Source organism: Cibotium barometz, chromosome 55, assembly GCF_041138505.1.
Source record: "Cibotium barometz isolate CiBa-2024 chromosome 55, ASM4113850v1, whole genome shotgun sequence".
Lineage (NCBI taxonomy): Eukaryota > Viridiplantae > Streptophyta > Polypodiopsida > Cyatheales > Cibotiaceae > Cibotium > Cibotium barometz.
In genome coordinates this window covers 12,750,730-12,822,818 of record NC_141100.1, presented here as the reverse complement: position 1 = coordinate 12,822,818, position 72,089 = coordinate 12,750,730, and the positions used below count along the sequence as shown (strand labels likewise).

Sequence of the window (72,089 nt, the reverse complement as noted above, 5' to 3'; positions counted from 1 at the left end):
TTACAATGCAAGAGGGATCTCATGCATGAGACCTCTTAGAATACAAGAGAGCTCCATGCATAAGATCTCATGTATGATAACTCCATGTGCAGGAGAGCTCATCAATATGCATAAGAGCTCTCATGCATGAGATATATATGCATGACAGCCCTCTATGCATAGGAGCTCTCACAATGACTCGCACTTGATAATAGCTGATCTATATGCATGAGAGCTCTCTATGCATGAGATTTGCGATCTATATGCATGAGAGCTCTCTATGCATGAGAGCTCTCTATGCATGAGATTTGCGATCTATATGCATGGGAGCTCTCACAATAAATCACACACAATGATAGCTCTATATTTATGAGATCTATATGCATGGATCTCTCATGGAGACGCACGCTTGAGAGCTTTATGTAAGATCTCTCACAATGCATGAAAACTCTCTATGCATGAGAGCTCTCACACCTTGCGTAGATATATCCTAGATCTATATGCATGAGAACCCTCTATGCATAATCAATAACACATGCATCAGAGTAAATAAAAGTAAATAATTCTCTATTGTGTTATTCTCTTGACCTCACATCCTGACCATGCTTTGGTGTTAGGTCCTCACCACCTATCGAGTTGTGGTAAGCTCTAAACCCAATGCTCTCTTTTTTATGTTGCAACCCACAAGGGTGCTATGGGAGTTTTTTATAAGAGCATTAGAGATCTCATGGTTGCAAGAGATCTCTATGCATAAGATCTCTTATTTTCATTTATTTGCATTGAGTGTACGAGCTCTCGTGCGCTGCATGACATCTCTATAAGCATGTGAGTTCTCTATTCATGAGAGCTCTCATTTATTAAGAGTTGTTTTTGCATGAGAGCTCTCATTTTCATGAGTGTAAGCGCTCTCATGCATGAGAGTTCACATGCATTGAGCTCATGTATGTGAGAGATTGTTATGCCTAGAGTGATCACATGCATGAGCTCAATACATAAGATCTCTCACATGTAAGAGCTTAATACATGGATCTCTCACATACACACTGCTCTCAATGCATAGAGCTCTCAAATGCATAGAACTCTCAGCACATAGAGATCTATCTCAATGCATAGAGCCCAATGTGGATATGGGAAGGAGAAGGTGATACTAGTGGTCGGAAGGCAACACACCATGACGAAGTAACATTGATAATAACCCAAACGAGTCCACTCTCCAAGCCCTCATCTCAAGAAATATGGATCTAGCAGATGGATTTAGTACATGATGTAGAGGATTGTCCCCTTTCAAGCCTCCATCTATGCCCCTATCTATTCCCATGTCACTACTTTTATCCTGTCATTTACATAATCATCTTCGACGATCCTCTCGTAACCCTTCGCATGTTTTCTTCACCATTCTTAGCTCCATGCACCTGGCAAAGTTCACCAGTATTGCTTGGGAAGTCATCCCTGTGCACCCCTCTCTGCTCTGGAGATATTGGCTCAGCTTCAAGTAGATTCTTGACTATCTACTGCTTCTACTCTAGCCTGTACCAGCTTTTCACTACCCAATCTTCTTGCCCTTATCAGTTTCAATATCTTCTCCCCCATATCAGTTTCAACATCACCATTGCTAAGAAGTGCAACCCAAATCTGTATCTGATTCAGGTTTTTTCTCTTCAACCATTCCTGATTTTTTGAATTCTTACATACTTTTATTTTCTACTCTATGTCAATGTGTATGATCTGAATTCTAATTGACATGTTCAAAACTTTAAATCTAATCATAGATAATGATTTTAATATGAGACAAAAATATGTGTACCTTGTTGTATCGTTGAATTTGATAATGGATGCGGTGATGTCCAAGTGCTAGTTGTCAATGACAAGATGGGAAAGTAGGTTTGTATTACATAAGCGACATGGACGTCAAGGAAAATTTGAAAAAGAGCAAGACCATTTTAAATTCTTAAAGGGCGGGATAATTTGAATTTAAAATTGGGCGGGATAATTTGAATGCTCTCCACATGCTAGAGCTAGAGAAATGCATTCTAGCTCTACCACATGGTAGAGATGGAGTTGAAATGACTTAAACTAGTGCAAGATGACTTGAAATGACAAACCATCCATCTAGTATCGTACCTCTATCTTGACTTGAAGAGTCAAAAATCACCTACTCTTACCTACTAGGCCTTTCAAGGCCCTATGTTATTGGCTGACCTTATTAGTCACACCCATTTAAGTCTAGCTCTACCACATGGTTCCACCCCAGCTAGACTTTAGAGTGTTCTAGCTCTACCATGTGGTACAGCTACATTTATGCAACAAAAGATTTGTGAGACAATCTGGGTATGCATAGTGAATTGATTCTTCTCTTTGTATGGGTGACCCCATCAGAGAACGGACCACACGAACTTGTGCTAGGGAAGTTTCTCTATGTCCACATCACTCCGTGCATGGATTTGGGCATCGCAATCACTTCTTCCACCGCGTCAAAGTTGGGTCCCGGCGAAGATAGTGCAAAATCACCATAACAGAGTTTTGGATCCGAAATGAGTCCGAATCGCATCTGAAAACAACAAGAAAGATCTGGGTTGCTTGCCACACATTTGTCCATGCATGATTCGAATTTCATGCCTCTTCAGCACCGTTTGGGCCATGGTTGGAAATTTCTGCCATTTGGCACGCTCGTGTATCTTTTTCGAGAACTTGGATTCCGACAATTAGAAGTTGAGGATCCGGGACCCCATCAGAGAACGGACCACACGGACTTGTGCTAGGGAAGTTTCTCTATGTCCACATCACTCCGTGCATGGATTTGGAGATCGCGATCACTTCTCCCAGTGCATCAAAGTTGGGTCCCGGCGGCGAAGATAGTGCAAAATCGCCATAACAAAAATTCGGATCTGAAATGAGTCCGAATCGCATCTGAACACAACAAGAAAGATCCGAGTTGCTTGCCACACATTTGTCCATGCATGATTCGAATTTTATGCCTCTTCGGCGCCGTTTGGGCCACTGTTGGAAATTTTTGCCATTTACCATACTCGTGCATCTTTTTCGAGAACCTGGATTCAGACAGTTAGAAGTTGAAGATCCGGGACCCCATCAGAGAACGGACCACACGGACTTGTGTTAGGGAAGTTTCTCTATGTTCACATCACTCCGTGCATGGATTTGGGCATCGCAAACAATCACTTCTCCCAGCGCGTCAAAGTTGGTCCCGGGCGAAGATAGTGCAAAATCACCATAACAGTTTCGGATCTGAAATGAGTCTGAATCGCTTCTGAACACAACAAGAAATATCCGGATTGCTTGCCACACATTTGTCCATGCATGATTCGATTTTCATGCCTCTTCGGCGCCGTTTGGTCCACGGTTGGAAATTTCTGCCATTTGGCATGCTCGTGCATCTTTTTCGAGAACCCGGATTCGCACAGTTAGAAGTTGAGGATCTGGGACCCCATCGGAGAACGGACCACATGGACTTGTGCTAGGGAAGTTGCTCTATGTCCACATCACTCCGTGCATGGATTTGGGCATCGCAATCACTTCTCCCAGCGCGTCAAAGTTGGGTCCCTGGGCAAAGATAGTGCAAAATCGCCATAACAGAGTTTCAGGGCCGAAATGAGTCCGAATCACATCTGAACACAACAATAAAATTGGGGTTTCTAGCCACACATTTGTCCATGCATGATTCGAATTTCGTGCCTCTTCGGCGCCGTTTGGGTCAGCATCGCAATCACTTCTCCCAGCGCGTCAAAGTTGGGTCCCGGCGAAGATATCGTGCAAAATCGCCATAACAGAGTTTCGGATCCGAAATGAGTCCGAATCACATTTGAACACAACAAGAAAGATCCGGGTTGCTTGCCACACATTTGTCCATGCATGATTCGTTTTTCATGACTCTTGGGTACCGTTTAGGCCACGGTTGGAAGTTTCTGCCATTTGACACGCTCGTGCATCTTTTTCGAGAACCCAGATTCGGATAGTTAGAAGTTGAGGATCTGGGACCCCAGAGAACGGACCACACGAACTTGTGCTAGGGAAGTTGCTCTATGTCCACATCACTCCGTGCATGGATTTGGGCATCGCAATCACTTCTCCCAGCGTGTCAAAGTTGGGTCCCGACAAAGATAGTGCAAATCGCCATAACAGAGTTTCGGGTCCGAAATGAGTCCGAATCACATCTGAACACAATAAGAAAGATCCGGGTTGCTTGCCACCACACATTTGTCCATGCATGATTCGATTATCATGCCTCTTCGGCGCCGTTTGGGCCACGGTTGGAAATTTTTGCCATTTGGCATGCTCGTGCATCTTTTTCGAGAACCCGGATTCGGACAGTTAGATATTAAGGATCTGGGACCCCATCAGAGAACGGACCACACGGACTTGTGCTAGGGAAGTTGCTCTATGTCCACATCACTCCATGCATGGAATAACTTGTTCACATGTGTTATTATCACAAAAAATCTTGTGATCATGTGAATATTAAATCCCTGCTCCCAGCGCATCAAAGTTGGGTCCCGGTAAAGATAGTGCAAAATCACCATAACAGAGTTTCGGGTCCGAAATGAGTTCGAATCGTATCTGAACACAACAAAAAAGATCCGGGTTGCTTGCCACACATTTTTCCATGCATGATTCGAATTTCATGCCTCTTTGGCGCCGTTTGGGCCACTGTTGGAAATTTCTACCATTTACCACGCTCGTGCATCTTTTTCGAGAACCCAGATTCGGACAGTTAGACGTTGAGGATCCGGACCCCATCACAGAACGGACCACACGGACTTGTGCTAGGGAAGTTGCTCTATGTCCACATCACTCCGTGCATGGATTTGGGCATCGCAATCACTTCTCCCAGTGCATCAAATTTGGGTCTCGGCGTTGATAGTGCAAAATTGCCATAACAGAGTTTCGGATCCGAAATGAGTCTATATCGCATCTGAACACACCAAGAAAGATTTGCATTGCTTGCCACTCATTTTTCCATGCATGATTCAAATTTCATGTCTCTTCGGCGCCGTTCGGGCCACTGTTGAAATTTTTGCCATTTGCCACGCTAGACCTCAAATTAATTCTAGCTCCACCACATGGTAGAGCTAGACCTCAAAGCATTCTTGCTCTACAATGTGGTCTAGGTAGAATACAGCTTTACCGTGTGGTAGAGCCAGATCAAACGGTACACAGCTAGATCAATGCATTCTAGCTCTACCACATGGTAGAGCTAGACCTCAAATGCAATTCTAGCTCCACCACCATGGTAGAGCTAGACCGTAAAGTATTCTAGTTCTACGATGTGGTCTAGGTCGATGCATTCTAGCTCCACCACATGGTAGAGCTAGATCAAATGCAATTGTAGCTCCTTGGTTCTTGTCATGGTCTAGGTTGATGCATTCTAGCTCCACCTCTAGCTCCACCACATGGTCTAGGTCGATCTAGCTCCACCACATGGTAGAGCTAGATCGAATGCAATTGTAGCTCCTTGGTTCTCGTCATGTTGTCTTCTTAGAGTAATTGGTTTTGTTGATCTGCATGGTACACAGCTAGATCGATGAATTCTAGCTCCACCACATGGTACAGCTAGACCTGAAATGTAATTCTAGCTCCGCCACATGGTAGAGCTAGACCTCAAAGCATTCTAGCTCTACGATGTGCTCTAGGTAGAATACAGCTCTACCACATGGTATAGTTAGATCAAATGCAATTCTAATAATTGGTTTTGTTGATCTGCATGGTACAAAGCTAAATCGATGCATTCTAGCTCTACCACATGGTAGAGCTAGACTTCAAATGCAATTCTAGCTTTACCACATGGTAGAGCAATACCTCAAATGCAATTCTAGCTCCACCACATGGTAGAGCTAGACCTCAAAGCATTCTATCTCTGTACAATGTGGTTTAGGTAGAATACAACTCTACCACAATTACATTCAACCTCAGCCGCCGGTTACATTCATTGAAGCCTAGCTCTACCACATGGTGGAGCTAGAAGAATGCATTCTAGCTCCACCACATGGTAGAGCTGGACCTCAAAGCATTCTAGCTCTACGATGTGGTCTAGGTAGAATACAGCTCTACCACGTGGTAGAGCTAGATCAAATGCAATTCTAGCTCCTTGGTTCTTGTCATGTGAAGTAGGTCTCTTCTTGGAGTAATTGGTTTTGTTGATGTGTATGGAACACAGCTAGATCGATGCATTCTTGCTCTACCACTTGCTCTACCACATGGTAGAGCTAGACCTCAAAGCTTTCTACCTCTACGATTCTAGCTCCACCACATGGTAGAGCTAGACCTCAAATGCAATTCTAGATCCACCACATGGTAGAGCTAGACCTCAAAGCATTCTATCTCTACAATGTGGTTTTGGTAGAATACAGCTCTACCACATGTACATTCTCAACCTCAGTCGGTTACATTCATTGAAGTCTAGCTTTAACACATGGTAGAGCTAGAAGAATGCATTGTAGCTCCACCTCAAAGCATTCTGGTCAATACATTTATTAATCTTGATCTGCCACCTGGTAGAGATAATATCCATTGAAAAACCAACACTTGAATACTTTGAAGTCCAGCTAGAATGCATTTATCTAGCTCTACCATGTGGTAGATCAAGACTAATAAATGTATTGAGAGCTCCAAGATGGAGTAATTGGTTCTCGTCAATGGTCTCTTCAATACCACGGAAAGATCGAGACATGGTGAAGTTCGTTCAGCTCGAGATTTTTTGGATTTTGAAGACAGTATGTAACTTCTTAATGGGCTTTCCTTATATCTTCAATACTTTAATTTGGTGATGTTTTGACTTGTTATATCCTTGGTTCATTTTTTTGTAGTATTTAGTTCTTTTGATTTTATACAATGCTTTTATTATTTTTGTAGCTCTCTCCAAATTGGGCTTTGGAATCTAGAATCACCAAGTTATGGATCCTAACATGTTCATTGACAAATTCACTTTTTACATAACCAATTGGTGAATTTGGAAAGCCTACTTAGTGGTCGCACAATGGCCAGTTGGTGAATTTGAAAATCTTGCTTATAAATCTAAGATGATAGAGCTAGAGATCCTCTCATTTACTTCAATCCTACCCTGTGGTAGATCTAGATTTCAATAGGTCTACAATTTGGTAGAGCTAGCTACCTCTTCAAAGTGGTGGACCAAGAATCCATTAAAGTCTAGCTACCTCAAAGTGGTGGAGATAGGCCAATGCACCCCCCCAAAGACAATTTTTGCAGAGCATCCATTTAAGTCTAGCTCTACCATATGGTAGAGCTAGGCCATTGACGCAGGTAAGAGATTTTTGCCTTGTTACGACCTGCATACAAACCAGCTAGAATATCCCAAGCCTGTTTTGCTGTTTTAGCTGAACGAATATGTGGAGTGATGTTACGTTTGATAGAAAGTGCCATCAAGGCATGAGCCTGCGCATCTTTACCATCCCAAAATGAGCTTGTTCAGCAGTGGGTAAAACAGCAGCAACAGTAGAGCTACTAGAACCTGCAACATCCTCAACAGATCCTACATCCACAGAACCTAGACGTACATCCATACCCTGCACAATGTTCCACGTATGCCCAAAGTGGGTAGTTGCTGTCTCCATCCAGTTTGTCAATAGCCACATCATTGCTGTTATCAGCCATGGCCACCCACTGACTGAAACTGATGCAAACGCTACGTGTAATGAAGCAAAGACTGAACAGAAAACAACTCGTGCTATGTAGCATGGTCCACAATAGAATATGTATGCCTGTTTTGCAGAAAACTACACTGTCGAAATTTTTGCACAAAATGACGAAAACACCTGTGCAAATCTTGCAATGCAAAAACGGAGCCCAAAACGACCTCAGATGCAATTTCTGAGAACGCAAAGCCTTACGGGCATATTTGCAGAGTATAGGGACCTGCAAGTGCTCGTGAAAGCTCACCTCAATCGGAGAACGTGAGTCGGAGGGTGCTAGCGGCGTAGCCCTAGGAGCCAATGCCTGCTCTGATACCAATTGTTGGAATTAGGGTTGCAGGAAAGCACACAAAGCTTGGAGAAGAAGAAGGGAGAATGCACACAACACAAAAATGTATTAGATTATGTCAATGTACAAAAGATAAGTTAGCCCTAGAATAATGGGCGTATATACAAGCCGGGGGAAAAAACCTCCTAAAGAGGGAAAAAGTGCCCCGGCGGTCCTAAGTGTGTTCACACACATCACTGCCTATATATATGGTAACAAATATAATTATATAACTACATATTAATAAGTTTTATATATATTGAACAAACATAATACCTTTAAATGTAATATATAAATAAATAATACATATATATTATATTTATGAAATATATATTAGAGGTGTTTATCTATCATACAATATTATCTTTATTCACAATTGTCATAATAAATTCTTTCTAGCCCTTTTAATTAAAGGTGGTTATTTCCTATGCTTGAAAATCAAGAATAGATTACACTAAAATATTATATCTTGTGAGCTTAGGTGTACACATTGTCTATTGGTGTACATGCATTTCCCCTTGGCATCATCTGGCCATTTTCCAGGTGGTAACTTGTAGGAATGAGACCGGGTGTGGTAACTTGCAAGAAAGGTGGGTGCATTTTGATCACCTGCATCGTGTTCATGGTTGGTCCACAGTGGGGGATTTTGTTTACGATCCTTTCCACAAAGGAACTTCTGACCATTGCTACATGTGAATTTAAGGCTGAGGATAGATATGCTCAGAAAGAGTTTTGAGGTTTCTTGTTGTGGTCAAGCTTTTTTTTCCTAATAAAATTGTGGTTGTGGTTAGATGATCCAGCGATCATATATTTACGAGAAAAATGCTCTTCCTTGTCTCGTGGATAAATCCTCCAAGGCACAGTTGCAGTATTTCTACCTCCTCTTCCTCCTCTCCTTCTGAAAGTAAGAAAAAAAAAGCAAGCCAGCCACCATGAAAGGAAGAAATGGCCAATGTCACCTCTATTGAGCTTGCGTACTTGCTTCTTGTCAAGCTCTAGGAAGTGTCTAGATTTCATTGCCATTGCTTCAAATCTTCTGAACCGCTTTTGGAAGGGCCTTTCATTGTGGTTGATGTACTCTAGGAGGTCGGAGGGCACCCACAATCTATCATCGTTGGCCAGAGAGACTGAGTGTGGCTTGATGTGGGTGTCCATGTATGATAATGTGTCTACAAATAATACTTCATGGAGGCAGTGTGGAGGTCCAATCGATCTTGCATGAACATTACATGCAAGTGTGTGGCCTCTGGAAACTCGCTCTCATGGAGGAAGTCCATGAAGCGATCGTATGTAGCCATGTGCTCGTAAGCTCGAGTGTGGAGGTGCCTTGTGCTCTTGAGAATGAGTGCAAAAATGACACATCAAGCCTTGAAAGTACTATTTATACAAGATAGTGGCCATTTCACACTAGACCAAAAAACATGAAAAAATGTTGATTTTTTAAAAGACAAAACCACCTCTTCAAGAAACCGTATGAAGAAACTAGAAAGCATATTTTAAACACTGAAGTATCTTAGAAAATTTACAAAACTCTAGTGGAGCGAGATTGCAAAATTACTCCAGTAAATGGAGTGTGATTACAAAATGACAGTGCCAACAAGCAAGGACACTCATAGCTTAGATTCGTTGAACCAAGGTGACATCATCCAACCCCCAATCCAAGGGCACCTTGGTGTTTGCTTCCATCCTCCTTCCAACCTATCCAAACACCCAACACAGTAAGTGACTCCAAAAAGGGGTGAGCAAATATAGAGGTTTAAATATCAAAAAACCCTTACCTTTTTACCTTGTACATTGAAGCAAGCATTACTAATTCCCTCAAATCCCAAAATGCATAGGTGATCGACACTTAAAAGGCTACAATGCTTACTTGCTTGGACAATCTCTACCCCCACATTAGGTAGGCCTATAGAGAGAGATATAGGCTCTACAACCTCATCTTGAGCTTGTAAGGGTATCCATGCACCCTTCTTCCTCATTCACCGCTCGTAATAGAAATGAGTACACGAATGGTACGAGCTCACAAGAATCGAAAGGAGACATTGGAATATACTACATTGCACCTAAAATTCTCTCCTTTGTGCTCCCCCTCCACAATGTTCCACCCTTGGCCAAGCAAATTGACAATCTCTTCAACCTCTACCACCTTGCACATGTACATTGTAGGCGTTCGTGTGCAAGTAAAGGCCCGAAACATGTGGGCAAACACATGCACATGGCATGCCCAACTAAGACCAACCAATCTCGAGGCCTTTGTATACTTCAAAAAAGAAGAATGTATATCATTGGCCATCTTTTCTTTAAGAGAAACAATATTCCAAACATCAGGTAGCATTGGCCATTCAGCACTAGAGAGGAAAGGAGAGGGGACTTCTTCAAGCTTACCAAACCCATAGACCTGTGTCAGGACTACATAGTTGTGGGTGTAGAAGAAAATCTTTTGACTAGCAAGGTTAGAAGGGGCATTGTCAGAGAATACACCATCCCCAATGTGCGCATGTACGACATACAATGTTCATGTTATGCTCCTTATGGGCTGCTCCTCACAATGATGTTGGAAGGAAAAATATTTGGAAATGAGGAAGCTGTCAAATAAAGTTAAAAAGATGTGGGCGCAAAGAAATTTTCGATGCTGAGTACATATGTTGCACTAAGGCCACCAATCCATCATGCCTTGTTTCCTTGAATCCTAGTAGACGCCCCTTCCAATGGTGCTCAACCACATCTCAACATCGAACTCAACACGGTCCAGTGGCACTGGGCTGCAAATACACCCAATCTCCCTTTTAATTTTTTTTTCAACCCAAGAACCTTGTTCATCCATCGTATTGTGCAGGATCAAAGCCTCAACCTCGTCCCTTGGCCTTCTCCTCGTCGATGACAAAGATGAACTACCCTCCATGGTGTGTGCTGGTAGAAAGGTTTTAGGGGAGAGAGAGAGAGAGAGAGAGAGAGAGAGAGAGAGAGAGAGAGAGAGAGAGAGAGAGAGAGAGAGAGAGAGAGAAGTTTGCACGGTACAAATTTGAGGTTGCTGGGGAGAGGGAGGTATATGTGGTTATGAGGATATTCGAATGTGTGTGTGTGCGCGCGCACGTGTGATAGATATAGAGAAGGTTGCAAATATGAGCACAGAGAGAGAGAGAGAGAGAGAGAGAGAGAGAGAGAGAGAGAGAGAGAGAGAGAGAGAGAGAGAGTGAAGGTTGCAACGTAGAGAGAGAATGAGCTATGGAGATTTGAGGTTTGGGGTGAAGAGGATGATGTTGGAGGGAAGAATAATGTGTAGGGAGAGAAATCTAAGGTGAAAAGAGAAGTTTTTTGCTATAATATGGTTTGGGTTGGGTTTTGAGAGGGAAAATGCACTTTTGAATTTTTTTTAGAAAAAACCTATTTTTTTAGAAAAAACCTATTTTTTAGGGTTTTTTGACCTACTAGATTGATGGGTCTGAAATTGGTAGATCCCCCTACTTTTTACAAGTTACCCCCTTACTTTATGGAACCCTTCTACTTTTTTCAATCCACCTCCCTAATTTATAAAGGCCACTCCCTACTTCTTGAACCCCACAAGTGTAGTAATAAGGGACACGAGCCTAGTTGCCCCCTACTTTTGGAGGAGACCTAATGTGCACACTCCTCTCTTCCTATTGGTCCATTGCTAATGAAGGTCATTAGCAAAGGGCCCAAAAGATGTCTAAAGGTTTCCTAATGTAGGTAGCGACAGGGCGGTGTGAATTCCCTATAGATGATTCAGGTATAGGAAACCTTGAGGATAACCTCTTGCCATCAACATATTCCATGGCGGACATAGTGGCGATCGCGCTAGAGGTAGCAAAGAGCATGGAACAAGCTCTTGTAATTAAGGAGGAGTTTCAGACTACCCAAAAAAATCTCTAACTTGTGGTCATGCCGTACCGGGAGATGGGTGGAGGCAAAGAGGGCAAATTTGGATGAGACCAGGTCCAAGATTGATTTGGAATGCAAAGCCGACACAAAGATGAAGATAAAAAGCAGGAAGCTGTGGTGGAGGTCGACAGCTGTGGGCCACATGAGGTGGGGGGACGCGTAGGTCCACTTGCCCATACCCAGCCCTGAACCATTATATTCCCATTCTTCCTGTGGATGATTTTGGTATAATCCATAAAAGACTTCACCCCGTTTGCCACTTTCACACTGTTTGCATTGAAAGCATTGTCCTCAAAGAAGCTGTGCGTGGCCACTTTAGGCCAGCCAGTTAGCTATGTGATATTAGTTAAGAAGTCTCTTGTAATGACAACATTTGGTACCAACTATAGAAGCAAGGTGTTGGCCCAAATAGGAATTACTCAATCTGCAGGCCAAAACTAGCCCAAGGACATAGCAGAAGCCATCTTAACAAGGGAGCTACCCATAGCTAAAAAGCATCGAACAGACCTTGTAGGTTGAGTCCCACCATCTCATATGTAAAGTCTTATGTAAACGATCTCTTTCAAAATGTTTTGTTGCAATATATGCATCGTTGTCAAACTGTATTGCAATCTATATAAATGGGCTCTTTCAAATTGTAATTCGTCTTTTGTGGAGTTTGTAATGATTCATCTTTTTCTATGAGCTTCTCCATGTGTTTGAATTGCATAAAACATCAAAATCCAAAGGGGCCAGAGAGGTGCAAAAATGCCTTGTGTGGGCCTCCCGCATAGGCCTTTTTGCACCCTTTTGGCCCATCATATGAACAGATCTTCTTGCTAGTAAACATAGTATAGCGATCTGGTAAGTCTAATCTATAAGATGCATGATTGATTTTATGAATAACCTTGAATGGTCCATAATAGCGTGGAGCAAGTTTTAACAGTTGGACAATCATCAACACTTTTTAATCTTCATTGTTCAATATGCAAAAGAACTAAGATTTTAGTTGCCCAAAGCAAGTCAAAATTTTGGTTTTTGCAAGCTTTAATAGAAAGATTGAGAGCTTGATTGGAAACTTGAGGCAAATGCATGTAATAGGTGAAGGACACATGTATGTGGCATTGGTGAATGGAATAGAAACTCTTATGGAAACCCTTGATTGATTTGGAGCAAATCTATGTGTTATTGAAGAGGTTAAAACTCTGGTTTTTGAGCTACAAAAGAACATAGATGTATGCATGAAATTGGAGCCATTGGAGGGTCACTATATACACAAGTGATTAGGGGCATAGTGCAAGCTCTTAAATATCTCACCCCAAACACTTGCCACATTCAACCAAGGCTTATTGGATGAATTAAATCAACTACAAGGAGGCTGAAAATCAACGCAGAAATCCATGATGGAGTAGAAAACTCATATGAAGCTCAAATGGAGGTATATCATGCATAATAGGCTTAGAAATTGGTCCCCACATGTGTATGTACCTTTGGATAGAACCTAAAAGCTCTCATTTGGGTGTAATGAAGCAAAAGGAGCTGGATTAAGTAGGATTAATAGGTATGTTAAGTGTGATTAGTGAACAAAGCTTCATCAAATTTTCACAATTGGACTGATTCCTCACATCTGAAGTTACTGAAGTTAGAGGACATTGATAGAAAGCCAATTAATGCATGGGCCTAAGATTTGGATGCATATTAAATGAATTGGAACCTTTTGTGTTTTGTTTGATTAATTTATATTTTTATTGAAACAGTCATTTGCAAACAGACAATATCTTCACTTTTTAGAACCCTATATTATTGTTGGGTTTGTATGGTCGTCGAGACACGACGAGAGCTTTGGGCTCCTAGGAATTTACAATCTGTGATTGTGGAAGGTTGCAGATCAGCTGCATGTACGTGTAATGTTTGTGGATTATGAAGAAAAGCCTGATAAGTTAGATTTTCGGTGCATAGGCACCGAACAATACATAATTTTTCGATTTGTTGTTTATAAGCCTGTTCAAACGTCGTTCGTCTCAAATATTGATCCACCAAATGAGTTTTGTAAGCTTTTATCTTTATCCAACTTTTTTCTACTAGAGTTATATTTTCAATGCTAATATTTTTTATGGCATACATTTTGCCAGATGGAGGCGCGGGATATAGACTACCAAGGAGAGAGAATCCTATTGTTCGAAGATTGTTTTGAGGTTGTGTTCATGTGTTAAGATACTCATCATTTTATGGGTTTGTAATGCTAGGAGCTTCTATATGGATATATATGGCAATCACGATGTTTTTATATATTAGTTTGGCAAGTTGAGGGCGATGTATACATATATGTATGAGTGTGTCCAGTATCTATGGATATTATGGGTGCGTGTGCATACACATACACATATCTACATGTGTGTATGTGACATGCACACATGCATTCATAGGCGCACACACACTTACACATATCTTCCAGTTGTGGCATGTATGGTTTCAATGGATTTCACGTACACGTACTCATACGTACATGTACATACATACGTACATCTTTATGCGTGTTTGTGTGTAACTCGATGTGCCTAGCTTCTTAAAAGAAAAGGAAGAGTGATTTTACACACATATTTTTTGCATGTACCTAAATGCAAAATGCTTCTTGCCAGTCGGAGACTGGTCGCGACACTAGTAGCTTGAAAAACTCAAAAAATATATTTAATAGAAATGCAAAACAATATTTTGGTGCACTATTCTATTTTTTAATTTAAGTAGGCCTCAGCAGTGACGTGAAGCCTTGGATTGATTCCTTTGGAGTTCTAGAAGTCTGCACGGTTTTTCCTCGGAAGGTTCGAACTCGAACTCTCCAAATCTATCGGTTACAACTTCCACGGCAAGCAAAAATTTGAAGCGTTTTTTTTTCCGAAATTGAGAGCCGTGTAATAATCAGTGGGCGGCAGACATCAGCGTGCACATCACGGGTGCAACGCACTTTTAAGGACTACCAATCCTTGTTTTTGTGCAGAGCAGTGCTTGTTGGTGTCTCACTGATCGAGATAGTGATTGTTTCATTAAGCAGAGAGAGAGAGAGAGAGAGAGAGAACCCAATGACCCACTACAAACCCTTCACCGGTTTTGAGAGGGGAGAAAGAACAACCCACATTCTCTTTGCTTGTTGACAGTAGAGAGAAAACGACCCACTTCCTAGTTTCTGAGAGAGAAGAGAGAGAGACCAACGAGAGAGAGAGAGAGAGAAGAGAGAGAGACGCTTCCTGGTTTTTGAGAGGAGAGAAAATCACCCACTTCCTGGTTCTGCACTACCAGTGAAGAGAGAGAACTACCCACTTCCTGGTTCTGCACCGAGGAGAGAGAGAGAGAGACAGACCCGCTTCCTGGTTCTGCAGTGAAGAGAGAGAACTACCCACTTCCTGGTTCTGCACTGAGGAGAGAGATAGAGAGAGACCCGCTTCCTGGTTTTTGGGAGGAGAGAAAACCACCCACTTCCTGGTTCTGCAGTCAAGAGAGAGAACTACCCACTTCCTGGTTCCGCTTTCCTGGTTCCGCAGTGAGGAGAGAAAACAACATATCGTTTTGTTTCTGGAGTGAGGAGAGAGAACCGACCTTCTACCTGGTCTTTGAGGAAGGAGAGAGATCAACCCAGTGTACCTTGCTTGAGAGAGGAGAGAGAACAACTCACTACCTTGTGTTTGAAAGAACACCTTGCTCCAAATATGGAGCTCGCCACTGTTTTATGGTCCAAAGATGTGCTGGTTTCTGTCCTGGTCTTGCTGGCCACACCCTTGGCCTACAACCTCTGGAAGGCCTTCCTCTCTATGTGGTGGAGACCACGCCGGATCAAAAAGGTGTTTGAAGCCCAGGGCATCCCATGCCTGGCCAATCATTTCCACCATGGCAACCTACTTGAGTTTGTTGCAATCAGCAAGGAGGCCCGCAGCCTCCCCATGCCAGAGGTCTCCCATGATATTACACCCCGAATTCTCCCCCATCACTACCAATGGTCCAAGAAATATGGTAAGCGTTCTATCATGCTGTTTTTCCACGTTTTGTTTAGTCTTGCTGTGCCCTTGAAGCTGGCTTCTTGTTATGGATAGCTCATTGCTATATTGATACCTGCAGGTGACCAATTTGTATACTGGATTGGATCTCAAGCCCGCTTCCATCTCACCCACCCAGAGGAGGCCAAAGAAATCTTGTCCACCAAGTTTGGCCATTATGGAAAGCCTGATCGAAGGCCTGATTCACAAGACTTGATTGGTAATGGGCTGGTGGCCCTGGAGGGTGAAAAATGGGCTCAGCATCGGCGCATGATGAACCCAGCCTTCTTCCTTGAGAAGCTGAAGGTGGGTTTCTCTTTCAAGATACTCAATTTCATGTACCCATGCCAATCATGCCTACAAACATTAGGGGGGAGAGAGAGAGAGAGAGAGAGAGAGAGAGAGAGAGAGAGAGAGAGAGCACGTGTGTGTGTGTGTACGCGCTTGTGTGTGCACGCATGGAAGGAGGGGGATTAGAGGCGTGTGCGTGTGCGTGTGCGTGTGCGTGTGCGTGTGCGTGTGCGTGCGCGTGCGCGTGCGCGTGCGCGTGCGCGTGCGCGTGCATCATGCACATGCATTCATGGAGGGGGATAGATATCTTGCTGTGCATTTACGTCTCTGCTCATGTGCCCAGAGGGGGGTAGAGTTATAGACAAAAATAGTTGTACTCAATTCAAGCATGTGTGATCATCACACCAATCCTCTATTCTCGGACATTGAAGCTTTCTGTTTTGACTCTCAACTGTGCAGGCCATGACTCCTACAATGGCGTCATGTACGGTTGCAATGATAGAGAATTGGGACGCTCCAATTGAGAAAGGGCAGGATATAGATGTTCATAAAGAGTTCAGAGATTTGACTGCTGATATCATTGCTCACACAGCATTTGGAAGTAGCTTCGCTGAAGGCAAGCTAGTTTTTGAAATGCAGCACAAGCAGCAAATCCTCATGAATGAAGTTCTCCGCTCTGTTTACGTTCCAGGATCAAGGTCAGAAAATGTTTACTGATCAAATGTTAGTTTATGTATGTTTGCTATCTCTAAACATAAAGGTGTCCCCACTTTTGTGTGTGTGTGCACGTGCACGTGCTTTCTTAACAAAAGGTACCCCCACCCTGTATGTATGTATGTATGGATTTGCTTAGCTGGAACTGGCGTTGTGTGAGGCAGGTTTATGCCTACTGCATTCAATCGGTATCGTTGGAAGATCAACAATAACATCGTCAGGGTCCTTCGCCAACTGATCAACAGTCGCTTGGAATCAATCGAGGTTGGTCGTGGAGACTCATATGGCAATGATTTGCTTGGCCTGATGATGGCTGCAAACAAGGGCGAGCTTCAGGGGAATCAGAAGAACCTGAGCATGGGGATTGATGATATCATTGGCGAATGCAAGACTTTCTTCTTTGCAGGGCATGAAACAACATCAACACTGCTCACATGGACATTTCTACTGCTTGCCACTAGCCCGGAATGGCAGGAGCGCACGAGGGAGGAGGTGCAGGCTGTTTGTGGGAAGACAGATATGCCAATAGCAGAGTCAGTAAACCATCTGAAAATTGTAAGTACAGAGGCTCACATGCGAAGACACATGCATACATGTATGCATATGCACATACATAATAGATTACTCAGATTTGGCTACAGATGGTGACAAGCAAACACACATGCATACATGCATATGTACATACATAATAGATTGCACAAATTTGGCTTAGAAATTTCATTTCTTTGCAGGTGGGCATGGTGTTGAATGAAGCACTCCGACTATATCCGCCAGCAGTGCACATGTTCCGGAAAGCTGTTACTGATATGCAGCTTGGCAAGATAGTGATTCCTGCAGGGACAGAGCTAGTGGTGCCAATCATTGCTTGGCACCATGACCAAAAGTATTGGGGTCCTGATGCCAACGAGTTTCGGCCTGAGAGGTTTAGTGGAGGTGTTGCCAAGGCATGCACAGTGGCTGGTGCTTTTATGCCATTTTCAATGGGGCCACGCTTTTGCATAGGGCAGACGTTTGCCATCCTTGAGGCGAAAGTTGTGCTATCTACCATCTTGCAGCGCTACCGCTTTCGCCTGTCTCCCACTTATCGTCATGCACCCACCACTGTCCTGACCTTGCAGCCCCAATTTGGCATGCCCATCTTGTTTGAAAAGCTTTAATCTTCATCAAGTTTTATGCAGAGACTCCTACTTAAGGTAGTGATGTGTTATGTTCCAGAAGCCATCTATGTGATTGTACTGATTATGTCCCCACTTGGATCTCTGGTTAGTTCCAACTAGAACTCTTAAAAATAAGGGAAAATTCCTGTACAGATTTGTTTTTGAAGATCTCAACAAATATAACATGTAGTGCATTATGTCTGAGTTTATGTTACCTGTGTGAACTACGAGGATGCATTCATAGGATTTGACACATGATTCAGAAGACTGAATCATGTGTGCATGGGGCATATGCATTTGTCCAGAAGAACTGTCCAGGCTGCAATAAGGCATTAAGTTTTAAAAGGAAAACATACCAAATGAAGGGCTGTCAAGTAAGCAGAGTTGCTCTTTGATTGGTCTATATGAACCGAATGGTTTCACCAGCTCCTCAATGCATCCATGGGTAGGAACGGTCTTCACAATCAAGTACCTGGCAACCAATGTCAAAACACTTGGTAAAAGCTTTCTAGCAACCATTAGAACAAGCACACGACCAGTCAGATGGAAAACTTTGAAAATCCATCACATTCTGATGATATGCCCATGTCATTCCAGAAACTAAAAAGCTACTAGTAAATTTAATTCCTCAGAAAACCTTTCTTTTCACTCTGTGATATCTATCCTTGAGATGCATTAAAGCTCTTTATAGCTTAGTCTAAAAGATTTTGAGGTTGCTCCTTGCACCTTGGACGATGATGACCTCACATTCCACACCTAACCTCCTACATTTGCACGCCAGAAAACTCACCACCGTCAAGGTTGTGGCTATCGAGCTCAACGTGCATGGTTGTGGTGTTTGTGCAATACATGAAACTTTAGGAATTTGTAGATGTGTACAACCATTACCATTCAATTGGAACTATATGTGTGGCCTTGTTCTAACGACCACTAAGGCAAAAATTTGTTGCCCCAATCTTTGATTGTGTGACAATGATTAAAGACCACACACAGTAATGCCACAACTAAAACTAATAGACTTTAATGTGTTAGTTGCACCTTTCACACTTAATGAACAATGTGGCTATCGAGCTCAATGTGCATGGTTGCAGTGTTTGTTAGAATCTTAAGAATTTATAGATGTGTACAACCGTTACCATTCAATTGGAACTGTCTAACTGACCTTGTTCTAATGATCACTGAAGCAAAAAATTGGAGAATTATTATAAGCTACAATTTTCATGTATTAATTGCTGCATTGGTGATCGTTTGCTGCATTGTCTGGCAAAGAGTTGATGGACCATCAACCTCTTCTCCACCCAACAAATAATGGACCACCACGGTTGAACTTTCCATTTAGAGAATGTCACTTGTCCCCTAGGTTTTAGCCTGTTGGTTTGAGCTTGGATATCTTAGGCCTTGAGCTTGGGCATATTGGGTTCAAATCTTAGGGGACACCACGCCTTTTTGTTTGTTTGTTTTTTTCTAAGGAAAAAAACACACACTGACCCTTTTGTGAAGAGGGAAGGGGGGGAGGGGGTCCAACCCACATCTTTAAAGGAGAAAGGCATCACCTTCACCACCCAGCTATTGTCCACCACACCTTTCTCTAGGCAAGGGTATAGATGGTCATGTGGAATGCTCAAAGAATCTGAACATTACATAAACACCCTCCATGCAAATGGAGCATGGATGTAGCTAACAATTCCTCTTGTATCTGTTATGTGTCTTACCACAAGAACAATTCATACTATTGTTTGAAACTATCCATGTGGCTCTCTAATGCGGATTTATAATGATGAAGTGATATAAAATAGTAATCCAAGTCAATGTACTTTATATATAATAAAAGGCTCTTAAAAATAAATGCATGGCCTTCTAGGTAGCATTGGGAATCAATTGTTGTCCATACAATCTCTTCATTGTACCTTGTTCAACTCAATTGCCAACCCCTTGGTCAAAGGGCTTAGTCCAATTGTTTAAGCCCTTTGACCAAGTGTACCAACCCTTTGACCAAAATTTCAAGCCCTTTGTTCAACTCGTTTACCTTTTTCAAATGTCCAAACAGCCCATATAGGGTCGTGATTCGTTTAAGCTTCTAGCTTCAAGATTTTGAGCATGTGGTGGCAATGCACCAATGAAATAAAGGTGCCTGGAGTATGACTGTTGTGCTCAATGACTTGGGTATCCTTATTGCCCATGTTGCATCATTTTCCTCCACCTCCTCAGAAACTAATGTCCTTATTGTTGCAATAGGAATTCCTACAACTTTATTTCTTGCCTTCATTGTTAAAGTGAATGTATTGAGGCCTATGGGTATCCATATCATCAATTTTATCCACCAATGTCGCCACTTCTCTTCCTTACAATTTGTAGGTTCCCTTGACTTGAAATACCGATAGAGGAAAGCTCCATCCTAGTTGTTGACATATTGCTCTAATTGATAATGCTCTTATACTTACCTTGCTCTGAATTTGATTGATGCAAATTCTCTTCTCTTAAGCCAATATATTGATCTGATTGATAATGCTCTTATACTTACCTTGCTTTGAATTTGATTGATTGAAATGCTCTTCTCTTAAGCCATCAATAGGTTTCTTTGACTTGAAATACTAGTAGGAGGCAACCCCCATCTCAAGTGAAATAATGCTCTTATACTTACCTTGCTTTGAATTTGATTGATGCAAATGCTCTTATACTTACCTTGCTTTGAATTTGATTGATGCAAATGCTCCTCTTAAGCCATCAGTAAGTTTCCTTGACTTGAAATACCAGTAGGAGGCAACCCCCATCTTAGTTATGCTGACATATTGATTTGATTTGATTGATAGTGCTCTTGTGCTTACCTTTCTTTGCATTTGATGTAGATACTTGATGCAAATGCTCTTCTCTTAGGCTCCTCCAAACTGGGGCCACCTACATTGAATAGAAAACACCCTTATTCAAGATGCAAATGCACTTCTCTTAAGCTCCTCCAAACTTGGGCCACCTCCAAAATGACCCTAGTATCAATGATTGCAATAGCAATGTAGACATGTCTACATTTCTATTGATATCATTTTAGAGGTGGCCCCAGTTTGAGGCATGCATGGGTGACATGTCTCAAATACTTCAATGATTGCAATAACAATGTAGAAATGTCGTCCATGCATGCCTCAAATAGCCCAAATTCTTTCTTTTGACATTACCATAAAGCAATCTAATAATTAATCACAATTTTCCAAGTTTAATGCACAAAAGAATGCCTAGTAGAAATTTCTCACCAGTCTAATGAATTTTCCCCAATGAGACATTTTTTTAAAAACAAGGTTTCCATTTTGATAATGAATGTGTTGGCCTTGTACCTCCTTTATCTACTTCTTTGACTTCACTTGGGCAATTGCATTGGGCAACACTTTTTACAATTTTAATCTATTTCTTTGCTTGGGCAATTGCGCTGGGCAACACTTTTTACAATTTTAACCTATTTCTTTGATTTCACTTTGGGCAATTGCACTCGGCAACACTTTTTACAATTTTAATAACTTGAGTTTTGTGCTCTTTTTTACAAATTTCTTTCCCTTACTCGCCTAACTTGAGCTTTTGCTCAAAGGTGGTTCCAAGATAAGGGGTACCACTTTTGATAGTTGGGTGCCCTGAAGGTAGCTTGAAAACAGGCATCTCCACAACTTAAAGGTCCAATCTCTCATAGTTACGTAGTTCCGTTTGGAATTTTGTGGCATGGTGTTTGGGGCACATCATACATATAGTGAGTATTTAAATGGCACCCCCTATGATAAAAAATCCAAGGTTTTTTTAGGGCATGTTTTATTGCACGGAAGTTTCAATGTTTAGACTGTCCAACTTTCTTTACTGCATTATATGACAAATAAAATGCTTAGTACTTTTGCATCCAAAGTCCAACTTCCTTTACTGCAGTACATGTTATATATAAAATGCTTAGTACTTCTGCATTCAAAGACTAAAATCCAAAGACCAATGATTATTCCAATTTGTACATGATGAAAAGAACACATTGCATAAAGCTTAACTTGATTTATTGGGATTTTTTCCAGGTGTTTATCTATTTTGTAGAATTATTTTATCTCTATTTAATTCTATAAAATAGCATGTGATTTTCTATTCAAGATCTTGGCAAATGCGAAGCTTATCATTGAAGATCCAATGGTGAGAAGTTGGACAAATATGTTTATAATGTGGCCATATGATCAATTTACAATTTTAATGATTGAATTTCTTTTGATCTTCTATACTCCAATTTAATACGACCCTCCTTGTACTCTAATTTCTTATGGATCAAAGTAGTTATAACGAATTTAACGAAAGACATTTGAGTGAATTTGAGTAAGGGAAGCATTTTTTGGCCATCTTAATCAAATTTTTTTGTGTTTGTCTAACCAAAGTCTAAAACAAAGTCTACTTATTAAGCTTGGTGTTTTATCAAACTTGGAGAGTATGTCATTTGTCAAGCAACTGAGCTATGGTAACATAGTCTTAGTCCTATATGCACATGCCACATCATATGGAGGAGAGGCCATATAAGCATCTTGTTATCTCATCATGCCCTATAATCATGCCACCGCAACAAGGTTGACTCCCTAAAGCCTACATGACACGCTACATCACCTGCATGTATGTCATTTGTCACGTGTAATGAAGAATGTTCATATCATTTTGCCACCTCAGCACAGTCAACTTGGTTGATTACCTCTGTCTATATGGCATGATGCCACATCATATACATGCATGGCATTGCCACCTCACCTTTGAGCGTGAGGAATGCCCACATAGAGATTCCATGTCATCAAATATTTGCCATGTGACAAAGCACTCATCATTTTCTTGGTTTATTAATTTCAAAAAAAATTAAATAATCATTATTAAATTTTATTTTTTAACAATTTTTTATAAAATAAATGTTAGTAAAATTGCATTTCTTAATTAATGAATGAAATACTTATTATTAAATGAATAAATATAGAGATGTCACATCAATGCAAGCTCGGCATACATTCCGTCCACGCTTCGAATGTTCGGCCACCTCAACAGGCACGAGTCTCGCACGCGCCACAGCGGTTCAACCCCTCCCACTCACGACGGAGGGGACCCCTGACATGTGTGGCACGTGTCTGCCGACCCTCCACCAGCCTGTCATGTGTGGCACGTGTCTGCCGACCCTCCACCAGCCTGTCTCACTGAATGCTAGCGCAGAAGCCCAGTTGAACTTGCAGTCCTCTCCAAGTTTGCAAACAAGCCCCAGTCTTAGCTTGCACGTATGTAGGTAGCCATGCAATCTCCTTTGCCGACGGTCCCTTGCTCCAAGATCTCCTGCTGGGAGCCCAATGGCAAGAAGATCATCAAAGTACAACAAATTGTTGGAATTAGGGTTGCAGGAATGCACACACAACTTCAAGAAGATGAGGAAGCTTGAGCACAACACAGTAGTGTATTATGAGTGCCAAAAATGAAAGATAACTAGCCCTAGAAGATAATGGGCGTATATACAATGCACGGGGAAAAAAACCTCCTAGTGAGGGAAAAAGTGCCCCGGCGGTCCTAAGTGTGTTCACACACATCACTACTATAATATGGTAACAAATCCCCCCTGGAGTGCTGCGGTGAACAAGAGCTAGCACTCATGTATAGGGAAGTGTCTAGCTATGTGGACGAATCCACAAAAGGGAGTAAGCCCAAAGCTTTGCGAAAAGCTTCGAACTTCTCACGAGGCAGAGCCTTTGTGAAAAGGTCTGCAAGGTTATCCTGTGTTGGCACATAAGCCAAACTGATCTCTCCTGCAGAGAGTCTCTCCCTGACATAATGGTAGTGCACCTCAATGTGCTTCGTACGAGCATGGAACACTGGGTTCCGCGCAACTGCCAATGCGCTCTGACTGTCAGTGAAGATGGTGGTGGCAGATGGCTGCCCAACACCCAAATCAGCCATAAGGCGTCTGAGCCACACACACTCAACCGTAGCTGTGAAAGCTGCCCTGTACTCAGCTTCACAACTAGAAGTGGCCATAGCAGGCTGCTTCTTGCTCAACCATGATATGCATGAGCTTCCAAGCATGAAGCAAAAACCACTCGTGGACACGCGTGTGTCATAACAACCAGCCCAGTCAGAATCTGAAAAAACATGTAAATCTGGCGGCAATGATCCCCCCTTGGGATAAAACAACCCAAGATGCCGAGTACCACTCAAATAGCGAAAGATACGCTTCACTGCCTGCCAATGCTTAATGCCTGGGCTATGCATAAATCTGCTCACCTGTGAGACTGCAAACTGAATGTCTGGCCTCGTAATGCATACATAAATGAGGCAACCAACAGCTGTCTGATAGAGTGTGACATCAAAGTGATCTCCAGCATCATGAAGACTCAACTTCAAACCTGTCTCCATTGGAGTAGCAATAGGCTTGCAGTCTTCAAGGCCAAATCTCCGCAACAATGTTTCAATATACTTTGTCTGACACAAAGCAATACCTCCATCACACTGCTTAAATTGTATCCCCAAATAATGATGCAAATGCCCCAAATCTGACATCTCAAAAGAGGCATTCAAATCAGCCTTAAAATCAGCAATATGACTCTCATTTGGTCCTGTGAGCAGCATGTCATCGACATAGAGAGCAATGATTAGATGTACACCATCCACACGTTTAACATACAAAGTGCTTTCTGTTGGACTATTCTGAAACCCATGTGCAGTCAAATATGCATGTATTTTTTCATACCAAGCTCGTGGAGCTTGCTTTAAACCATATAAAGCCTTTTTTAACCTGCACACTTTGTTTTCCTGCCCTCTTTGAACAAAACCACGAGGCTGCGATACATACACCTCCTCATGCAAATCTCCATTTAAGAACGCAGTCTTTATGTCCAGCTGATGTACATTCCAACCATTATGAGCTGCTAATGCACAGATGCTACGAACAGTGGTCATACGACATGTGGGAGCAAAAGTCTCATCAAAATCAATGCCCTTCTCTTGAGCATAACCTTTTGCAACAAGCCTAGCCTTATGGCGATCCACTGTGCCATCAGGCTTACGCTTCAATTTGTATACCCACTTAGTGCCAATGGCCTTCTTGCCAGGGGGCAAGTCACATAAAGACCATGTACTATTCTTCATAATAGCATCGTATTCTGCTTGCATAGCAGCCATCCAATTTTCTGAACTTTGTGCCTCATCAAATGAAACAGGCTCACTTTCATCGCACATACTAGAAACAGCCAATGCATAACAATCTGACGCATAAGAGGCACCATGAGAGCCAGAACGAGTGCGACTAGACAAAGGGGCATCCAACTTGCTGTCACGCAAAGTCTGCACCAGCCATCTAGGCATGTTCCTAGAGCCCTCAATCTCTTGTCTCTCATCCTCAAGTGCATCATGCACATCTGCATCAGATATAGGCTGATCTGTGCCATCATTTAAAACCTGCATAGGCTGAAAAACTGCCTCATGAGGTATTGCACTTGACTGTGCACCACTGAAAAGAGGCAACAATGTATCATAGACATCACGTGAGCTGATATCTGTCTCCTTAGTACATGAAACCAAGGGCTGAACTGCATCTTCCACAAATACAACATCACGGCTAACCAAAATGCGCTTTGTCTGTGGATGATACAAACGATAGCCTTTGCTCTCAGCACTATATCCAACAAAAATACATTTGACAGCTTTGTCATCCAATTTTCTGCGATGTTGCACAGGCACTAATGCATATGCCAGGCAACCAAAAACACGTAAATGGCCAACAGATGGCTTGCGGCTATGCCAAGCCTCATATGGAGTGACAACCTGTAATGCTTTGGTGGGACACCTGTTTAGTACATAAGTGGCACACATGACAGCCTCAAGCCAAAAACCATGTGGTAGACTTTGACTCTTAACCATACATCTTGCCATTTCCATGAGAGACCTGTTTTTTCTCTCAGCCACACCATTTTGCTGTGGTGTATACGGCACTGTACATTGGTGTTTTATCCCACGCTCAGCCAGAAATGCATTAAATTCTGAAGACATATACTCCCCCCCTCGATCTGAACGGAGGGTGCCCATCTTACTTTCTGACACATTTTCAGCCATAACCAAAAACTGTTTGAAGCACAAAAACACTTCGGACTTTGCCTTCAAAGGATATACCCATGCATGCCTGGTAAAATAATCAATGAAAGTCACGAAGTAAAGGTAGTTTCCAAATGATGGAGTTTGCATGGGACCACAAACATCACTGTGAACAAGCTGCAATCTGCGTTCAGCTCTCACTGATCCATCTTTGGGAAAGGAAGCACGCTGCATTTTACCCAATATGCAGCCCTCACAAACATGCTTGACAGGTGCCTCAAGCTTAGGCAAAGAAGACACCATTTCAGATTTCTGCAGGCGCAGCAAACTTGCAAAATTCAGATGACCAAAACGTGCATGCCACAGTTTTGCATTTGAAATAGCCTGCGTATCCATAATAGCACATGTTGAATCCTCTACACATTTGCCATCCATATTGAGCTTATACAGCCCTCGACATAGTGAACCAGATGCTACAATGATGTCACCACAAGAGAGATCATGAACAGTACATCTGTCATCCACAAATTTTACAACCAAACCTGTTTTGGCAAATGCGGAGACTGACAGCAGATTCTTTTTGATCCCTGGCACATACAATGCATCAAAAAGTGTAAAGGTGTTGCAATTTGCAACATTCAGCACAATCTGTCCAACTCCTTTAACGGGATAAGAGGAGTTATTGGCACAAGTGACAGTATTCCCTGTGGGAGCAGACTCAAGGAAAGTGAATAAACTGCGCTGCGAGGTGATATGCTTAGTGGCACCACTGTCAAAGTACCATACATCTGAATCTACTGCAGACATACATGTGTCATGCAAAGATGGGTCATAACTGCACTGCGCATTGAATGCCCATTCTGTATCTTGAACAACATTAGCAGATTCATTGTTAGAAGGAGAGGCATCTGCAACAACAGCCATACCAGCCTCTTTCGCAGCCAGCTTAGGACACGCTTTGATGACATGATCATTTCCCTTACAGTACTTGCAAAATGTCTTCTGTTTGTCACCCTTCTTCTCATCTTTGTCTTCCTTCTTTGGTTGCGCAGCATTTGCAGATTTCTGCTTTTACTAGAAGAAAAGCCAGCTTTACCTTTCCCGCTTCTCTGACTAGCAACGAAAGCTTGATCTGCGACACGCATAATATTCCTGTTTTGCCTTGACTGGTCTTCTTGCAGCAAAACAGAAACTAACTCCTCAAATGATAAGGCATTGGGATTGCCTTTCATCATCAAGCGAAGAGTGGAAGCAAAACCCTGATAAGAATCTGGTAGACCATTCAAAACAGTCTGCACAAGTGAACTGTCTGACAGGATTTCATCTGCAGAAATGAGCTGCTCTTTGAAATCCTTGATCTTTGTCAAAAAGCTATCCATAGAATCTCCTTCGTTCATATGCTCACTCTCCAACTGTTTTCGGAGGTAAGCAACACGAGCCTCATGTCTTGCCTGATACAATGTGGCAAGTACATCCCAAGCATCCTTAGAAGTCCTGCAGGAGCGAATATGTGGGATAATGGTACGTTTGACAGACAGCGCAATCAAGGCATGAGCCTGCGCATCTCTACCATCCCAACGAATCTGCTCTGCTGAAAGTGGTGGTTCTCGAACAGCTGCTACAGCACTTGTGCCTGCACCATCATCAACAGTACCTGTTTCTGATGTGTTTGCAGCATTCCCAGCCACAATAGGACGTGCATCAATTCCCTGCACAATGTTCCATAACCCCTTTGCTACCAATACATGTCGCATCATATATGCCCACAATGGATAGTTGGTGCCATCCAACTTATCCTCAGCAGCCAACATGCGGAATACATCATTGTTGTCAGCCATGGCCAATGACTGTACTACTAGATGTAAATGCTGTCTGTAAGAGGTAAACCTATATAAAATCGACCTGTGCTATGTAGCACAGCCCAAAACAGACGAATGGGCACCTGTCCTGCAGATTTTAATCTTGACAGAAAATCTGCACAGTAGGACGATTTTGCCTGCGCAGTACTTGGAATGCAAAAACGGAGGGCGAAATGACTTCAGATCAAAATTCTGAAACGAACAAACCCTACGGGCTCTCCCACGGCATATACTAACCTGCAGACGCTCGTGAAACCTCGTCGCAATCGGAGGAGATGAAGCGGCAGGTGCCGGTGATGCTGCCCGGGAGGAGGAAGCCTGCTCTGATACCAATTGTTGGAATTAGGGTTGCAGGAATGCACACACAACTTCAAGAAGATGAGGAAGCTTGAGCACAACACAGTAGTGTATTATGAGTGCCAAAAATGAAAGATAACTAGCCCTAGAAGATAATGGGCGTATATACAATGCACGGGGGAAAAAACCTCCTAGTGAGGGAAAAAGTGCCCCGGCGGTCCTAAGTGTGTTCACACACATCACTACTATAATATGGTAACACAAATAAACCTTAATTAGTCTCTCTTCCCTTAATTTGGTGAAGGATTGGCTACATGTCATGGCCCTCTCCCTCCAGCAAAGGATGGGTGAAGGAAAATTGGTCAAGAGGAGTAATCATAGAACAAATCCAATACTAATAACTATCTTTACGTGGCCCTAAATATTTTAGCTAGGAAATCCCCTTTGTCCTTGTTCCGTTGGAGTCCTAATTTCTCCCCTAATGGTCATAAATTGTCTAAATACCATGTTTGGGTAGAACTCGCTGACATGCCTCTTCACCTTTACCCCTTGCTCTCTCAAGCTAATAGTTGAACCCCTAGGTAAACTTCTAGGACAAAGACCTAAGCTTGATCTCAACCCGAGATGGCATCCCTAGACTCTGATTGAAATGGATCTAAACAAAGAACTCCCTGAGAAAATACATATCAACTTAGGAAGGGAAGACCTTTGGATTAAACAACCTCACTTATAAGAATCTGCCAAATGCTTGCTTTTACTATAATAAGCAAGGGCATTTAATCAAAAATTGTCCCCTCAAGAAACCCCCTCCTCGTCCTAAGAACACTAGATCCTCTAAGAAAACCCAGGGGAGAATGAGGGTTTTCAACCCGTAAATAGAAGAGGTAGGGATTTTAGACAAGCCCCAAACAAACCTCAGACCAGAGGTAGGAAACAGAATCGTTTCACTCCTCTACTTGTTAACATGGCAGATCCCTTGCAGAGCCAGTAGAAGATGAAGGTAAAATCTCGGATGAGGATGAGTTTGTCCAAGACTCACACAGCAAAACATGTTCACTAATTTAGAAATCAGTTAAGTGAATATTCAAAGAAAGAAATTCAGTAAAATAGTAACTGAATTACCAAACCTTTTCGAGAAAGATAGTCCAAGAAAAATCTTATCCGACTCGAACCTTGAATCAGACTATGACCAAGACCAAACTCTTTCGTCAGTTTCGAGATAAGAAGGTGTGACCATTTTGGAGATAAGAAGGTGTGACCAGTTTAGAAAAATACACTCAAAACTCCCACCAAATCTGAAACTAAGTTTGAGACCCTTCGAATTGATATGTGGATCAAGGTTATAGAATTCAAGGAATTCTGGTACGAAATTCAAAATTCCGATCAAGAAGTTTTGGGGATACTGATCTGATTTCGGTTAGAAAAAAAGCATTGATTTCTTCAAACTAAGTCAGTGATAGTTTTCCTTCTATCTGGTTTAATCAGGTGAAGGATAGTTTAGTCTCTTGGCCGCCTCGTTAGAAAATTCGTTAAGAAAATCAAAAAGGTGGAATCGTCCCCGTTTTTGGGGCAAGGGAAATTTTCTCGGTTTTGGTTTCAAAATGACCACCAGATTAGTCTCGTGTCTGGACATTCAAGGGCAAGGCCCCGAGTGGGAAACCTTGCCCCGCACAAGAAGAAGCTACTTTCGCATTGCTACCAACCGGGAATCCAGTAGTGCGCAGAGGGGGCACAGGGGGGGTCTCACAGCTGGTATCAGAGCACTGTTGTAAACTTACGAAATAGCAACAGAAATTGCCTAAACTTTTAAAGTTAATCTGGGAAATAATGTTTTCACTTGTTAAGATTATGTTTGAAATGAACATAAATTGAAAACTCATAAATTGAATTGGTTTTTTTGATGAATACCCCAAATCTGTCTAGCATTCTTGGACTCTCTCCCCAGAGTCAGGATATGATCGCCTTTACCTTTGAAACTCTCATCAACTCCGCTACAACAACCCGAGAAAGCAGAGTGAGACTAGCTCGTCACTTTGAGGATCTATACTTTCCTGACCACCTGATCCAGTAGAGCGACGTTAGTATATATGGTTCTCTGGAGGGCGAAGTATTCGTGTCAATACCAATCAACGACAGAGACTCAGACAGAATATCTCGCTAGCCATGATCTTGATAAGGCTAGGATTTGTTCATTGTGTACAACTCTATAATCACTCACCCCGGAATTTTAGAATTTCTTGCCGTATTTTTATACTTTTTAGCTGCTTTATTCCTAGGAGAAGAATTACAGCACCATTATTAGTGATGAATCGTGTATATCATAGCATGTCTTCATCGCAATAGTGGAAAAATGGATCGAGGCAATGGAAGAGTATTTTGATGTAGCCGGTTATATAACGAGAAGAGCAAGATGGCTCTCGCCAGATTGAAAATTGTGGAAACGGCAAGGCTCGCATGGAGAAACCATTGCAAGACAAACCGTCTCGATCGAAATACCCAAACCTGGTCATCTTAAAGCTTACCTCAGCAGGAAGAGGTTTTGTCCTCTGGGGCTTCCTGGAAACCAAAATGAATGAGTTCTTGGAACTGAAGCAGGATAGTCAAACGATTGAAGAATACCATCAGGCATTTTCCTTTCTCCTCAAATATTCTCCACTTTTGGATGAAGAGAATATGAAGGCCAGATTCATTCGAGGGATGAACGAGCCATTGGACACTTTAGTGAAAATTGCTAAACCAGTCTCAATGGCAGAAGCTGTCAGAATGGCAAAGGACTTTGCCAAAGCATTTGTTGTTAAGATCCTGCCGAAGCCTGCACCCTCAAACTTTAAAAGATTCCGAACCCCAGGAAGTGCTTCAAACTTTCCACCCCCAATGAGGCAGCAAGGCCCTATTCAGAATCAAGATGCTGGGAAATTCAGAAGTGAAGGAAGACTCTTCCCTCAGAACACTTTCTCACGAGTCCCACCTCTTTCAAGGATTCAGAGGGATGAGCTTAGAAGTGAGAACAGGTGTTTTGGATGTCAGGGTTTTGGTCACCAGCTTAAAGACTGCCCGCCTCCTGCCATGTCAAGAGGACAAGGAAGTCAAGGACCCAGAGTGCAAAGACCAGCCCCTTCGTATCAGTCAAAATCAGGGCAACCCCAGGAGGACTCTAGCTCAACCATCTGCCTCTATTCAGAGTAATCTCAGAACTCCCTCCCAAAACTGGGGTAACCAAAGAGAAAGAGTTCCACCCCAATTTGCAACAGCCAGAGCAGTTACGATAGCAGAAGTAGTGGAAGAGGAAAAAGGTCAGATTTATGCCGCGATTGAAAACCACGGGGGGCCAAATCGTCAATTCTCTGTCATCCATGCTCCAACTGAGTATAAGGGTAAGCCATTTAAGCTTTTGATTGATTCAAGCAGTACTCATTCATTTATTTTCCCCAGGATGCTTGCGTAAGCTAGTCTTAGAATAGAAATCAGGGAAACCTATGCAAGTTGAATTAGCCAGTGGGAAGATTCTTTTCTCACCATGACACAGATCGTATTCAGTTTAATCATGGGAATGTAACTGACTGCCAGTTCAGAGTCTTACCTTTGGGAGTTTTCAACGGAATCCTTGGAATGGATTGGCTCCACAAAAATCAAGCTGACATTCACTGTCAATGGAACCATTTCCTTCCATGATCTTCACGGAAACAAAGTTTAAGGAACTGGAATTTTCAGTAGACACAAAGTTAAAGGCTAAAGAACCAGAATGGTTAAGTGAGTATGATGATTTATTCCCAACAGAGCTAACTGAGATGCCTTCGATTCGGGAAGTAGATCATGAGATAGAATTGACCCCTAGAGCTCAGCCCAGTAGCCCAACGCACGTACAAAATGCAAGTCCCTGAAGCCATTGAACTCAAGAAACAGCTTAGGCAACTACTAGAACAAGGGTTTGTAAGACCCAGTGTTTCACCTTGGGGAGCGCCAGTTCTCTTTCAGAAAAGAAGGATGGAATGTTACGACTCTGTGTGGATCAAAGAGGTCTCAGTTAGCTCACAGTTAAGAATAAGTATCCTATCCCCAGAATTGATGAGCTTCTGGACAGGCTAAATGGAGCCTAGATCTTCACAAAGATAGATCTCAAATCAGGGTATTGCCAGATTAGGATTAAGATATCCTGAAGACAGCCATCAATACTTGCTATGGGCATTATGACTTTACTGTCATGCCATTTGGATTGACAAATGCCTCAGCTACATTCAATTGCCTAATGCAGGACATTCTCAGAGAATACTTGTATTATTTTGTTCTTGTTTTTTTTTAATGATATTCTGATTTACTTAAAGAATGCAGCTGACCATGAAGCTCACGTCCATAAAGTTCTTGAGATTCTAAGGAAGCACCAACTCTTTGCAAAAAAGAGCAAATGCACTTTCTCTATCAACCATGTTGAATACTTGGGCTTTCTGGTATCCAAAGATGGAATTTCTCCAGATTTCACAAAAGTCCAAGTAGTCATAGATTGGCCTGAACCAAAGATAGTGAAAGAAGTCAGGGGATTCTTGGGATTAACTGGTTTGGTATAGATTTTTTATACCTAAGTATGGTCTCATAGCTTCCCCTTGACTAATCTTCTCAAGAAGAATATCCCATTTCAATGGTCTGCAGAGCACTTTTGAAAAGCTGAAGACCGCCTTGGTAACCAATCCCGTTCTGAAGTTGCCAAATTTCTCTCTACCCTTTGAGATAGTAAACTGATGCCAGTGGTTTTGCCCTGGGAGGTGCGCTCATGCAAGGTCATGCACTGGCCTATGAATCCTAAAAACTTAGAACGCATGAGAGAAATTATGCTATCCACGACCTCAAGCTACTTTCAGTAGTCTATGTCCTGAAGTTGTGGAGACATTACCTACTACTGGGTCAAAGATTCACTTTGATGACAGATCATCAGAGCTTAAAGTGGATCTTCACTCTCAGAAGGATCTCAACATGCGCCAAAGAAGGTGGATGTAGACCCTGCAGGAATTTGATTTTGAAATCAAGTACCACCCAGGCAACGAAAATGTGGTAGCATATGCCCTCAGTAGAAAAGCCTCCTTGCTTGCAATCACAGTGGTGTCAAATCCATTGATTAATGAAGCAAGAGAGAAGATCATGCAGGATAGATTCTTTGGCCATATTGCTACCCTACTTATGCAGGAAAGCAAGAGAGAAGATCATGCAGGATAGATTCTTTGGCCATATTGCTACCCTACTTATGCAAAACTCCTCAAGAGTTGAACCGAGTTCAAGGGTAGAGCTTGGATGAAGGAATTATGTATTATGATAGTAGGCTATGCATTCCCAAATGATGAGGGAACTAAGGGTCAAATTTTGAATGAAGCCCATGATAGCCTTATAGCAGGACATCCAGGTTTCATCAAGACCTACATGTCTGTAAAGAAAAGCTTCTTTTGGCCTAGACTAAAAAAGGATGTACTTAATCATGTACGTGAATGCGTGATATGTCAGAAAGTCAAAGCTGAGAGAGTAAAAATGCCTGGGAAGTTACATCCATTAGACATCCCGCAGATGAAGTGGGAATGTATCAGTATGGATTTTATTACTGGACTACCTTCAGTGCAATCAGGTTACAACTCCATCTTTGTGGTAGTTGACAAACTAACCAAAGTTTCCCATCTGATTCCAGTAAAAGAAACCTACAGTGCAGTAGATGTGACCAGAGTGTTCCTCAAGGAAATCTTCAGATGCATGGCCCACCTAGGAGAATAGTAAGTGATCGAGATCCCAAATTCGCGTCAAGATTTTCTGGATTGCATTCTTCAAAGTAGTAGGAACTTTCTTGGATCTCAGCTCAGCTTACCACCCTGAGATCGATGGTCAAACAGAAAGGGTGAACAAGTAATCGAAGATATACTTTGTTCATCCTGTGGGGCAGGAAACCCAAGAAGTGGCTAAGCTATCTGCACCTAGTCGAATTCGCCTACCATGCTTCTTATCACCAAAGTATCGGGATGAGCCCTTTCAAAGCACTGTATGGACAAGATTGCCTAACACCATTAACTTGGTTCGCCCATTGATTAGGGTCGAGATGTCCAAACAGACGCTTGACATCATGGAGCAGCAGATGCAGTCAATCCGCAAGGATATAAAAGCTGCCCAGGATAGACAAAAGCAGTATGCAGTTATATAAGACGAGGTCAGGCAGAAAATTCAAAGAAGCGGATATGGTCTTCATTCGAGTATGCCCCAAACGAAGTTCTCTATCTCTTGGGAAGTACAAGAAGTTATCCCCCCAGAGACTATGGGCCATATCTGATTACAAAGAAAGTATGTGACTTAGCCTATGAACTTCTTCTACCTCTTCATCTCAAAGTACATAATGCATTTCATGTCAGCCTACTTAAGAAGTATGTACCGAGCCCGAATCATGTGCTTAATGAACTCTTAACTTCTTCAACCCAAGGGCAGATGGAATACCAACCTGAAGAAATCCTTGATGTTCGAGAGCAGGTTCTTAGGAATAGAATTCGGAGAGAATTATTAGTCAAATGGAAGTTCTATCCTTTTGAAGACGCCACCTGGGAGAAAGAAGCCGAACTGATGCGAGATCACCCCCAGTTTGCGAGATGAGGAAATCTTGCGTTTTTCAAGTGGGAGAGGATGTAAGATGCCTTCACAGCCCCTCAAGATGTCCAGTTTCTTCCCCTGTAATCAATCCCCTTTTCAGAATAATAAAAGATCTTGTTTCTACTTGTTTTGGCCTAGAAAAATAAAATATTCTAGAGAGAGGAAATTCATTTTTTAGATATCTTTGGATGGAAAAATATCTCTTCTTATTAAAATAAATTTTCCCAAAACAGAAGTTTAAAAAGAAATTCCTAAGGTGCATTAGAAATAAATTATAATGTGCACAAAAGACCTTAGCCTAAGGGTCCCTGTTTTCAGAAAATTTTGGATTAAGGTCCAAACAAAGGTTTGACAGGCCAATGAGATTAATCCAAATGTAGGGAGGAGATAAATTGAAGAATAAAAGAAAAACCCCCCCAAAAATGAGTAAATGCTCACATAAGATGAAGAGTGGACAAAGGACCAAAGAAAAGAATTAAAAAACTAAATTTTGACACCTCAGTGTGGGGATCTCCCCTCATGAAGTAGGCACCTTTTTCTCATCATTACCCCCAATTTTCAATCAATAAAATGACATATTTTCATCTCTCCTCTCTCCTCTCTCCTGTTTCAAATCTAGATCCAAAAAGTAAGCTGAACTGACCCAAAAATGGTCAAAAATTGACCAAACTGATCTAGAAAATTCTAGAATCAATTTGCTTGGTAAGAGGCTCACTTTTTCCTATAAATAGAAGCCTCCCCCTTTTGTAAAAGCTTAATGGTGTTTATGAACTGTTACTCTACTCCGTCCCGAGCCATCTACATTGAATTTTTTTAATAATTCAATTGTTTTTGGCCTAATCCTCTCCACAGTGAATTGGTGGCCACTATTGCTTCAAACAAGAGTAGAACCCTCAATCCCGCAAGACATAGAGAGCTTACAAGCTCCATGTAAGTTAATTTTCTTACTTTGTTAGGCAAAATTTTTTAGAATTTTGTGAAAAAGAAAGTTTGTTTTTATGTTATTCCAAAAGAGTAATTTCCACCATTTTTGCATCTAAAAAAAATATTCTAATTACTCCATGCATATTCACCTATGAATATGCATGGATATCACTGATATTAATTATTAAATTTGATTTCTATGCGATGCATAAAGGAATTTTTTTATTACAAAAGTGTTATTCATATTAAATTTGATTTTTACGCATAGAAAGATGCATAAAGGTATTTCTTATTACAAAAGAGTTACTCTTATTAAATTTGATTTCTATGCATAGAAAGATGCATAAAGGAATTTTTTTATTACAAAAGTGTTACTCTTATTAAATTTGATTTCGATGCATAGAAAGATGTATAAAGGATTTTTTTATTACAAAAGTGTTACTCTTATTAAATTTGATTTCTATGCATAGAAAGATGCATAATGAAAATTGTTTTATAAAAGTCTTTTTCTTATTAAATTTGATTTCTATGCATAAAAAGATGCATTAAAAAAATATTATAAAAGCGTTATTCCTATAAAAATTGATTTTTATGCATTAATAGATGCATAAAGAAATTCTTTTTATTTTAAAAGTGTTATTCCTATTAAATTTGATTTTATGCAAAAATAGATGCATAAAGGATTTTTTTATAAAAGTGTTATTCCCATTGAAGTTGATTTTTATGCATAAATAGATGCATAAAGAATTTTTATATCAAAATTAGAATTCTCTTAAATTCTATGAGTATTTGATAAATGAATAATTAAATACTCTAAAGAGAGAAATTTCTATCGTTTTATATTCACACAGATTGTAAAAAAAAATCAGGAAATCTATTGAGATTGAAATATTCAGATAAATGATTAATTTATTCCTCATTGGAAGTTGTAACTAATTTAGAAATCAGTTAAGTGAATATTCATAGAAAGAAATTCAATAAAATAGTAACTGAATTACCAAACCTTTTTGAGAAAGATAGTTCAGGAAAAATCTTATCCAACTCGAACCTTGAATCAGACTATGACCAAGACCAAACTCTTTCTTCAGTTTCGAGGAAAGAAGGTGTGACCAGTTTAGAAAAATACACTCAAAACTCCCGCCAAATCTGAAACTAAGTTTGGGACCCTTCGAATTGATCTGTGGATCAAGGTTAAAGAATTCAAGGAATTCTGGTATGAAATTCAAAATTTTGATCAAGAAGTTTTGGGGATACTGATTCAAGAAATACTCCTTCTATTCTCAAAAGAAAATCAAACTGAAAACTTGCTTAGAAACCCTGTTTTCTTAACATTATTACAAGGACTCGTCCCATTCATCCTCATTGTGGTTTTGCTTAGTTATTACAATTCAAAAATCTTCATTTTTCAATCAGAATCCAAATCAACTCATCATTTCTCAATCGGAGTTTAAAATCATATCAACCACATTCGAATTCATCGTCTGGATAGTATTAATGCTTATAATTTCAAGTCTTAGATTTACTCGTATATACTGCCAGTAAAGAGCTGTAGTTATATCCTCAGTATATACGGGTAGTCACGGTCCTTGGAACTATAAGATAAATACCATCATGTCTAGGCCTCAAGCAAGTCAGAGATTCCATACAATTGTGGTACTTCCATCTGAAGACCCAATTACCAATTTACGAATTTCAGTTTGAATATAATTTTGTATGAATTTTATCACACAATTACAACCCTTTACTACTTCTTCATAAATTTTTGACAGTCTTGGCTTCTCGGTTGATCCTCATTAGTCAAATTTGCTCTGATTTTAGCTGTAAGATCCCTCACCCCATCGCACAACGAATTCAGGGGTGCTAGCACAACGAATTCAGGGGTGCTAGCAGCGGAAGCAGTACTTCTTGCGCGGGGCAGGATCCCACACTCGGGGCCTCGCCTAACGGATATCCGGACAAGAGATTAATTTATCGGCTCTTCCAAAACCGAACTCGGAAAAACTTCCCTTGCCTGGAAAGCACGGGCGATTCCTCCAGGATAACTTTTCTATAACGTAGTCAAAAGCCTTGAAACTAACAGAACTGATCTGACCAAACCTGTAAGTTCCATAATTAGATCAAGGAAAAGATTGCACTTGGATCATAGAGACCAACGCTTTTTTCCTCATTGAGAGGCACAGCCGTTGATTCTTTTCCATAGAACAATTTTTTAATCCAGGATTTACCTCATCTATCGTACTATACAGAAATTGAGTCTCTATTTACGGATCCATCAGTCCAGCCTAAGTCCCATGGGTTAGCCAACCGCCCAACCACTGGAGTGATGGGATCCAATTAGGAATTTGGTTAGGTTTTATCCCGAGTGTACCAGGGAAAAGAGTTCCCAGGCCCCCTAGCCGGATGTTCATGCAAACATAAAACTAGTCACACCACTTACACACCCAATATGAACTTGCCTTTTTCACAGATTCAGCAATCATTAAAACAATCTTTTAATGAAACCATAGTGTTACTGATCATAATCCTCTAATTATCCAGTTGAATCCTAAATTCCAATTTCTTCCTTCATCAGTGTACCTATGGCATCATTGGCAACCAGAACGCTTACCACCTGTTTACTCAGGGGCCTTTTTAATAGTTCCTAGCTCATAGTACCCAACAATATAATCACATAAAAATATCCAAATGGAATCTCCGTTGAAGATCAGCAAGATCAACCAACAGATCCATATAAAAGAGCCATGGACTCATCCGTAGGACCAGCAAGGTCAATCAACCAGATCCATAACTGAATTCAGAAAACAACTCTTACTCCTTGATCCAATATCTTCCTCGACGTACTTGTGGGTATCTTCGGCGAGACCTAGAGCCCGAGCACCGTATGGTCAGCACCCTCTAGGATCCTTCGCAAGTGACCTAGCGCTTCACTCATAGGCCGCTTCCTTGGTCCCTCATCCATCGTACTACCGAAAGCTCACCATTTTAATCGAACCAAGGGCTGGTCAAGACCTCGACCGACCTTGCTACGCGCGAGACGTCCTCTAATGACTCTCCGTCTCAGCAGTTGCAACTTTAACAGATAGGTCTCCACGACCTCATTCACAAGACGGTCAAAAATGCTTCCCCAGCATTCTTGACATAAAACAGTCATTTAAAAACAGATTTCACATATAATTACAGTTCCAACAATATTTCCATCTTTTCTCATTACTCCATATCCTTTCATATTAGTCCCCATCTTTTCTCATCTTCACACAATTTTATTTTCTTCATCAATCACTATCACATCACATCATTCCCACTTCAAAATCATATCCAATCACAACATCCACATCATCCATACATCCATCCACATCATCCACATCAATCCACACATCAATCCACATCATCTATACACCCATCAACATCAATCCACATCATCCGCATCAATCCGCATCATCCCCATACATCCATCTACATCAATCCACATCATCTATACATTCATCCACATCATCCACACATCAATCCACATCATGTATACATTCATCCACATTAATCCACACATCAATCCGCATCATCCATACATTCATCCTCATCAATCCACACAATTTCATAAGTATTCCCATTCTTATCTAATCACATATTTTCCTACCTCAACACTTAATTCCTCATTTATCCTCATCAGATCTCATCCCCTTGCATCATCTCATTTATCCTCATCAGATCTCCTCATCAGATCTCATCCCCTTGCATCATCTCATCACTTCACATACATTAACATTTATCCAGTTTACATTGCATCTTATCACATTCATTTCTCATCATATTACATTCATTCACATCCTGATTCATAGGTTATCACATTCATTCACATCCCTTATCATTCATTCACATCTTGATTCACATGCTAACACATTCATTCACATCCCATATCATTCATTCACATCCCATATCATTCATTCACATCCTTTATCATTCATATCTATCCAATTTACTTCCATCCCATCGCCTCTATCCTCGTTCATATCCATCACATTCACATTCACATATATTCTTCCACATCTATACTTATCACATACACATCCACATCTATCCTTTCACATACATCCACATCCATCTTTTCACCACATCCATACTTATCACATACACATCCACATCTATCCTCTCACATACATCCACATCCATTCTTTCTCATACATCCATTTCCATCTTTCACATACATCCACTTCTCTTCTTCACATACATTCACTTCTATTCTTCACATACATTCACATCCATTCATTCCCATCTTTCTGATTCGCATCCCATCTTATCACATCTATTTACCTCTCATTCTCATCACATCTATTTATAGTTTTTTTATGCGTCTTTTTATGCATAAAATCAAAATTGATGAAAGTAACACTTTTATAATAAAAAAAATATTCTTTTATGCATCTATTTAAGCATAAAAATCAATATTGATGAAAGTAACACTTTTATAATAAAAATTATTCTTTTATGAAAAAAAATAATCAATATGCATCTTTCTATGCATAGAACTTAATTCTATTGAAAATCACCCTTTTTAAAAAAAATCAATATGCATCTTTCTATGCATGAAAATGACACTTTTAGAATATAGAAACGATAGGGATTACTCTTTTAGAATAATAAAAGATAATACTTATTTCACCAAATTTTTGAAAAGTTTTGCCATAACCTCTTTTGTATGGCTGACTATTTTTTAAATTTTCGTACTTTATTTTACTTAAAAATTAACCTCAATTGGTTTTAAGCATTCTAACTAAACAATTTTTTACTTTTAAAAGAGAATTAATATGAAAGTTTAATTCCAACTATTAATTCACTTAACTAGGATAAAGAAGGGCTGATTTTAAGAATGAGAGAGGGGGAAAGTCTTTCCACAAGGCATAGCATCCATTTATCACTTCAAACAACACAAAAATTAGAAAAGCATAAAAAGAATAAAGAAAAATATAAGATTTCTAACTTACATGAATTTTGGGAGCTTTCCTTTGGCTTGATGGTTTGAGGGTTCTCCTCTTGCTTACAACAAGAGTGGCCACCAATCTTTAGAAGAGGGAAAGGTCAAAAACTAGTGAATTATTAAGAAATTCATAGTTCTTGGTTCTTGTTGGGAGAAGTAGAGTAACAATGCATAAAACACTATTATTCTTCAACAAAGGGGGAGGCTTCTATTTGTAGGAAAAAGTGATCTCCTAACCAAGCAAACTGATTCTAGAATTTTTCAAATTAGTTTGGTCAATTTTTGACCATTTTTAGGTCAGTTAAGCTTACTTTTTGGAACTAGACTTGAATTAGGAGAGAGGAGAGATGAAATATCTCAATTTTTGATGATTTAAAACTCCATTACACATGTAAAGTAGGCGCCTCATTCATGAGGGGGGAATCCCTATTGTGAGGTGTCAAAAATCTATTTTTTTAAGTTTTTCCTTTGTTCCTTAGTCCACTCTTCATCTTATGTGAGTATTTACTCATTTTTTGGAAGATTTTCTTTATTTCTTCTATTTATCTTCTCCATACATTTGGATGAATCTGATTGGCCCTTCAAAAACTTAATTTAAAATTTTTCGAAAATCTAGACCCTTAGGATAAGGTCTCTTGAACAGATTATACTTGATTTTCTAATGCACCTTCTGAAAATCTTTTTGAACTTCTGTTTCGGGGAAACTTATTTTAATAAGAAGAGATATTTTTCCATCCAAAAATATTCAAAATCTGAATATTCTCTCTCTAGAATATTTTCTCTCTCTAGGTCAAAATAGGTAGAAACAAGATCTTTTATATTTTTGAAGAGGGAATTGATTACAGGGGAAGATGTTGGACATCCTGAGAGACTGGGGAGGAATCTTACATGGAATGATGCTTGTTGAGATTCAAGCTCGATGTCAGTGTGTGCTAGCTGTGCTATGTGCTGGCATGTTAGGTAGGAACATGTGTGAGACATAAATGACCGCGTCCAGCTGGTCATAGTGTGTGGACATTAGCTAGGGTTAGATGTGTGTGGACACAAGACATAGTGTGTCTTGTGTATTATGGATTATGGCTTTATGCATTGTGTGAGAAGGGAGATGGCTTCCCTCTATGGTTAGGATTTGTAATATACATTAGGGTTTGCTCCTGTATGTGTGTCTCCTCTCCCTCTACCTATTTTTTTCAATATGGTATCACAAGTATATATTAGCTTGCCACTTTCACCCAAACCAAGTTTAAAACATGCCAAAACATTTTTACAGGTTCACAAGCAACTGCGCCACTCCCCACCAACTTGTATCACATAAAAACCCAGTTAGATGCAGGATTGGCATGGAGAGCTGAAGATCTCTAACAAGACAAAAATTCCAGCTCAACAAAAAAGGGACTCCAGAACCAGGCTACAGTGTGTTGGTGCTGATTGATTTTCCTCGACCTATGGTAAAGCCTCGAGTCCCATCAGGCATCCGTGGGCCCGGAGGTGGCTTTGTTTCAGCATTTGGAAGGCTGTTACTGCGACCTCCATTTTGCAATTGCCCACGTCCCGGCCTCGTCCTCTCTTTGACGATCCATCCTTCTCAAAAAGAACATTATCATTTCCCATAAGTTCGTCAGACCTTTCGATTGTATGACTCTCCTCCCCAGTCTTCTCAGGAACACTATCACTTGTTGTGGGAACAGCATCTTCTTCACCTCCTTCACTCACTTTGGAAGATTTAGAACCAGTGGATGGCTGATCACCATGTTTATTCTGGAACGTCCTCCTAAGCAATAATCGGACATGTCAAAGTCCACTTCTTCAATTCCGTTGATCTGTAAGCATAGAAACAGCTCGTTCTGCTTGCTCCACAGATTCATATTCTATCAGAGCATGAAGCTTCTTGCTGACAACCACGTCTTTCACGAACTCGGCAGAAGCTTGATTAGCACCATTGATTGCCTCTGGCTCACATATGCGGACCATCTTCACATTGCCAACACTCCCAAAACAGCCTCTCCATGACTCAATTGAGTGATCAGCGGGAAGATTATCCGCAACAACTGTTCGGGACTGAATTTCTTCAAGGTCTACATGTGCAAGAGGGTACCGGGTGGGGATATATTTCATGCGCTCCCCCTTGTCCTGTAGCGGGGGAGTGCACGGAACGCTTTCCACCTGGAGGTTGGAGCCCCCTCTCACGCCAGCTCAGCAGAACCAAGCGGGTGACAACGATGCCTACCTGTACGCATTTACGCCCTCTGCCCCTGTGCAGATGCTGATCATTGAAAGCTGGCGGCTTCCGCCTCAATGGTTTCTCTATTTTTCGAGGAATCCAAAACATTGCCAGGCAGCAGTCCTCGAAAACGGAGGCGTCCGATATCCCCACGCCACCCAGACTGCTCATTCTGCACTCCTCCGGATTTCCAATTCCGCCTCCACCCGGCCTGCTGACTCCAACGCTCCCCGACTTGTTGAATCCGGAAAGCGTCCGGCAGTCCCTCCGCCCCGCAACTCAGCTCCCAAAAGATCAGCATAGACCCAGCTCGTGTACTCAACCAGCCGACACTGATCGGTACCGCTGCAGGCTGCATCCAAGTGCTTTGACGTGGCTGCCTTCACCGTCCTGTGCAGCGTCTCTTCGTCCGTCTTGTAGGAGTCGATACTCTGGTTTTTGTGCAGGCTGGCACTCTTACACTTGCAAGCCGAGTTCCCTTCATTTCACCAAGTAAGGCTGTGCTCTATCATCTCTCTGGTTGAAGGTGTTTGATTACATTGCTTTAAGGTGTTTAAGGGGTGTGTGTGTGTGAGAGAGAGAGAGAGGGAGAAACCCTAATCTCCTGCGTCTGCGGGGCACCCGGCAGCTGTTTAACGACAAGCGACTCCACCACAGGTTGTATGATTAACGTGCTAGGGAGTGCTGGATCGTGTTGAAACGTAGCCGTTTCTGAGCTCAAACCTGCCGGATCGTGGCTCAAAGATTCCGGATTTTCACTCAGGATGGCCAAATTGACGGACGAAATTCCGGATTCTTGAACCGGAATGGGAGGGCTGTCGGACGCAACTGCGAAGGGATCCATGGAGATCGTGGTGGGCGGGCACAGCCATGAAGCCGAGGAGGACGGGGAAGAAGCCGAAGCAGAAGAAGAAGGGCAAGAGAAAGAGGACGTAGAAGACAGAAAAACCCTAGCGGCAGCCTACGATCTACTACCACCACTGTATTGGGCACATTATATCAGTGTAAAAATGGGATCAGACACTGCCCTTGTCCAGAATAAGGCAAGAGGTAAGACCTCCCGCATAGATTTGGGTTTGCATTGCATAATGATACAAGATAAACAGAAAAAACCCAAAGGAACTGTCAGCAGAACATTTAAACATGTTGCTCACATGGAGCAAGAAGACCTTACGGACAAGCTCATGGCCCCAGCCATGAAAGAAGAAGAACATCTCCTTCCAAGAAGAAGATCCACACCAAGAAGATCTAAAGGAAGACATGGACACGAGAAGAGAAGCTGCCCCAAGAAGACTGAAAGAAGAGACGGACGCGAGGAGAGAAGCTGCCCACGACAAGAAGACTGAAGACAAGAGAAGATGTGAGGCTCCAAAGAGTGAGAAGCCATGTGAAAATCTCTGAGAAAGAGAGAAAGAGACCCCACAACCCAATGTAACCTATCCCAACAAAGTAAAACCACCTCTGAGCCACCGATGATGTAGACCACGTGGTAGATAGATATATGTGTGAGCACTTTAGTCAAGGTCGCGGGCACTTATAGTAGCCTTGGACACATAGAGAGAGAAAGTGTCAAGGACTATGAGATTAGGGACTCGAGGCATTGGTCGGCAGGCTATCAAGTAAGAGAGAAACTTGGTATCAGAGCCTGGTGCTCTCTATTAGGGTTTATGAGTGAGTGAGAGAAGAGGGAGAAGAAGCTGGGAAGCTTGGAGCACACCGATTTCTATCAGATCTGAGAGCTTGGCCTATCGGGTAAGGTCTACTAAACACCCTTGAGCAGATTGCAGGTGATTCAAGCAGAAACAAAGCAAATTAGGGTTGCCCAAAGCAAAGGAAAATTCTGGTTTTTTGGAAGCTTTCCATTGGAGCTTGGAAGCGGTGATGTATGGTGAAATAGATGCAAATCTGGCAAAGAAACATGTATGTGGCAAGGATGAATGTATTGGCAACTCATGTACAAGCCCTACAACTCATTTTGGAGCAAATTTGATGCAAATAAGTGATTGAAAATCATTGGTTTTGAAGCTCTCACAAAACAGAGAAATAGAGGTCAACTTTTGATGAAATTAACCCTAGTTTTTGGCAAAAATCAACCCATTGATGGGTTGTACACTTGCATTGGAGTGTTAGGCAACATTATATGCCTTTAATTGACACTTTAATCACTCCAAATACCCTCTACAGCAGGCGACGCAGCCTGGTATACAAAAACAGAGCATCTTTTGATATTTTTACTGAGTGGAGGCCACAATTCAACTCTTGTGCTTGATTAATTCCAAAATTGGTTTAGCAATTGGTTGATACATACACTTGAGAAGGAGGCTACATGATTGGTTGGAGCAATTATAATCTATGGAGCTAGAAATGAGCTGATTAAACAGGCTGTCTACTGAGTTCAGTGAAACAGAGTGTGATTAATCGACTAATTACTCTCTGGTCTTAAACAATTGGTCTAATTTCTTTTACATAGAGTTAGTGGACATCATTGCTAAGCTAATGAATGCATGGTCTCTCAATTTGGACAAATATTAAAGAAATTAGAGCCATTTTACTATTGGTTTTTTTGGTTTTTCTCAAAATAGAGAAGGGGGTTTGACAAAATTGATATGTACGCATCTTGGAGGTGTTGATATGCAACATTGAGGTTGTTTAGGTGTCAGTGCAAGTTATGCACACTTGATTGAACCACTACATTACAATTTGGAGCCTTGGAAAGCGCATCAAAGCACGGTATCTTGGACTGCATAAACCATTTTATTTTGGATGCATACAGTTTGATTTTCTACATCAAAATTGAAGTTTGTTGACTACTTTGGAGTATTTGGAACACTCATCAGAGTGTGGTTGAGCTGAGGAAGGCTCGTTTACAGATTTGGACGTGTGCGGAAGGTGCATTTGCATTGAGCAAATATGTCGGATAATCCAGTAGGGTGAAAAATTGGATAGGAAGAACTTCCTGGCATGGAAGTACAGGATCAAAAGTTTTCTAAAGGAAAAAAGTTTTTGGAATCTTATTATAACTACCCCGACAACTTACACAGCAACAGGTTATAGCTCATAAGCAATGGTCAGAAAGAGCATACAAAGTGTTGCATTATCTATCTATATGTATTTTGGGTGCCATACTCATACACATACATGATGCTGAGAATCCCAAGAATGCATGGGATACATTGGTAAAGCTGTTTGATAAAGACATGAGTGCTCTCGCAAGTCTCAGTTGCGACAACAGATTCATAATGTGAAACGGAATAGAAGGAGTATCCATGATTATGTACAAGAGATAAAGAAGTATGTAGATGCATTGGCAACAATAAATGCCCCCATGCTTGATGATGATTTGGTAGACATTACCTTGCGTGGTCTTGGCAAGGAGTATAAATCTTTTGATACATCTATCTCGGTTCGGAGTATAGGTTTATCAGACTTTGATGAGTTGGTTTCACTCTTGCTTGTTGAGGAAATCAAACTCAGTGACTCCTTTCGTGATGCATCTACTAGCCATTATGATAATGGTAGAAATTAGGCTTTCTACTCACAAAGAGGATTTAGAGGCAGGGAGAGATTTGCATCACGTGGCCATGGTAATGGTCGTGGATGGCAGGACAGGTCACCACAACAGAATTTTCAGCCTACATATGGTGCTAGAGGTGGTCGTGGATATACACCTCAGAGAGGCAGAGGTAATCCTCGTGGTAGAGGATGTTGGCAAGGTCAACAAACATCTATGCAAGATGTGGAATGCCATTACTGTGGGAAATTTGGTCATATGGCACGTGATTGTTTCCGCAAACAAAATGATTTGAGAGGGGGTAGAGCACAACATGGTGGACATTATGCACAACATGGTGGAAATTATGCATCAAGCAGAATGATGGTAGCGCAAATCACTTGTTTGCCATGAAACATGTTGTGGATCTATGATGTCGAATGGTGAAAATGATGACACTTGGTGCTAATCTGAAGATCACTTATGAGATGTCTTCAAGTGGCCATGCTTTCATACCATAGCTTACAAAAGAAGTTTTTAAGGATCAGATACTTGGTGATGCTACTAGGTTACTGCAGAGCAGGTTGCAAAGACAAGTATTGGTGATGCTAATAGGTTGCTATAGAGCAGCACGTTGCGAAGACAACTATTGATGATGCACTTCTTGAGTTACCCGACCATCCCAAATTGGTTGAGTGATAGTTAGACACAGGAAAGATGTGTATAAGCCATTCGAGGGATCTCTCCAATGGGGTTACCCCACCTTCAAGCAAGTGGAGGTAATTAACTCTTGGGTCTTGAAACAACTTCCTTGCTTATTGTGTTTGTCATTAGAGTTTGGAGAAATGTGCATAGGCTTGTTTGCTTGCTAGGTATTTACATCATCTAGCCAACACAAAGAAGATTGGGTCCATTCCAAAAATATGCAAAGCATGGACAATGCTTAAAGATCAACAGTTTTGTATGTACACATGCTCTTTTTTCCATGAGGGAAAGATGGCAAAAGGCACCATAGTACTTTCTGAGTGGGAAAGATAGAAGTGCCCATGGTGGATTGAGATGTGTAAAGGTACATGCCTGGAGTAGGAGGAGAAGGAAACATATGCTAGTCACCAAAAGGGGGAGCGCAAGTCTAGCTCGGGTTCTTCTAGAAACCTTAATGAGGAGAAAATAAATAAATTGGAGCAAGAAAAGAAGAAACTAGCTAATGAGCATGTAGCAGCTATTGGAAAACCTGATCCCTCCCGCATGTAGGTAGGCCAAAGAATCACCAAATCAATGATTTGGGCATGTGCCCATGTCACATCTCTACTATTTTTGTTCATTGAACTTTTTGTTTGCATGTGGGCTGATTTTGACTTGTGTGATTAGATAATTTTGTCACTACATTAGAGACCTCCAAGACACAAACAGTCACCTTTGTTTGGGCTCCGGCAAGGCAATTGTCATGCATGCATGCACAAAGAATGGAGATCTTGTATCAAGAAGCCCCATGTGAAGCATGGAGATCTTGTAGGCATGATTCTGCAAGGCAATTGTCATGCATGCATGCACAAAGAACGGAGATCTTGTATCAAGAAGCCCCATGTGAAGCATTGGAAATAGAAGCATTGGGAATATATCCACATTGCTGAGGTGTCATCTGATGAGAATTCAATTGACAAACCAATCTATGAGGGCTATGAACACTTGCTCAGTGATTTGCTAGTTGAAGGTGACAATTTTACTGTCAATAAATACAGATGAAGGAAATGGTCGAGATGTGGAGTTGTACATTCTGAAATGCAGCCAGACAGAACACATAGCCATTCATATGCTTAGAGACAAGTGGGGGACTTGTCTAGAGTGTGGAGGGTCATACTTTGTTAAATGATCGTACTATGAAATGGAGGATGATCATCATTATTGTGAGCTTGAAAACAATAGAAGTTCATTTTCTTATGTTTTGGGGAGACCCTAAATTTGAGTCAAATTGCAGGCGTGCCCACACCAGGTAACGGGCGAGAGGGAGGCAGCTATAAGAAGACTGCTGGCTGCGAAAGCAATGTTCACTCCAAAACAGTAGTTTTTGTCAGTATATTAAAATAAATTTGCGACACTTAGCACAACTTCCATTGTCGTCTAGTCCGGTTAGGATACCTGGCTTTCACCCAGGCGACCCGGGTTCAAATCCCGGCAATGGAACATTTTGCGTTGCACTAACAATGACTCATGAGCATTCAAACATTTGGGTAATTTATTGAAGGTGGAAATGAGATAATGTCTTTCCATAGAATTGCTTTGGCCAATGCATAGATTGGATTTCATAATCCCGTCATTTTATGTAGATTGGATCTCCTATATGCAACATCAACTATAAAGACATTAGGGTAGTTTCTCACAAAATCATGCTTCTTAGTCCTATATGCAACGTCAACTATAAAGACATTAGGGTACTTTCTCACAAAATCATGCTTCTTAGTCCTATATGCAACGTCTTTATGCAACATCAACTATAAAGACATTAGGGTAGTTTCTCACAGTCCTATATGCAACGTCTTTATGCAACATCAACTATAAAGACATTAGGGTACTTTCTCACAAAATCATGCTCCTTAGTCCTATATGCAACGTCAACTATAAAGACATTAGGGTACTTTCTCACAAAATCTTTGAATTGCGTTGTGCATAGAAAAAATCCCTAATTGCCTTGTGCACCATCAACTATAAAGACATTAAGGTAGTTTCTCACAAAATCTTTGAATTGCATTGTGCATAGAAAAAATCCTTGAATTGCCTTGTGCATAGAAATTATGAGCAACGAACGCCTACAAATGCAATTTAAATTCATGTACCACTACCAGAAGGGACTATTGTCTTGATACAATAACTTAATTCTTTTTTTGGCCAAATCCTCTTTGTCAACATGTGCTTTCACATACTCATATGCCTAAAAATCTTGTGATTCATGAGGATAGAAAGATACCTTCTCAAACATCATCATCACATTGTCCCATCAGAAAATTTAATTTGTGCCATTCAACATGCTTGGAAAGACTATCGATGTCCATATATATTTCACAAGTGATAAAGATTGGTATCAATTACACAAACTGAGGTTGACAAACAGTACACAAACTGAGGTTGACAAACATTACAAACAGTACACAGGCATCATGTCATAAACCATGCAATGATTGTAGTTCCAAGCAATCAATTTGAACATGTTGTATATGAAATAACATTTTTCTTGTCCTTTAGCTTTCTTACGTAATGATACGGAACAAATTTTGAAAAGCTCGGACTCCAATCTTGTAAATCGCATAACATCTTTAAATCTTTGAAAGAATATAATCTACACACATGCATTAATAAATATACTCAAAATCAAATGAATAATAAATAAATCTACATAATATTTGCATAACAACCTAGAAAGAGAAACCTGAGTACCTACATGTATCGTGTCATGCAATGGCTTGCCAATGCCCCTACCAACTTCCAATGCTTGATGTGTATAGCTTTCAAGGATCTCTTTCAAAAAACCTTGTAGATGTTCATTGATGACGTCTGTGTGCACTCGACATGGAAGGAGCACCTTGCTCATTTCGACTAGTCTTTGAGAGATACAAACTCAATCACATCTCGTTGAACCCACTCAAATGTCAACTGTGGATTAAACGTGGTGTTGGTGGTGAACCAACACTTACTGAGTTAACATTTAAAAAAATAGAGATGAAGCACGAAACAGAAAAGAGTCCAAGATAACATTATTGAAATTAATTATATTACTGATTGAGTGTTATCTCGTAATGCATGAGCTTCGACCCATTTCGTGTAGTACTCAATTGCCACTAAGATGGGGACTTTAAATGGACCAATGAAATCCAATACTCACTTCTAAAAGGGCTCCAATGGTAGAACTGGACTATAAGACATGTAATACACCACTCTTTTTCATGTGAAAACCCACGGTGTTGTGTTTTTTATTTTTTTCCAAAATCACAAAAACTATAAAAAAAATATTGTTGTTTGAGTCTTGATAAAAATTTCATTGCCTTAGCTATGGTAAGTAGACTTAAAGCAGGTAAGAATAGGATTTGGACCCCCCAAAATCAGGTCAAAGACAAATATTGGTTTTGCATGCTTCAAAGTTTTTCACGATCATGAAAAACAAAAAAAAATGCCAACAAAATTGCCAAAAAACAGGTCTTAATTTGAGGGATTCCCTTGCCAAAAATATAAATTCTTTTCTCTGAAATCTTATCCTCTTAACTTGAAAGAAATTTAGTGTGAAAAATCAAAGTTTTTCATAGTTGTGACTATCTAGAGTTTTTCACGCGTGACTATCTCTTAAATACTCAAGCTGTGAATCTCTTAAGAAAACTACGCCAAAATAATTTCATCTATTGAGGGTTTTAAGGTGACTACATGATCTATGCATGTTCCAAGTGAATTTGATACCAAAAGATTTTTTTAAAATGGTGTGAAGAACCAAAATTTTTCATGACTTTGAATTACTTGAGAAATTCACATCAAAATTATTTTATATGTTTGGATTTCTAAGGTGAATAAAGGTCAAGGCTTGACTAGTAAAGCCCATTGGTAAAGAAATTGCACTTAAAAGTAGTACTGAAATCACCTCCATCTTGAAGGATAAGAGAAATTTTTAGACTTGAAAATCTAGTTATCATGTCGTGAATAACTTAGCCCTTAGGTTGTTACCCTATAGAGAAAGGGTTTGACTATTAAAGTCCACTGGTAACAAAATGGTACTTAAAATATGTTTGGATTGCTAAGGTAAATAAAGATCAGAGCTTAACTATTAAATTCCATTGGGGTAAAGAAATAGCACTTAAAAATAGTACTTAAAATATGTTTTGATTGCTAAAGTGACTAAAGATCAAAGCTTGACTATTAAAGTCCAATAGCAAAGAAGTTTCACTTACTAGTCCATGAAATCACCTTGGATTTAAAGAATAGGGAGAAGCTCACTAAAACCCAAAGGGTATAGAGTAGTCAAAGAAACCCATGGACAAAAGCTTGAAGGGTTATAGGAATTTTCTAAGCCCTTGGAGATGGAAATTTAGATCAAGGGCTATTGTTTAATATCAACTTTTGATCAAAACCACCTTTGTCAAACCAAAACCACCCTTCTTCTTTCCAAAACCACCTTCAAGAATCTTAATCCTCTCCCTAATCCATCTTTATGGGATGGAATCAGCAAATCCTCTCCGCAATCCATTTGAATGGATGGAATCAGCAAATTGAGGAGATCAAAGCCCTATTTTTTGATTTAGGAAGCTCCTTGTATATTCAAAACCCATAATCAATGGGGGAAATTGACCATAAATCAATTGAGGGAAAAGCAGGGAGAAAAAAACTTGTGGATTAAAAGCTTTAATCAAAGCTTTAATCAAAGCTTTTGATTAAAAGCTTTAATCAAAAGGGAAATTTAATCAAAAGGGAAATTTGAGAATTGGGAATTTTTTTTTCCTTTTCTTCTTTTCTCTCCACCCTCCCTGGCAACAGGCGCAAGCTGTTTTTTTTCCCTCTCTCTCTCTCTCTCGGCGATGGTGGACGATTTCCAGGGAGCGAATTTCTTTTTTTTTTTTTTCATGTGCGTTGTTTTGCTGGGGTGAAGAAGCTTTATTTTGAAAAGCTTAAATATATTAAGCTTTATTTAAGTTTAGCTTTAATTTATTATTATTAAAAAGAAAAAGAGAAAAACTTACCTATTTGATTATGTGCTACGAGCTAGATATTTTTTTTACTGCTGTGAAGAGGCTTGGTTTAAAAGCCTTATACTAAGCTTAGTTAAATCTTAGTTCTAATACATACATACATATATAGATATTTTTTTTACTGCTGTGAAGAGGCTTGGTTTAAAAGCCTTATACTAAGCTTAGTTAAATCTTAGTTCTAATACATACATACATACATGCATACATACATATATATATATACATATATATGTGTATATATATATATATATATACATATATATGTGTGTGTGTGTATATATATATATATATATATATATATATAAGCCTCATGCTCTCTCTTACTGATTCTACAAGAAAACTTCTATTTTAAAGCTTCTAAAAAGCCCTAATTCAAACTTTCATCAAGTTTTAGTTAAGCTTTAGTTTTCTTTAAGCCAAAGCTTTAGTTTAAGCCTTGTTTTTATATTATTTTCATAAAATCTTTAAAAATCTATAACATAACTATATAATTCATTCTCTAAAGTAGCTAAATCTAAACATTGGATTTATTAAAGCTTTATATCATAAAGCTTATAATATAAGCTTTTCGACCCTCATCATAAGCTTAAAAGCTTTTAGAAGCTTCAAATACCTACCCTCACCTTCACACCTTGCTAAAAGGTTTGGAAGAAGAAAAAGAAAACAGAATACAATTTTATTTCAAAGCTTAAAGCATGATTGGCCATGGAGAGCTTTTGATTAGGAGGTTTTAGATTAAAATCTTAAAACTAAGTCTTGTTCTAAGTTTTAAAAATTGGCAAGGTCGTTTTTCGGTTTTATTTTTTTCCTTTTTGGGTGATTCAACCGCCCTTAAATTTTGACCAAATCAAGCCAAATTAGTTAAGCTTAAAGCACAACGTAACTCATGCAATTAAGGATTTGATCCTTTTACCCAGATGCTTCATCTAAATCGCAGATTTTATTCTTCTTTAATATGGTGTCGGAAATACGCACCCACATCCCTAACTTCATACAAGAATTTTCAATAACAACCATTACCTATCTTATAAACAGCTTTCCTCGTCATCTTTTCAGACTGTATGAACAAGGCTCTTGGCACCCTTGGCCCTAGGTGAAATTTCTTAGTAACATTCTGTTTATCAAATCTTTATTTCAATTATTTTTGTAACCTTCTTTCAGATATTTATAGTTTAGAAAAATTATATTTTCTTTCAATGAATTCACATTGCTTTCTCATTTTTCTCTCTAATTTTCAATGAAGGATTATCAATATAGAACATCATTGCAACCGAAACAATGTAAGGTGTGACCTTCTTACTCTTGACTCAATCTTATGATTTCCAAGTTTCATATTTATTATTCAAGTTTATTTTTTTCATAACTTTAAATGCAAATTAATCTTTTCATCATCATCACATTTGACATTAAGCTAACTATATAGATTTAGACTTGTTTATTTAAACCATTTCAAAAGCTTTTAGTCTTGTTCGAATTTAAAGCTTGTGGAGTAACATTTACCCATAATTTTTATGTGAGGCTGTTAAATAACTTATGTATATGTATACCTTTATTTCCCTTGCCAAAACATTAGTCTAAACCTTTTAAAACTAAGAGATGGTGGAACAATTAGCAGAATCTTCCATCATGAGACATTAAGAGCAAATCTTATTAGATTTCTTTTTAAACTTAATTGATAATTGGACAAATATGACCAAAAGGTTGATTTCCTCAAATTTAAGAGACACTTGCTATAACTATCTTTTGAAGGTATTTATACAAACTTCAATGAAACTTATGCCATAGATTTTGTCCATTGCTAGAAAGAATAACTCGTATAAGTTTATTTTGTTTGGCGTAGTTTGAAATAGAGATACTAGAAGATGTGTTAGAAATTTTATCATGTGAGTTCGCATGGAACTCCACTAACACAAGTGCATGATCACAACTCTTTCTTTGAAATATTATACAAACCCTAAGTCCTCTTTAGTATAGAGACCTTCTTTATGACCTTAAGCAATCGCATATGACCTTAAGCAATCGCATATGACCTTTCCCTAGTAATGTCAATTGACCATTAACTCGTTTTTATGACTTCAACTTTGTTCTTTTTATTCATACGAGAGAGCTATCATGAAATAGTTAAATTCATGTTTCCATTTTTTATCAATCAAGATTGTTAGAATTGTTGCTAGTCATTAATTATATTCATGTTTATATTGTGCTTAAACTTTGGATATATTGGAAAGTCAATTCTATCTATTATTTCTCTACAATCTTACACCCACTCAAACAACTTTTCAACTCAAGGTACTTTTCTCCTATCTTTATATCCATAATCAATTTATATTTTATTCTTATGATGTCAAGTTTCTCATGAATTATGTTCAAGAACTTTATATTTCCTACCCATAGAAAGCATCTTTGGAGTCTTAACCTTGTTTTTGGCAGATAATTTCAACCACGCTACAACGATGGAGGTATGTGTTTACTTCATTTCACCAACGATTCACATTTTCAACAAAATCATTTAAATTTTCCTTTACTTTTACAATAAGATAAGCATTCTCTTCAAGAACATATTAGATGGATACCTAAGCGGTCCTTCCGTGCCTATCCCAACCTCATCCAATCTTACTTTCAAACACGGGCCAGTTGATATGATGCAACTAAGGACAGTTGATATCCCGGGCAGGTGGGATGTTACGTTTTGTCCACCTGTCCCTATGTGGTTAATTGGGGAATGCCTAATTTAAAGAGAATGCTGGGGAGAGAGAGAGAGAGAGAGCTTAAGTTCCTTGCAACGTGCGCACACACACACACACACACACACACACACAAGAGAGAGATGGATGGCTGAATTTTCTTCTCTTCTCTACAACCATATAACTAAAAGATAAGAGTACATACATAAAGGGAAAGTACTCTCCTACAATAACATACAAAGTGGTCGGTCCATATTGTGAACCTGACTATATGAGCTGGCACTATAACTATGCAATAACTCTAGTACTCCAAAGTGGTTATCACACACCTTGTCATCCACTGGCGGCATATCAACCATAATCTCACCAACCATGCCATTTGCATAAGTGTGGAAACTATCACCCAAGTGGTTCATCATTGTCCGCCATAGCAAGTTGAGCTCGATATCTCAACATAATTACCACTATGTTCATAGCATGGCACTTGGAGGATTTTGAATATTCCATGTATAGGACATATGAAATTAGGGATGGCTGGAACCAAGTGATGCTTATGTACTATCTTGTAACTTTATCATGTGTTTCTAATGTGTAATGTGTTTGAATAGACAATGTGTGTAGGTTGGTGATATTGACGGGCTTTGTGCTTGTAAGCTATAATGGCTAGGACATGATGGTAGTGATTTGGCATGAGTAATTACCGGGAAGGTTTTTCTCATTTTTGGTATTTGGTCATGGTATCTACTACTACAAGATTTTGTATCATCGTTGGCCGCCCACTTTTGTTATATTTGGGCGTGGACTTATTGATTTGTTGTACCTAAATTAGCCCTTGGGGTTCTTTATATGCTTTTTCTTTAGTGGTTTAGAAGTTATCTTAGCTTTTGGTTAAAGAAACTTCTATTTTTGTAAAGGCAAGCACATGCATAAGCTTGCCACTATTTTAGCATGTGGGCTATTTTTATGAATAAAGCATAAATATCCAAGAAGTTGGAGGATCTCAACACTTCTTGGGGCGGAGATTCGACCCAATACTATGTACAAGGTGATGTCTACTCAATTTCTTGTTTTTATTTCAATTTACACTTATATTGTCGAATTCAATTCAATTCTATGGTTTAGTCTTGTTGTATTTGTGAGTTTTGTATTATTCATCAAAAAATATTTCAAGATCCCGTGTCAAAGAAACACATCTCAAAATCAGCATCGTATAGGAACTCATGTGAATACATGCCGTCATCCACTATAGCATAGCTGAAATCATCTGGGACATGATCCACTGTATCAATGTGTATATAAGCACAATCCAAAATATGCAACATACCCTCATGTGTGAATATGTGTGATCCTCCAAATTAAAAGCATAATCAATAGAATCACCATACGCATCATCATCACTGAATATTGAAAGTATCTCCAGACATGAGAAGAAAGTGGCAGCATCCATCAAATCACTAACCATGTCATCCTTACAATCTCTAAAGTCATCATCATGATCATGGTCTGTGTCCATCAATGGAATCCATGTATAACCTATATCCCAACTCTCTACTCTCACTGGATCTAGGAAAATTTCCAAATCAAATACAAAGCTCTCTAGATCCATATGCACAATCCTACCTCTCCTACGAGGTCTAACGTCTAACGTGAGAAAAATCATCACTACTCTCATAAACTATCCCTGATTGCTCAAATACATGAACTCTATCCACACGAACACTATTGGGAATGCTATGAATACTAGGAGTAGTGGTCGTAATCAGCAATATCTCCATAAATAGAAAATCCTAGAATAGCCTGATGCATCTAATGCTATGAACTTAGGTCTATGTTCATAGGTGTCTCTGATACCAATGCAATGAAGGGTACCTAGGGTTGCACTCATTAGCATGGAGTAGTATACTATTATGGCTCACCCTAACCCTCCTTAAAACACATCCAAAAAGAAATTACCCGGTGAACCGCAATTGTCGTGACGAGGATCTTTCCAATGGCCGAGCTTGTAACCCTTGAGGTCTCCAAGCTCTACAACTCCTTGAGAAGCAATTCCACCGCGCCTCCCGTGAGTGTTATCACACCGTTGCGTTGTAACCCTTGAGGTCTCCAAGCTCTACAACTCCTTGAGCTTGTAACCCTTGAGGTCTCCAAGCTCTACAACTCCTTGAGAAGCAATTCCACCGCGCCTCCCGCGAGTGTTATCACACCGTTGCGTTGCACTACGGGTACTCGTCCCTCCTCTCATCTCACTTCACTCACACACACTCACTAGCATGCATTCGGGAGAGAGATTAGCAAGAGGATTAGCAAGAGCAAGACTCAATCACACAATGGGAGAGTATGTTGTATTATGAGGGAAATTCACTTATATACATGGCCATAAGTGTTCACATTCAATTAAATTGTGGCCGACCGGGTACTTTAGGCTCATAAGTGTTCACATTCACTTAAATTGTGGCCGACCGGGTACTTTAGGCTCATAAGAGGCCTAATGCTATTACAACGACTACTCTCATAATATATCCATGAAGTACATCACTTAGGACTTCATCCTATCTTTCTACCACACACTCTTGAAGCGGGAATCACCATAAATACTCCGTCACACCATTACGGGTGCCCATCCAAGTTGTAGCTTCAAACACCATTGCTTCATATCTTGAATGTGTGACCCTTTGGTGTATCTATCGTAACTCCTTGATGTAAGATAATGGCAGTAGATCGTGTTAACCCTATAATTGGGTTAACATCCCCCCTTCTTGATGGTGATCACGTCCTCGTGATCGCGTTGAAGACGTTTGTGTGGGGGGAATGGACAACCTTTGTCGATGGCTTTGATGTTGATTGATGCCGCTCAATCATCTTTGTTCCTCCGGAAGGAACAAGAAAAGCTAGTTAGTGAATAAAAAGGTTAGTGGTTTATTGGGAAATCCTAACGGGATGGGGGTGGGGTGGGGTTTTTTGTGAATGATTTTATTTTTATATTTTTTATGATCATGTTTTTTTTGGGCTTTTTGCTCACTTTGTTTTTGGCAATCATAAGCAATGTTACATGTGATTTTTGTTAGTGGGGACACTAAGAGATGTTAATAATGGGAGAGAAGAGAGGGAAGGATGTGGAGGAATGTAGACTTAATCAGAATGAATTGTGATTCTCAATTCCTCATTTGAGACATTGAAGCGACATTCATCATTGGCCTTCAATGATGTCCCTTAGTGTGACAGGATTCTTGTCAAATGTTGTTGAGTAGGGCATGTTCCCGTCTTCTTCTACCCATGTGCTTTTTATGTTTTTATGTATATTTACGTGCTCAAGCAAATATACATGGAGTACAAGACTTGAGTCATAGAGACTCTTATTGAACTGCTCTGTGTGGAAGTAGCCACTTGTTGGAGGATTGAAAGAATTACGTCAACTTGCGAGACTAATATAGATATCTTCACTAAGGATTGAAGATCATTAATTTGTGAAGATGGTGGCATCGTTTGGATAGGTTTGTAATTTGAAGGAAAATTCCAAGCGATGGGTTGTACAATTGACCAGGCTTTCGCCCACCATGGCCCCCCGTCGAGAGATGTACCTAGAAGTTAGTGATGGTGAGCTCTTTGGTGCAAATGTTCTCCTATGCATGAGTATGGATATGTACTCATGGAGCAGCTACTACATTAATTTAGCCAAAATAATAGTAAGCAATAAGCTTAACAAATATATAATGGCTATTGAAGATCGTTGGAAAAGTGTTAACATATGAGATGGATTAATCCATGATGAGGCTTAAACTGTGAAAGTGCGGGTTCTTAAGCCGTGAGACTGTAATTCGTGAGAAACCTGAACTCGTGAGATTGCAAGTTTTTTGGCCATGAAGGGATATTCCGTGAAATGGCCTAAACCTGTGAAAGTTAATCCCGTGAAATGGTGTTTTCGTGAAAGTGTAAGCCGTGAACTAGAATTTTGTGAAATGGAATTCTGTGAGGTAATTCCATGAAAATGAATTTTGTGAGAGGTAATTTCATGAGATGGAATTCCGTGAAAGTGCAGGTCGTGAACTAGAATTTTGTGAAGGGTAATTCTGTGAGATGGAATTCCATGCAGTGTAGTTCAGTGAGATGGAATTCCGTAAAGGGTAATTTCGTGAGATGGAATTCCGTGTAGCTGTAGGTTTTGACCTCGATGGTTTTTTATTTTAATTGATTTTATGGGTCAGCCAAGACATGACTTGCAAGCAACAGTTCTTGTGCACTTATTTCTCACATCCAGAGGGGTGACAAGAGCTTTGTTATTTTGTTCTTGATGCGCTCATAAGTCTCCGTTTTACAGATGTGGGTATTGATTCTTGAATTTATTGCGCAAATGTTGTCGAGGCAGTAGGTAGGACTGTTGGTTGTTTGCTTGAAAACACAAGCTCTTGTGTAGATGACGAAAACACAAGCTCTTGTGTAGATGACGAGAGTGGTTGAGTGATTTTCTTGTTGTTGCTTGGGCCTCCATTCTTGTTAAACTTTAGGTGAAGCTGTTGGGGTTGAAGTCGATGGTGAGGCTTTCTTCACATTGTTCGATTTTAGCAACCATATGATGGGATTACCATCATAGTATACTTGTTATTGAAGCAACTGCACAGGCACCTATCTTTGATGAACATTATAAACTGGGATTACCATCATAGTATCCTTGTTATTGAAGCAACTGCACAGGCACCCATCTTTAATGAACATTATAAACTGGTGGGCTGATGTGCTTGGTGTGTGCTGAGGCTTCCTTTTTGTGCAAGCTTAGGGGACTTTGTGAATCGCTTGGGGATCAAAGTTTTGGCATTTCTTTGGTATTACCCTTGTGCTTGCAGTAGTATTTTTGGTACCCACACTTGTTGACTTGGTGGAATTCTTTGAGGAACTCACATAGGCTTTTGTGGGGATGGTGTTGTGCAGTACTTTTCTTTTTCCTTGGCTTTTGAGTGCTACGCTGAGGAAGAGGCTTTGACTATCGAGACGCCCAAATTTGATTGGCACCTTCATAATAACCTTGAGCTACAAGTAGTTGCTTCTCCACCCACATCTTGATACTATTAAGATACCTTGATTGTGGTTGTCTTGGTGGAGTTTTCTTTTGGGTTGAGTTTTGGGGCCCTCCTTGACTTTGGTTGGCGCTGTGGAGGCTGCAAGTTTGAGACTCATGGGCTTTATTGATGATGATGAGGCTAGAGTCTCTTGTGGAGTGGCTGTCCCGATAGACGAGGCCTTCCAGCATGTGGTTGTCTCCTTTGGTGAGGTTTGTTGATGAAGATGCATAGACTCCAGGGCTTTTCCTTTGAGTTCCTTGTTAGAGATAGAAGGTTGAGCTGTGGGAACTTCTTCAGGAATAGCTGTTGATTGTGAGGTTTTGGCATCAAACTTCATAGATGAGGATGGGGTTGAAGGAGTAGATGCTCTAATGGAGTCGATTGTAGGTGTAGATGGTAGGTAATTGTGTAGAGGGGCGTCTGTCGAGAAGAGGCTTATAACTTTTTTCGTTCAGCATCATAGAAATTGGATCCTCTTTCTTACAGTATGGTATTGTCAACTTTTTATCGTTGACTATCATGATAACTCTATCACTAGCAAAGCACAGTGGTTCTTGGGCAGCAATAGTCCATTTATGCCCCAAGATCAAATCTGCTTCCAACACATACTCAACCACAAAAAACTTGCAAGTAAGGGGGTTAGTTTCAATATACATTGTATGTTCAAAGTATCCCAAACACGGCATGTTCAAGTCTTGTGTAAAGTTTATTCTTTATGGATGGGTTGTGAGTGTTGGTTTACTTAACAAATCCCATAGCTCAAGGGTCATGAGATTGTGTTCTCATGTTGGATAACGCTATGGTGATTTTATGGAAAATTTCCAATCCAACCAGAATCCTAGGGATCTTTTCAGTAAGATATGTTGGAAGTTCTAGCTCCTTCAAGGTCTCTTCCTCCCATAATAGCAATTGTACATTGCCTGTGCAGAAGTGTTCAAGCTGACTATTTGCATGGATTCATCTATTGAATACAACGATTCACCTATCCAAGTTCCACCAAGGATGACATCATACTCAAGGGAATCTAGGGTAACATGGAATGTGAATTCCATATCGCCACCATCGATTGTTTGAGTAGTGTAGTTAAAGTAACCTGGAACTTTAATGTTTTTCCATTGGCTCCTCTTGCAAGACTATTGTCTGTAGGGATGAGTTTAGGTTGTCCCAATGACACCCAAGTGTCTATTGTCATGATGTTATGACTAGCGCGAGGGCTAATCAATGCACGTTTGCTCTTAATATCATTGCCTGTAGGGAAATCCAACAATACCATGATAGAATCTTCTAAAGGAACCATGGATGTTTTAGTTTTTGTTTCAGCTCTTCAGATCTTGTTTGTGTTTCATATTCCCATTCACTTTCATCCTCTATTTTGCTCTCAACTTTTTCAAGAGTACCCAATGCATACAATGGCACACTTGGCCCTCTGACAATTCTTAATGAGGTCTGTTTGGAAACTTGTGAATCTTCATAGTCCTATTTTATGGAGTTATTTATGTCTTGGTATAGCTCATGTTGAGCCCTTAAAGGTGCAAGTGCTGATGTGATGCTGGCTTCATCATGATGAGAGAAGAACATTCCTCCAAATAAGGTTTTAAGAGACTGTTTAATCTTGTAAGGGAATTATTTAATTCCTCATGTGCTTTCTCAAGTGTATAGTTCGTGAAATCTGTCTCAAATGACTCTTCTATAGAGAGTATGTCTCAAATGACTCTTCTATAGAGAGTATGTCTTCCTCTTGAAAGGGGAAGTGGTACTCCTCTGGGCTTTGTTTTTTGGTTGCTTTTTTAGGATTGGCATTATGAGGCTCAATTACAATTGGTGACCTTGTAAAACATTCCATCATGTTTGCCCATGCGACGAGATTGAATTTTCTTTTGGGATTTTGTACCTTGTGTCGCACATATGGGTTTTGTGGTTTGTGTGGTGGCCTTTGAGGTGGATGCTCCTGCATCATATGTAGCTTTTGGTTCTTTTGGGTTTATGTCCCTTTTGGGTTTATGTCCTCCACAGGCTCCTTTTTCCTGTCTTTTAATTCGCCTTTGGTTTCAATAGTTTGTTGTCCCTTTTCTTTCTTGGTTTTAGAAGGTTTTGCTTTTTCTTTTGGGTTTTGCTTTAAAGCATGTTCTTCTACCCATGTTGAGGTATTGTCTTTTATTTTCCTTTTGATTGTTTCTTGTGCCTTCGCTTGTAAACGTGTAAGCACATTCAAGGGTACCGTGGACAATTGCTTGTTTTGTACACTTAAGATATTAAGAGTTATATTTTGTGAGGCAAGTTGCATATTGAAGCAACTCATCTTAGGCAATCTTGGAACATATGATCAATGCCATATTATTCACACATGGGTCACAAAGTGTCAGTGACTATGGACATGGAAGTATTCCAAACTGTGCAGTCTGTCACCTTGTGAGGTCCACAACAATAGAAACACTGAAGTGTTCAAGTAACTGCCATTTCTACCCTTTGGACTATTTCTGTTTGGTGCACAGGAGATGGAGGTTTTGAGTCAATTGTGGATAAAGCGGGACACTTTTCAATATCATGGTCAAAAGTTTTATAATATATGTAGTATAGAAAAAACAAGGGCCTTGTATATGCACAATACATGCAGTATAGAAAAGCAGGTGCCTTGTATATGCACAATGGGGATTGGGATGGTTATAGTGATTGCACTCAACACACAAGGCATTTCGTTCCTCACTTGTAGAGGCATTAAGGATGTCTAGTTTTGAAGGAGTTCATTCTCTCTTAGAGATGTTGATTGGAAGGTTTTAAGCAAGGCTACATAGAATTTGGGGACTGTCAATTCCGAGATCGATCTTTCTTTTGCCATTGCTTCACTTGGTTTAGATGAGGAACACCTCGTAGCATGATCATCTTTCAGCATGTTGTCATCTAAACATATTGCTTCTTTACAACATTGATCGAATGTTGCCAAATTGGATACAATGATCAAGTTGTGTAAGATGTTATTCTTCAAGCCCATGATGAAACATCTCTTCAATTGAGAATCGTTTAATTTTTCCCATGACTCACATTGTGAGTCCAAGAGTTTTATCCGAAGGATAAAATCTCTAATAGATTCATTTGGTTGACGCTCAATTGAATAGAGTTCTGCTGCTGCACTCCACCGATCACCTTGTCTAAAAAAGCCATGTATAAAGGCTAATTTCAAGGTTTTGAAGTTGGTCTTGATCGCAAGCATCAATGTGATGAACCATCAACTAGCTTTCCTCCCGTTCAACACATGTACTTTGGTGGGACAGTTGGGATTTCCAAAGGCTTCACATCTCTGTTCAAACATTTGAATGAATTGAACAGGGTTTGTTGTTCTGTTGTATTTGCCCATAATTTTGAAAATTTATACGGTCGTATTTCTGTATGAGTCACTGAGGCTGTATGTGAGTGCTTTTGTTGGGAGATACCCACTAAGTCCTTGGGCTACCCCCCTTCCTAAACTAGTCAGTATGTCCAGGGTGTGGGCATCCAAGAAAGGGTTGGTACCTATAGGATTTGTGGGAATGTTAGGTAAGGGACCAAAGCCCGGTGGGATCGAAGTGATAGGAGGTGTAAAACCCGATGACACCCTTGTTATAGGCATAGCCAATGGTAATGTGAGGTGCATTTTCGGCATAGAACTCAATGGCTCGAAGATGTCAGCCATTGGATTCATTCCTTGTGTGATCCCTGGCAATCCCTCTATCGTGGCCATGTCGAAATGCCTAAATGATCCTTAGTGGTGTGAGCAAAAGTAGGGTTTTTTTTTTTTGCTTTTTATATTCTCTCACAGCCCGCCTCAAGAGGCTTGGTGTTCTCTACGTTGGGTCAAATGGGTGTCCGTTCGCCCTAATTAGCTTAGGCACTATACGCACGCAAGCGACCTTAGAGATAATTTTCCAGAAAAAAAGTGTATGCTAGTAACTTCTCAGATGGAAGAGGAGGTACTAAAACCTATTTTCCATCACTCTCAAGACAAAAAAAAATCAAGAATTTTTTCCATGTTTCGTAACACATTTTTTAGGGTGTTCCGAAAGGAATTTTGAAAAACTCTGTACGAGGGAGTTGTAATATTTTTGAGTACTACAACTTTGTTTCCCTGAGTCGTCCGTGATTTTGTCATTTAGACCCTTAAAAAGTAGCCCGAATATGGTTCGTCGTCGTTTTCGCGCTGTTTTTTGTGATTTTTTGTGGTTTTTGGACTGTTTTTTGCCTCGATGTCTAAGTCAAATTTTGAGGCTGCTGGTCAGAGGCCAAAATGATTGATTTGGACTTTGGACGGCCAAGTCTAAAGTGAAAGAGTTCGATGTCAACTTTTCAATGAGCCCTATAGTGCCTTCATCGGATACATGGTTTAGGAGATATGGGCCTCTGTTGAAGGCATAGTTCTCTTAGGATGAATGTTGCTAAGTCGGATATATAGTAAGTCGGATATGTGCTAAGTCGGATATGTGCTTAGTCAGATATTTAGTAAGTCGGATATGTGCTAAGCCGGAATTATAAGGTGGTAGGAATGTATGATGAATTTCTTGGGATCTTGGAAGTTACGATATATAACGGTTATTCAAGAATAACGTTTTGGGAAAAGAGTAATGTTTTTTGAGCAAGGTAGAAAAGAAGGGGAAGCAATGTAATGCAGGGAGGAGAATGAAGCAGATTTTTAGGGTTTTATCTCTTGTGTGACCTTGCTCTGTCAAAGTTCTGTCTGTGCATTCAGACTGCTTTGAACCTCTTATACAAACTGCTCTGATTCTGCAGACTGCTCTGATCTTGCAGAGCAGACTACTCAGAACCTGCAGCCAGGTGGAGCAGAATCAGAATCTGTAAGTGCAGCAGAATCAGAATCTGTAGGTGCAACAGAATCAGAATCTGCATATCCTTGGATGGGATGGTGGAATTCCTCATTCAAAGTGCTAGTTCACATTGGAGGTTGACGTGTTCCAAGTAAGCCATCATTCAGATTTTGCATAATAAACACCTCAAATTCTAATTTTAGAAAGTTTTTAGCAATGTTTGAGCACCTATTTGTCATGAGTGGGGTGGATCTCGGTATAGCACCGCAGCTCTCCATTCCAAGCATACATATGGGCTCTATTTGGTGTGGTGCATTGAATATGAGAGCTCACATAGCTATCTAATTTCTAACTTCAAATATGGGTAAAAAGAAGAAAAAGAAGTGTTTGATTTACATGAGGCATAACCATGAGCGCCAAACTTCACAAAATCATTTCAAAGTTCAAATATGCATCCAAAAATGGGTCTTGTGAAAAGATGGAGAGAGCTAGAGAGAAGCTAGAAGCCTTTGAAGAGGTTCTTGATGATGCATATGTATATTGTGAAAAGCATGAGGGTAGGAAGAAGAAAACTTGTTCAAGCCTTAAGCGGGTAGCTAGATTGCAAAAAGCATGTGAAGCATTTCATGAGAGTTATGAAGATGAGTTTGAGAGTGAATCAAGTGATGACGATGATGAGTGGGGATACCCAATGGGAGTGTCGATGATTGAGGGAAAGGGAGTACAAGTGGGAGTGAGCCAAAGATGCCACCAAGAACCCATAGATACCCCCAAGCCAACATCAGGCATTCAACCAAATGGGAAAATTCTTCACCACACGCCAACAACCAAGATGATGATGAAATCATGTGCATGAGCAATGTTTTTGCATCACAAAACTCCAACTCTGAATTTTCAAAAATGGAATCAAATCAGATTTCACTTCAAAGCTCTCAAAGAGAATACTTTGAATTTGAGAATTCCATGTTTTTTGCAAGTTTCCTTCACCTAGTGCTACAAGGTGAAGGAATCAAATCAGATTTCACTTCAAAGCTCTCAAAGAGAATACTTTGAATTTGAGAATTCCATGTTTTTTGCAAGTTTCCTTCACCTAGTGCTACAAGGTGAAGGGCAGGTCTCAAATGATGCCCAAGATCATGAAGATGGGGCTGAAATGCATCAAATTTCAAATCAGAGAAGTAACTCTGAATGTCCTAAAATTTAAATTTTATGCAAATCAGCAGATCATGACAAGGTGGATGTGCATGTTGATGAAGTGTTTGATGTTGTTTTTGATGTTGAGGTTGATGTTCATGATGAAGATGATGTCATACATAGTTTTCTTCATTTTTGTGATGATGTTGATGCCAAAAGTGGGTATCTTGTTCATGATGATAATCATATGCATCAAATGCATGATTGTGATGAGCATGATGACATTGAGAAGTTTTTACTTTCAATTGATGAGGGATGTGATGATCTCTTTGATGTTGGAGAGCCCTTTGATGTTGCAAAACCCATCCTTTTTGTAAGTTTCCTTGACCTAATGATGCAAGGTGATGAGAAAGTGATGAGCCATGCTCAATCTCAGCAAGTTGGGGCTTAAAATCAGCAAAATTCAGATCAGGGTAGTCACCTTGAATGCCAAAATTTTCCAATTTAATGCAAAACAAATGAAAACAAAGCTAACATGTTTGATGTTGATTCTTTGCAACATTCTATTCCAACTCTCATGGCTGAAAATGACTTTGAAAGTGATCCCATGGATCAAAATGGGGATTCTCTGATAGTTGAGGTGGATCAAAACCAATTTTCCACACTCTCTAATCCATGTTTTAGCATTCAAAAGAATTTTTACAGCAAGCAGGTGCAAATCTCATTCAAAGAGGCTGCTGTGTCGGATTCTTGGTATGACCAATTATTGATATTTTTGACTGACGACACTATCCCAGATTTTGAACATAATGCTGTTATTCAAGAAGCACATTCTGGTGCAGCAGGTGGACATTGCTCAGGAGATATAACAGGAAAGAAAATTCTCCATGCTAGATTGTGGTGGCCCACAGTTTTGAAGGATGCACATGAGTATGCTAAGAGGTGTGTCATATGTCAAAAGACTGGTCAGCTAGATAATAAGGATGGAATGTCAGATCATCCTATTCTGCCCACTAGAGCCTTTCCAGAAGTGGGGGATGGATTTTGTGGGACCTGTTAAGCCTACAACAAGGAAAGGATGCAGGTATATTTTGGTTGCAACAGACTATTATACTAAATGGGTAGAAGCTGTAGCTTTGAAGGATAATAAAGCTTCAAGTGATGTCTTTGGAACAAGGGTCGAGAAGCCAATCAATGGTTTTAGGCTGAAGAAGTTTCAAGGGAAACCACCACATCTTGATTGGCCAGTTTCAACTTTGGTACATGTTGAGGAAGTCAGATCCGACTCACCAGAAATTAACATAGCACAGAGATGGATGTTCTTAAGGCAGAACATAGGTGTTGAGATGATGCCAAGAAGCTTAATTGTTGGCACAAGGTGTTTTGATCAGTTGTTGCAGAGCTTGAAATTTGCTGAAGCTTTTGTCAGGGTTTGTTTGACTGAATTGTAATGTGTTGAAAGTTGCTTAATCAGACTTTACCGGCTCGGAGTTTTTTTAATTTGGGGACTGCATGCCCACTAAGAGTGATGATCAATACTTTATGGAGAGCACCTTCAGTGCAAAAAGTACAGGAACGGGAGAAGAACCAGAGTTTCAAGACACAAGTTGCAGGTTTGTTGGCAAAATCAGCTGAGATAGTTGTAGACCGTGCCTGATGTAGAGATGCATGGTGCAGAGCAGATACAGGTTGCTAAGCAGTTCAAGGAACCAGTTTCATTACAAAGTGTGGATGTAGTAGCAACAGACAAGGATGTTCAGGTTGCTGAACCTGATGTTGTGAAGGAGGTGGACCAGACTATTTGATGAAGCAGCATGATTTTACTTTTGTCTGCCATTTTGAGCTGATCAAGGGATATGTAGATCCGAGTCAGATTTCTTCGAAATCTACCACCGGGGCGTGCCATGTGTTGAAGGCATAGTTCTCTTAGGAGATGAATGTTGCTAAGTCGGATATGTAGTAAGTCGGATATGTGCTAAGTCGGATATGTGCTTAGTCAGATATTTAGTAAGTCGGATATGTGCTAAGTCGGAATTATAAGGTGGTAGGAATGTATGATGAATTTCTTGGGATCTTGGAAGTTACGATATGTAACGGTTATTCAAGAATAACGTTTTGGGAAAAGAGTAACATTTTTTGAGCAAGGTAGAAAAGAAGGGGAAGCAATGTAATGCAGGGAGGAGAATGACTACCATGAATTAGCCATGGGAGCTTGCTCTAGGTAAGAAAATGACCAAAATGGTAATATGTCAAAAAGGTGTCAAAAGGGTACAATATCCTAGGGCTGGTGCCTTTTATAGTTCCAAGGCCCCCATATGTTCTACACAACATATGTGCAAATTCCCCTAGGCCCCATGTGCCTAGGCATATCCCCCATATGTATGTGCTCACTAATATCCCTTCATTACACGGGCTATTTTTGCAAATATATGATTAAAATACTCTCATAAGGAAGGAGGAGCCACTTAGGCAGAGGGGGAGATTCAATCCATGGTGATGTTTACTTTAATTTCTATCTCTTTATGCTATGCTTGAACTTGTCAATTTGTTTTAAGTTAAAGACTTTGTTATGAGGGATTAATTCTTCAAGTTGTATAAAGATTCTGACAACAATTCATGTTATTTGGAAAGAAGCATCATTGAGATGAAGGGTTCGCCCATTTTGGAATCCATAAACTTTAGACGTTATGTTATATTCTTTACCCTATAGCCAAAGGTTTTAAACTTTACTTTCTTTGCCCAATGGAACAAAGAAGTTGCTCTCTTTTACCCACAAGGTTTGAAAACTAGTTTGTACCCTTCACAATTGCATTTGTAGGATTTTATTCTTTTCTTAAACAATTATAGATTTGTGTTCATTAAATTAAACAAACAACGAATAAAAATAAAGGCTTACCTTTTTTTGGTAAAATTTTGAATACCCTTTCTTGTTGTACTTGGCCAATGCTCTGATACCACTGTATTAGGTTCTTTTCTCTCCAAGTATAAGCTTATACTAATAATCTCACAATTTGTTTAAATTAATTAAGTACAAGATAACACATTAACCATAGACTAAGAATTAAATGGATAACTTGAACAAAAACACTTATCACATAAAGATAAAAGCATTGAGTGCAATCTCCCCCCTGACGTGTGTGGCTCCTTCTCCCACACATGGTATTTAAATCACATTCATAATTTTATCCCATAGAGCCATAAATAGCACCTAATCCACTTTTGGGCTTTTTCTTTACATATAAATAACCTTTTCCCAAATTCTTAAGGCTTACAGGTGATAAAACCATTACCCAAAAACAAACTGAAACGGGCCTATGCATACACATCTACTTGTGCACCCACGCACATTAAATAATCTTGTACTCATATGAACATAAACTCTAGCCACATGATAGGCTAAAAATAATCACTTAAATGCTAATACAAAAATATCATGATTTTAGCACATGATCTTTGTTTTCACACCCCGCTCAGTCCACCATTTGTGCGATACCTCAATCAATTTCCTCGCATAGTCCAACACCTTAATCGATACCCTTGCACATCTCACCACCTATACTCATAGACATAATCCATGTTAGTTAAACAGTCAATTGAAATCACATTAATCAATCCAAAGGCTGTCATGAGAAATAGGCAATCATAATATCAAATCACATGTACCCATCGACATGACACACACAAGTATTCCCGATATAAAATAAAGATGTGTAATTTCTAATAACACAAGAGTAAGTTTCTATAACTGAAAGATGTGATGTCACTATTACAAAACACCCTAGTTACACTTTCAAGGACTTTCAAACCAAGGTAGATGGGAGCTGTGCATTGTTAGCATGCAAGCACTTGTACTTTGCTAGATGGGAGCTATGCATTGTTAGCATGCAAGCACTTGTACTTTGTGTACCTTCACATTTTCAAGCTAGATGCACACAATAACACGTTCATACATCAAAGAAGACCTTGTAAGGATATTATTTGGTCGTAGGCCCAAAAATGTTTATGTTTATATGTCCATTGTAATGATGGTCCCATGGTCAAAATGGTAATACAAATTGGAGAATATGAATTTACATCATCTCACTTGGAACTAGAGAGAGAGAGAGAGAGAGAGAGAGAGAGAGAGAGAGAGAGAGAGAGAGAGCTTTAGACATGGAGAGATAGAGAGATAGAGAGGGAGATAGAAAGATAAGATTTTTTCCCTAACATGGTACAAAATACAAGGACATTATAAAATTTAATTCGTTTAAAAAATGAATTGATTGATCTTGAATGAAAGGAAAATATATGGAGGATACCTTAAAGAGATTGTGGGGAAGAGAGTGAGCTACCACCATTATCTTACATCAAGCAGTCAAGGTAGATACACCAAAGGGTCATACATTCAAGATATGAAGCAATGGTGTCCAAAGCTACAACTTGGACGGGCGTCCATAATGGTGTGACGGATTATTAATGGCGATTCCTGCTTCAAGAGCATGTAGTAGCATGTAGGATGAAGTCCCAAGTGATGTACTTCATGGATATATTATGAGGATAGTCATTGTAATAGCATTAGGCCTCTTATGAGCTGAAAGTGCCCGGCTGGCCACAGTTTAAGTGAGTGTGAACACTTATGGCCATGTATATAAGTGAATTTCTCTCATAATACAACATACTCTCCCATTGTGCAATTGAGTCTTGCTCTTGCTAATCTCTCTCTCTAATGCATGCTAGTGAGCGTGTGTGAGTGATGTGAGGTGAGAGGAGAGACGAGTACCCGTATTACAAAGCAGCGGTGTGACAATGCTTGGGAGGTGCTGTGGAATTGCTTCTCATGGAGTTGTAGAGCTTGGAGACCTCAAGGATTATGAACTCAGCCATTGGAAATATCCTCACGACAGTTTGCGAATCACCAAGTAATCTCTTGGTGAATGTGTTTCAAGGGGGGTTATGGTGAGCCATAACATTTTTGGTGCCACTGCCAAGGAGCCATCCCTTGGCTTTTTCCATCGTTTTTCCTCTAATCTACACATTACCCATTGCTCATTATATTGATATATGGTTTTCCATGAAAAAGATGTGGATTTGATGGAGATTTGTGTAAGATTGTGTGAGAAATAACTCTCTCTTTTTTTGTTTATAAAGAATACCTTTTTGCTTAATTTCTAGCTTAATTTGTTGTTTTTGTTGTTGATAATGTTGTTTTTAATGTTCTTAGGGCTTGCACATAGAGTGTATTAGGCTTAATTTGCATCCATTGCATCAAACAATGCATTAGAATGCAATTTTTAGTGAATGTTAGCTCTCTTTGGAGTTAAACATAGAACTAGAATAATTAATTTTAGCTTAATTTGTGTGTTTTTTGTTGGAATTGTATGCATTAGAGTGTTAGAGCGAAAGCATTGGGAGTAGCTTAATCCTTTAAGAAATTTCTTAAAACCATAAAAAAAACCTTGAATTCGACTAATTTCTCTTAATGGACTAGTTTTTGTCATTAAGTGTGATTAATCTTGTTCTTCAAGAAGCAAAAAATTTAGAAAATGTGTTAATTGGGGTCCAAATTGATTATGTAAGTAGTTGAAATTAGTGTTTTTCAATGTTTTGAGAGCATCTACATGCTTCAAAACACCTAAGTACATCAATTTCTTCATTAATTGGAGGAATTTGACTATCTTTTGCTTAATTTTGCTTTAAAAGAAGAGACCAAAATTAAGAGCTTAATTAATCTCTAATTATATATTAACTTATACATTAGTTGATGCACATAGCTAGCAATTCCTTGCTCTATCCAATGATATGCTCAATTGTGTGAAATAATTAGAGATTAGTGATTAATTAGAGCCCTCAATTAGTATAAAAGAGAAATATTAGTAAAAAGATTAATTATTGATTAATTCTTAATCACCTTTTTACATAACTCATTAAGGCCATTAAGCATTTAATGAGTAGATGCCCATGAGTTGTCAAATTGTCCATTTTGGGTGTCATAAAAAGGTTGACTTTTTTTATTCCCACGTACCGTTTTGGAAAAATGCCCATATCTTCCCATTTTAGAATTCAAAAAATATTCCTCCCAAACAAGGAAATTTGAATTTCCCACTAGCCTCCCAAAAAAAAAGGTTCATGCGTGAACCATTTTCTACACTCATGCCTTAAGGTCTCACGGCCTGGGGGTCCGCGCCCAAAAAAAAATCGATTCACGTCCTTAGCGGGTTTACGACGTGAACCAATAACTGTTTCACACCATCGTGAAACAATCCCCTAAGC

At 40.0% G+C, this 72,089-nt stretch overlaps 2 protein-coding genes and 1 non-coding gene across 3 annotated transcripts; 2 read left to right on the top strand and 1 right to left on the bottom strand.

The window, feature by feature from the left end:
* The first annotated feature begins 14,833 nt into the window (after nucleotides 1-14,833).
* On the top strand, nucleotides 14,834-18,238 carry LOC147607386 (cytochrome P450 CYP72A616-like). The gene is made up of 5 exons (XM_086790327.1): nucleotides 14,834-15,849; nucleotides 15,955-16,178; nucleotides 16,623-16,861; nucleotides 17,042-17,432; nucleotides 17,609-18,238. The coding sequence occupies exons 1-5, from the start codon at nucleotides 15,549-15,551 to the stop codon at nucleotides 18,032-18,034; spliced, it is 1,581 nt and encodes a 526-aa protein (XP_086646453.1). The 5' UTR covers nucleotides 14,834-15,548; the 3' UTR covers nucleotides 18,035-18,238.
* A 23,729-nt stretch (nucleotides 18,239-41,967) lies between these two features.
* On the bottom strand, nucleotides 41,968-43,133 carry LOC147607385 (la-related protein 6C-like). Its single transcript, XM_086790744.1, is given in 3 exon segments — nucleotides 41,968-42,256; nucleotides 42,298-42,904; nucleotides 42,969-43,133. Coding segments are annotated over 3 exon segments (879 nt in total). The 3' UTR covers nucleotides 41,968-42,149.
* Nucleotides 43,134-48,562: 5,429 nt separating this feature from the next.
* Nucleotides 48,563-48,636, top strand: TRNAE-UUC (transfer RNA glutamic acid (anticodon UUC)). The gene has a single exon. It is a non-coding gene; the product is annotated as a tRNA-Glu (tRNA).
* Nucleotides 48,637-72,089: the final 23,453 nt, after the last annotated feature.

What these genes read in the sequence shown, in the direction of transcription:
- LOC147607386 (XM_086790327.1), top strand. Translation starts at nt 15,549, where the DNA reads ATGGAGCTCGCCACTGTTTTATGGTCCAAAGATGTGCTGGTTTCTGTC. An exon ending in CCAATGGTCCAAGAAATATG is followed by an intron (nt 15,850 to 15,954) that starts GTAAGCGTTCTA and finishes TGATACCTGCAG; the next exon opens with GTGACCAATTTGTATACTGG. An exon ending in CAGTAAACCATCTGAAAATT is followed by an intron (nt 17,433 to 17,608) that starts GTAAGTACAGAG and finishes ATTTCTTTGCAG; the next exon opens with GTGGGCATGGTGTTGAATGA.